This window comes from Caretta caretta, chromosome 1 (genome assembly GCF_965140235.1).
Source record: "Caretta caretta isolate rCarCar2 chromosome 1, rCarCar1.hap1, whole genome shotgun sequence".
NCBI classification, from domain to species: Eukaryota; Metazoa; Chordata; order Testudines; family Cheloniidae; genus Caretta; species Caretta caretta.
This window is the reverse complement of record NC_134206.1, coordinates 326,138,557-326,201,421: the sequence shown is the minus strand read 5'-3', so window position 1 is coordinate 326,201,421 and position 62,865 is coordinate 326,138,557. Positions and strand designations below refer to the sequence as shown.

Below are 62,865 nucleotides of genomic sequence, written 5' to 3'. Positions count from 1 at the left end.
GCATTCTCATCCAATCCAGCAAAACACAAGCACATACTTAAATTTAAGCATGAGCAGAGTCAATTGGACTATTCAAGAGTTTAGTGCTTCATTGGGTCAGACTAGAGTGCTTCGCACCTTGTAGGACTGATCTCTAAATTACAAACTTGCTCAGAGCTTGACTCTGCTATTCTTATGTATGTTGATCCGAAAATGGTGGCAGAATTGACATCCATTGATGTCAATGGAAGTGCTGTGTGTGTGCAACAATGAAGGATCAGGCCAATTTCCCTCAGAAACATTACTTCTGATCAACTGTTGTCCATTTGATATACCTTTATATAAAAGAAACTGTAACCACTTACACAATACTGAATATTTTGGTTAACTTGAAAATTGTTAGAAGCCACTTGGGTTTTTATTTTTCTGAGGAACATATAGTAAGGAATATCACGAAATAAAATAAAATAATAGAGTGGTACTGTTAGAACATATTTTTCTTGCTAGAGATGGGCCTTCACTATGAAGTTTGAATCCTGATCCAAACTTTCCTCAAATGTAAATGGCTTTGGATCCAGTATTTTGGTTTGGCTCTCTCTCACATTCTTGCTGCCTAGCATTTAAGAAGAGTAATAATAAAATATAAGGATTTTAAAAATACATTTTCCTTTTAAAATATTATTTTTTAACCAGGATGAATTAATGCAGAATGGGGGTATAGGACAATTATTCACACGCATGGGATGTATATACACTTATTATCTGAGTCATGTTTATATTTGTTTTGAGTTACTAGTACATATATTTACAGTTATCCAGATAAGAATGTTCTCATGGGTTTCCCTTACATTCTTAATTTAATACACCCATCCAAACTCTAAGAAGAAGAACAGACATCATGAAGAAAATTTCAAATACCTCTGTTCAATGGGGGGGGTGGGTGGAATGCAAGAGGAGCCATACTTGTTTTTATATGAAGGATACCAAAGTAATGTATTTTACAATATGGCTAAAACCCTGCAGAACTTTGCACTTATGCATAAACCCTTCAAAAGCACAGCTGGATATACTTGTTTTTCAAGCATAATACAGGAATGGCATTTTTCTAAGCATTTTGTGACTATTAATACTGTTAGATCTCTGTATGTCAAAGGTTTACCTTGAAAAGAGATAGATATTTTATTAATCTTTTTACCTTCTAGAAAAGGCACTGTATTTTAAAGAATGTTGTCAGTGACCTAAGGAATAAAAATTGCGCATACTCAAAACCACCCCCTTAGTGTTGCATTTATTTTTCTCTGTATTGCTCTCGTTACTTCTTGTCAGATGTTGTCTGGAAGAAATAAATGCACAATGTGGAAATAGGATTCTTATTTTCCCCCCAGATTTTATCTTTTTAATGTTCTCAGAAAATTTATCACTTTCACACCAGCTTCCCTCATTGCAGGGTCTTCAATGGAGACTGGATTTGGCTGTAGTCACTGGAAAGACTCCCACTGAATTGAATTTCATAGGAATTGTTACTATTTTGACCTTAGCTGAATTTACAATACACTTATGTGAGAAGCTAAGTTTCTCCTACAGTTATAACATCCTTTACATCCTAGAATTTCCATCTATTATTCCAGGGTGACACATTGGCCACCTGTGTAACAGAGGGCAAAATTTGCCCCCTAGATAGATCAAAACACAGGCAGCTCGTGAGCAGGTGACTGGAAACAGCATCAGCCATGAGCCCCCTAAAAGCTGCAAAACAGCTGCTGTGGATTTGTGGCTCTGCAGTTGTGGCCACTCTCTTTAGTACCATCCGTAGACCTTATGGTGCTTTCTCAACGATCTTGTGCAGGAAATGTCTCCACACACTGAAACTCCTCCAAGGCCTGGCTGCGGGCCAGGATTCCCATCATGGACGGTGGGTATCAAAGGCCAGGGAAGTTTGAGTCTCCCCAAACAGCATGACCTCACCCACCCCCAGACCTCCTCCTGCTTTCTCCTAGCCCCTGCGGCTTTTACCCCATGGCTAGGGCTAGCAGGGGACTGGCCTGCAGCTAGGGACTCCGGGTGGCCAAAGCCTGTGCTTGTGCCGCCTGTCTGCCTGTCACTGGGGACTGTGCCACCCACCCAGAGCTGGGAGTGCTTGGGGAGGGGGCCCTCTGAGCTCTGTTGGGAGAATGGGGGGCAGGGCCCCAGGCAGAAGGATTGGGCCAGGGCTAGCCTCCCTGAGCCCAGTTCACCCGCTTCCCATGGCTCTTGGGAGAGATTTAAGCACTCCCTTCTTTCTCTTCCCCTGCACTTGCAAGAACTCATTCCTCCTGTTATGGCTGCAGAGGGTTTTTGAAAGCTCCACATCCTGCCTACTACCCATAACGGCAAAGCATGGACAAATGACTGTATCCTACTGAATTTCTATACAAAATTAGACACTGCAAATATAAGTTAGGGTCAGAGAAATAATACAAGAGGGCCCAGAGGGACAAGAAATGTGGGAAGAAAAATAACAAAGTGAGACATTTGGAAAAAAAAAGCCAGGCCAATGCAATACAAGGAAAAATAGTCCAACACACATATACGGGTGGGATAAAAATGGGAAGTATAAATGCTGAAAGACACCAAGTTGTGAGGACCAGACAGCAAGTTCAGACATGAGTGCAATGTGGCAGAACAAAAAAAAAGCCATTAATTCTAAGTAGGGCTGTCAAACAATTAAAAAAAATAATTGCGGTTAATCACGAGGTTAAAAAATAGTTGCAATTAATTACAGTTTTAATCGCACTGTTAATAGAATTTAAATGTATTATAAATATTTTTGGATGTTTTTCTATATTTTCATAAATATTGATTTCAATTACAACAAAAAATACGAAGCATAGCACACTCAGTTTATATTATTTTTAATTACAAATATTTGCACTGTAAAAAAGAAACAAAAGGTAGTGCAATCTACAAGTCGAAGCATGAATGGACATACAAATGCTTAGCATATCTGGCACATATATACCTTGGAACATATATACCTACAACAGTGCCATGCTAGCGCCTGTCCTCACCTTCAGGTGACATAAATAAACGAGCAGCATTATCTCCTGTACATGTAAACAAACTTACTTGTCTCAGTGATTGGATGAACAAGAAATAGGACTGAGTGGACCTGTAGGCTCTGTATAGTTTTACATTGTTTTATTTTTGAGTACAGTTAGTTATATGGAAAAAATAATTCTACATTTGTAAGTTGCACTTTCACAATAAAGAGATTGCACTACAGTACTTGTAGGAGGTAAACTGAAAAATACTATTTATTTTGTTTCTCTTTTTTACAGTGAAAATATTTGTAATAAAAATATAGAGTGTACAGTGCTCACTTTGTATTTGATGTTGTAACTGAAAACATTTGAAAAGAAAGAAAACATACAAAATATTATAATAAATTTTAATTAGTATTCCCTTATTGTTGAATAGCGCAATTATTTTTGAGTTAATTTCTTTGGCGTTATCGCCTGAGTTAACTGTGATTAATTGACAGCCCTAATTCTAGGCTGCAGATGCACCACATAGCTAGGCTAGCTGGTGACATTCCCTTAGGTGACTCCTGCAAAGGAAATATCTGTGTGTGTACACCAGAAAGATGCTGACAAGCCACAGTGAGGTCAGAGAAGAGCTACAGGCCCCCTCAGGCCGGGGCTTGGTTGGGAAAGGAGATGTGGAGCCTGGGGAAGCGCTGCCTGTGAGCCTCGGGGGGCATGTTGCTCACTCATCGCCAGGCCTGCAACCTTTGGTGTTTTCCATAGTGCACCAGGTGCCGGAGCCGCGCGACACGGGGAGACGCTCCTCACTCAGTCAGAACCCAGAGCCCGCGTCTAGAGCACGTAGCTGCGGACAAACGCTCGAAAGAGCCACTGGAGGGACCCGGAAAGGCTCGCACCCCCCAAGGCCGCTGCAAAGCACCCAGCCTGGCGGCACCGCCGCCTCCGCCCGCTCGCCCGCCCGGGGCTGGGGTTTGATGAGCTCCCAGGCGGCCGAGTCTCGCAGGGCGGGGCCCTTCTCAGACGCTCCGCGGGCTCTGGGAACAGAGCACCTCCGGCACCGCGGGCCGCAGCGGAGACAATTCATGAGGGGACTCCAGCTCCCGGCATGCCCTGGGCCACGACAGGGCCATGAAGAGTCAATGTCCCGACTTTGTGGGGCCCGCAAAGCATGCTGGTAGCGACAGTCCCCGGCCCTGCGCAGTGCACCCTGGGAGCTGTAGCTTGCATAGGGCCTATTCGTTTTGCCCACCGAAGCGAGGCCCTCCGGCCCCTGGGCACGCGCGGCTCACTGCGGTTCTCCCTTGACCAGACCCCCCGCGGCATTGACAGCACCGCTTCCGCTTCCGCTGTCCAGGCGCTTCCGGCGTGGTGACTTCCGCTCCCACAGTGCCCCGCGCCGAATCATGGACCACAATGGTGAGGAGGGGAGAGGGAGGGAGCCGCATTTATACCCGGGCGGGCCTGCCCCGGGTCACTGCGCGGAGCGGCCCGGGCAGCCGGCCGCGGGGAGACCCCCCCCCGGGAGCGGGCCTGGGGAGCGGCCTGGCGGCTGGGGCCTAGCGGGGCCTGGACCCCAGCGCCGCCGGCCCACAGTGTGGCGGGGAGGGGACTCGGCCGGGCCTCGCAGCCCCCGCGCCCCCGTCAGCCCGCACCCTGACAGCGGGCCCTGGTCCGTTCCGGTCCCTGCCGAGGGGCAGGCCCCGATCCCCATTGGCTTCTTTCGGCGGGGCCCCGAGCGGACGGGGAAGGCCGCTGTGACTGTCCGCCCGGGGGAGCAGGGAAGTGGGAGCAGCCGTAGGCTGTGTGCGGTCCCCTCCGCCATGCGCTGGGGTCGGGGGTACTACAGCAGAGTTCGCCCAGACGTCACTGCCCGAGCAATGGCTGAGGTTCGTCATTTCGAGCTGAAGGATGGGTCCACCTTGTACTGACTTAGCAAGGGACTCTGGTTCTTGGTGTGTAGTTGGCAGATTCGCAGGTGGCCGAGGACGGGAAACACCTGGCTGTATCTGCTACGCTAGAAGTATGTACTGTTTGTATAACGCGCTGCACTTTTTGTAGCTGGTTCTCGTCCATTGGCCTAAGAAGCAGGCAAACCAGTAGGGATTGCAGGCTAACATAAAGGTTGCAGGTTCAAATCTGCAGTATATTAATGCTGCTCCTTTGGCAGCATATTCCATGCCTTTTACTGGTTGTGTGGGCCTGAGAGGAGCATTTAAAAATCAAGGTTTTGTCTAGGTAGAAAAATCCTGAGATTTTTACAAAACTTGAGATTTATCATAGTGGCATTGCTTAAAACTTTATTTTCTTATTCTGCTTGCAGTATGCTATGTTGATGTTCTCAAAGTTTCTGGCATAGAAATACCAGAATTGAACACTGTTCTTTACCTGGTTGCTGCAAATCGTCCCTGGATGCACACCTTTTGTTACTGCTATGTATATATAGCATGGGTTTGGGGATTACTTTGAATGTAGCCTTAGTTCATCACTAAGGCTACGATTTAGTCACAGGTATTTTTAGTAAAAGTCATGGACAAGTCACAGGCAATAACGAAAAAGTCATCACCAGTGACCTATCAGTAACTTTTACTAAAAATATTGTTAACTAAATCTTACCTGCTGGGGTGGAGGGGTGGTGCTCCAACAGATGCTGCTGCTTCTGGGGATGGGGGGCAGCCCAGGGCCCTGCTGATGTTGCTGCTCCCGGGGAAGGTGTGGGGGGGGCCCACCCCTCCAGGCCATAGGGTAGCCCTACTGCTGCCCCTCTGGGATTGCTGCTCTGGCACAGCACCCAGGATCAGTTGCCTGGGGTTGCTGGATTAGAGGCCACTGCGGGTCAGCTGCTGCAGCTGGAGGTCCTGGAAAGTCACAGAATCTGTGACCTCCGTGAAAGATTCACAGCCTTATTCATCACGTACAGAAACAAGTGACTAAATAAGAAGCTACAATTCTATTCATTAACTGACAATTAATTAAAATGTGTTAGAACACAACTGAAAATTTAAATTTATAAAAACTCAAAAGCATAAGATTTCTCTTACATGAATTTGAGTGAGCTTTAGTAGTTTTTATTTGGGTCAGAACTGTGACAAGCGACTCAGACATTCATAGAGATGTGTTAATTTGTGGTGTGACTCCATTGACTTCAGAAGTCAATGTGGATTTACATCAGATGAATGTGACCCATAGAATTTAAGAGATAGAAAAGACTTATTAGATCAGTCAGTCTACTTCCTGGAAGTTACTACAGGTTTTTTCCTTACTGTAATTTTTTCAGTGTTTTATCCAGTCTAGTTTTAAATCCTCCAAGTGTTGGGGCTGTCACCTTTTCCCTAGTAATCTCTCTTAGGAAGTTGTTTTTCTAATATTTGGTCTATAGTTATTTTTGCTGTGCAATATTATTTGTGTAGTTAGCACAGTTAGTGCACATGGGGTAAATTGCCCCATAAATAACCAGAAGAGTTATGTTGCCCAGAAGAGTTTCCTGTGTAAAAGCACGTGCAGGTACAGAGTAGGGGTACGTATGCTCTTTTTATCTAGAATACTGTATTTCTCACACCAGATGGGTTTTCAGATGGAGGGAACTTAACTTACAGTGTCATCCCATTACTCTTGATTATAAATACATTCTCTACCATTCTAAAGAGTTCTTACTTTTTCTCCTGATTTAGCCATACTGATACCTACTTGATTCTTTTATCCTTCTCTCAGAAAAATACCTCATTCAATCACTCAAGCCCTATAATCGTCTTTGTTAATTTTCTCAGAAGGTTCTGATCTTGAAGTACCAGAACGGAACTTTCTGTTGTAGGTATCTGCGCTGGCAATGAGATGGACTGGATTGCCTAAAACAGTGATTCTCAAACTTTTGTACTGGTGACCCCTTTCACATAGCAAGCCTCTGAGTGTGACACCCCCCCCATAAATTAAAAACATGTATTTATATATTTAACACCATTATAAATGCTGGAGGCAAAGCGGGGCTTGGGGTGGAGGCTGACAGCTTGCAGCCTCCCACATAATAACCTCATGACTCCCCTGAGGGGTCCCGACCCCCAGTTTGAGAACCCCTGGCCTAAAACATATATCTGATCTCTATATTCCATGTGTGCAGACACATCAGTGTTCTGCAGACAGGGGCTATCCGCTTTTTTGCAGTGCCTCAGTATGCAATTCAGAATTGTTCCCCCTGTTGACCTCTGCTCTGAAATTGCAGTGTTCCTTTAAGTTGGCTGCCCAGGAATGCATGTGAGCATCATCATACATTTTATTATAAACGGAGTCATAATTTCCCAATATGAGGAACATCCACAAACTTGATATATTGTCTGTGTGATGCACCAGTCCCGACTGCCTCTGTGTGTCTCGTTACTGCTTTGTACTCCTCCATATATTTTCTCAGATTGTAAACTGCTTGGGCAGGGACTGTCTCTTTCTTTGTTTGTACAGCACCTAGCACAGTGGGGTTCAGATCCATCACTAGGGTTCATAGGTGCTACAGTAATACCATTGCATAATATTTTCATGTAATGAGGGCCCTGTTTATTGCCTAGACATTGTCCTTGCCCATTGTCTTGGGAATTGACATGTGTCAGGGTGTCTCTTGCCTCCCTTGCACTGGAGATTTAAGATTAAAACTGCTCTTAAGAGGGGTTTGTGTGTGTGTGTGTGTGTGTGTGAAGGCCAAGACTATAACAGGGTTCACAAAAGAACTAGATAAGTTCATGGAGGATAGGTCCATCAATGGCTATTAGCCAGGATGGGTAGGGATGATGTCCCTAGCCTCTGTTTGCCAGAAGGTGGGAATGGGCGATGGGATGGAAAACTTCATGATTACCTGTTCTGTTCATTCCCTCAGGGGCACCTGGCAATGGCCACTGTCGGAAGACAGGATACTGGGCTAGATGGACCTTTGGTCTGACCCAGTAAGGCCATTCTTATGTGTGTAGGGGGATTAGCCTTTGATTTTACATAAATATGTTATCAGATGTGCCGGTAAAGCCTTATTAATTCTCTGTTTGCTATATTTGGTCACTGATGTTCCAGTGATGTGTTAAATAAGATGTTGTAGATTCCAAGGCCAAAAAGGATCACTCTGATGCTCAAGTCTGACCTCCTTTATAGCCCAGGCCATAGAACTTCCCCAAAATAATTCTTAGGTCATATCTTTTAGTAAAATATCCCATCTTCATTTAGAAATGGTCAGTGATGGAGAATACACCATGACTGTAGTGAATTATTCCCATGGTTAATTACCCTCACTCAAAAAAGTATGCCTTATTTCCAGTCTGGATTTGTCTAGCTCAGTGGTCTCCAACTTTTTTATGCCCAAGATCACTTTTTGAATTTAAGGGCAACCCAGGATCTGCCCCGCCCCTTCCCCCAAGGCCTGACCCCACTCACTTCCCCCCCCTCGCCCCCCGGGTCCCTCATTCTCCCCCATCCTCACTCACTGTCACCAGGCTGGGGTAGGGGTTGGGGTTCAGGAGAGGATGCGGGCTCTGGGCTGGGCCTGAGGGGTTTGCAGTGTGGGAGGGGGCTCTGGGCTGAGCCTGGGGCAGGGAGTTGGGGTGCAAGAGGGCGCTCTGGGCTGGGGCAGAGTGTTGGGATGGAGGAGGGGGGAAAGGGTGCTGGCTCTGGGGGCGGGGGTCAGGACTGGGGTTCAGGATGCAGGAGGGAGTTCGGGGTGCTGGCTCCGGGAGGGAGCTTAGGGCTGGGGGTTGAGGTGCGGCTTCTTGCGAGGCAGCACTTACATCCAGCAGTGGTGTAGCGTGGCTGCTGCTAAGGCAGGCTCCCTGCCTGCCCTGGCCCCACACCGCTCCCAGAAGGGGCTTAGGCGCCCTTGCGGCCCCTGGGAGAGGGGGACAGCACATGACTCTGCGTGCTGCCCCTCTCTGCAAGCACTGCCCCCTCAGCTCCCATTGACCACAGGTCCCCGTTCCCGGCCAATGGGAGCTGCAGGAGCAGTGCTTGCAGGCAGGAGCAGCACGTGGAGGGAGAACCTTCCCCCCTGGCGCTGCGGGGTGCACTGGCCACTTCTGGGCCTAGCGTGAGGCCTGGGCAGTCAGGGAGCCTGTCTTAGCGGCAGCCCTGCTGTGCTGCCGGAGATCTTCTGGGATTGACCAGTCAGTCTAACTTCATCTTCTACCTATTGGATTGTGTTATATCATTCCTGCTAGAATGAAGAGCCCATTATTAAATATTTTTTCTATGTAGACTGTAATCAACTCATCCCATAACCTTCTCTTTGTTATACGAAATCAGTGGTTCTCAAACTTTTGTACTAGTGACTCCTTTCACATAGCTAGCCCCTTATAAATTAAGAACACTTTTTTTTAATATATTTAATACCATTATAAATGCTGGCGGCAAAGTGGGGTTTGGGGTGGAGGCTGACAGCTTGTGACTCCCCCATGTAGTAATCTTGTGACCCCCTGAGGGGTCCTGACCCCCAGTTTGAGAACCCGCGTACTAAATAGATGAGCTCTCTGTGTCTGTCACTGTAAGGCATGTTTTCTGATCCTTTAATTGTTCTCATGGCTGTTCTCTGAACCCTCTCCATTTTATCAACATCCTTCTTGAATTGTGGGCACTAGAAATGGACACAGTATTCCAGCAGCAGTTTAACCACCACTAAGTACACTGAGGTAAAACAGCCTCCTACTCAAGATTCCCCTGTTTATGCATCCCAGGATTACATTAGTTCTTTTGGTCACAGCATCACATTGGGAGCTCACATTCAGCTGATTATCCACTATAACCTCCAAATCTTTTTCAGTCACTACTTCCCAGGATAGAGTTCCCCATTCTGTAAGTATGGCCTACATTTTTTGTTCCTAGGTGTATACATTTACCTTTAGCGTATTAAAACACACATTGTTTGCTTGTGCCCAGATTACCAAGCAATCCAGATTGCTCTGAATCTGTGAACTACCCTCTTTATTGATTACCATTCCCCCAATTTTTGTGTCATCTGCAAACTTTATCAGAGATGATTTTATTTTCTTTCAGGTCATTGATAAAAATGTTAAATAGCATAGGGCCAAAAGCTGATCTCTGTGGGACCCTACTAGAAACATACTTGCTTAGTGGCGATTTTTCCATTTACAGTTACATTTTGAGGCCTATCAGTTTTAATCCATTTAACATTTACTATGTCAATTTTATATTGGCCTAGATTTTAATCAAAATATCATGTGATACTAAGTGAAATGCTTTACAGAAGTCTAACTATATTACATCAACACTATTACCTTTATTAACCAAACTTGTAATCTCATAAATAAAAGATATCAAGTTAGTTTGATAAGATCTATTTTCTGGAAATGGTTGTTGATTTGCGTTAATAATAGTACCCTTCTTTATTAATTGAGCCCCATCTCAGCTGTTCCATTATTTTGCCCAAGATCATAAACGGAATATGTTTGTCTTTTGGTTTCCCTTGTAAACAGTATATACGAAACCGTTCCTGAGGGAAGATCCTTGTTCATTAGTTGTACAGTGTTTATTCCAAGGAGCCCTAATCATGAATTAGGGTACTTCTGTGCAAGATGCTGTACAAACACACAATAAAAAGACAGAGTCTGCCCCAAAGAAGTTACAGTTTGAGAAAGAGAGAGACTGATTCACTCCAAAACTGATTTCATTATAAATGTCATATTACTGCATAATTTCATTTATGACCAATACTGTTGGCATGACCTGACAGTTTGAAGGTACCATGTGAGCAATAGATTAAGATTTTTTTCAAACAAGTAAATTCTGGTACAGTAAATGAAGGCTTAAACTAGCTTTAATAAAATCAGTGTTTTCCTTAAAATGTCTCTGCTAATATCTAATCCTTTCAGAAACTAATGTATAAAATAACTGGAAAATGACAGTAAACATATTTTTCTCTTGTATAGACAATGATTTGCAAGGCACTAATAGTTCTGGATCGTTGGGTGGTCTTGATGTTCGCAGACGAATCCCTATAAAGCTCATCTCCAAACAGCCCAACAAAACCAAACCTGCACCACGCGCTCCAAGAATTATGAACAGGATGCCTTCAAAGGCACAGGCTGGTGATGAAGGTAAACTAATTTAAATAGTTTAATGCTATAGAAGGAAAGGGTATTAATTTATTATTATTATTTATATTGCAGTGGTGCTCGGGGGCCATACTCAGTATTGGAGAACTAATATGTTAGATGCCGTCCAAACTTATAAGAGTACAGGTTACAGGCCTCTAGGTGCTTCTGCAGTATAAAAAAATAAATGGTCTCTGTCTTCAGAGTGTAGCACTACTTCTGTTACTTTTCCTTGCGGAATGGAATTAAGGCAGGCTGCAGACATTGGAAATGCTGTAGCATTTCTTGATGATTGTAATGTAGAATGGCATGTGTTTTTAATAGCAACTTGGGTCAATTAGAAAAATTGTTTTTCTTTCTTCCCCCCTCCCATTCCCCCCAGAAGAATTTGATTATAATGAAGAGGAGCGGTATGACTGCAAAGGAGCGGACATGTTTGGGAATCCAAGAAGATTCCCTGGACACATATTTTGGGACTTTAAGGTACACTCATGAATGCAATAGTTCTGATGATACTATACGTTAAATTTGAAATCCTTAGGGCGTAAGCTAATTCTTAATATTCTCAGAGTGCAGAGCATCCTACTTATCTTTAGAGAAATCAAATAAAAAATAAGTGCTACCACTGCTTTCTGACTTTCTGAAACTATATTCTGTGCTGTGTTTCTCAGATTGTATGTAGTTCTCTGTTCCTTATTAAATATTTATGAACTTTCAAGCATATTGGTAATACCCTAATGAAATAAGGAGCCCTAATGAATGCTATTTTGACAGATAAACTTGCTGGGAGAAAAGGATGATACCCCAGTCCATTTCTGTGACAAGTGTGGATTGCCCATCAAATTGTATGGGCGCATGGTGAGTAGAGCTGTATTGATAGAAAAGCTACCCTGCTGTGAACTAACATGAAGTCTATACCTGTTCTTGGAAAAGTGCTCTGTGCTCCCATTGGCATATGGGTAGTTAGCTAGTGCAAGTGTAACGTCATACAAAACAGCTACTTAACTTTTTTTTTTTTTTTAAATAGGAGTCACAGCTTCCCACTAAGTAGAATTATTGTAAAGTTAGGCCCTGATCCTGCATTGAGATGCACATAGATGCATACCTATCCCATGCAGAGCTCATTGACTTCAGGCTCTGCATGAGCAAAAGGGTATATACCAATGCGTCTCAGTATAAAATCAAGGCCTTAATTTGTACAAGAACTCCAAGCTGTTCTTGTTGCAGATATCTTTTGCTGATGTCTCCTTGTTTGGTTAAGGGGTAAAATCGCTTTGGAAGAGTGGCTGACATGGTGCTTGATCCTGCTGCCATTGTAGTCCATTTAAAAATATCTATTGACTTCAGTGGAAGCATAATAGGCATAATAAGCATAATTATTTAAGCTCAGTACCAATGTGGACAGAAGAACAAATGGATATAAACTGGCCACTAGGAAATTTAGACTAGAAATTAGACGAAGGTTTTTAATCATCAGAGGAGTGACGTTTTGGAATAGCCTTCCAAGGGAAGCAGTGGGGGCAAAAGATCTATCTGGCTTTAAGATTAAACTCGATAAGTTTATGGAGGAGATGGTATGATGGGATAACATGGTTTTGGTAATTAAATATTCATGGTAAATAGGCCCAATGGCCTGTGATGGGCTATTAGATGGGGTGAGATCTGAGTTACCCAGGAAAGAATTTTCTGTAGTATCTGGCTGGTGAATCTTGCCCATATGCTCAGGGTTTAGCTGATCGCCATATTTGGGGTCGGGAAGGAATTTTCCTCCAGGGCAGATTGGAAGATGCCCTGGAGGTTTTTCGCCTTCCTCTGTAGCATGGGGCACGGGTCACTTGCTGGAGGATTCTCTGCTCCTTGAAGTCTTTAAACTACGATTTGAGGACTTTGATAGCACAGATATAGGTGTGAGGTTTTTTTTTGTAGGAGTGGTGGGTGAAATTCTGTGGCCTGCGTTGTGCAGGAGGTCAGACTAGATGATCATAATGGTCCCTTCTGACCTAAATATCTATGAATAGGCCCGTTTAGCCTTAAAGCAACTTATTTTTTAAGCTAAGCATTGTATATTACTTGATGACTTTAACTGAGTTAGTAAATACTAGATGTTACTCATTTCTGTGCTCCTTTAAAGCAGTGATATAACAGAATGCAAAGAATAAAGTTAAAATATTGACTAAAAGTTAATAGATGCTGAGGGATTTAACTTTGGCTTAATTTTTTAAAAATTAGCATTGCATTTTGAGTCACTAACCTTTATAGTCCTAATTCAGGCCAACCAACCTTTATTATTAAGATGCTTAGGGGAGCATTTTTATTTATTTATTTATTTTATAGACCGTGAAGACATTTGTGGTGTTAAGTTGTAATCTTTCCTTTTACTCACTTGCTCCTTGTAGCATCTGTGGTGTGCTGAAAAGCATTTCAGGAATGTAGTTTGATTCATTAGGTCTTGCCTACACAACGGTTATGACCAAGTCAGGAGGAATTGTTACACCAGTTTGGCTGTTGACCATTTAAAAGTTGTTTTGCAGACTGGTCCTATGTCTCTGTAATGGGGTTTGTAATATAAGTGGATTGTCCAGAGTTTTAACTTGCCTGTGGCGACGTTAAAAACACACCTACACTACATCTTGGAACCATGTTTTTACTAGTTTGGGAAGAACAATGTGGTAACTTGATTCCTTGAGTCATTTATAGTTGTAGTAGAGATGCCAAGGCTCAGATATGCCAGTTAAGAACTTTACAGGCTGCACTGTGAATCCAGCTCTGCTGTGTAGTCTCTTCCTTATTTTAAAGCCTGGGTGAATACCAGTCTATTTGGAGAACTGTACCAATTAGCGAGACATGGACCTTAGGCATTGGCCGTTAAAGCCACTGTGTCCTGTTCAGTTGTGCCTTCGCTGACCTGTCACAGAACTTGAACTATTCCAACTGCCAGGATGGAAATTTTCAACTTGATTTGGAGAAGTGCAAGCTCCATCCAAGTTAATGTGTGCACAGTTACATGGGAGACTGGCAGAAGCAGAGCACTGAGTCCTGCTAAAAGAACTGTGATTAGCAAGGGGGAGCCTAGAATGCCAGTTGCTAAACCATGAAGTACCGGTACTGGTGTTACTAAGTCCCCGTAGCAGGGACAGCTGAAATATACGGCTGTAGTTTCCATAAACAGCCTTGCCTCGCTGCCATAGGAAGAGCTCGTGGTGCATTCTTTGCATTTTCTTTTTAATGGAATGTACCTTATTCAAGCTATTTTTGAAAATGTCCCATCAAAGGTACTGCATACTTTGTTACATATAGCTGTATCTTGTCCATTTCCCAGCATGCATTTCAGACAACTTAAATATAAGAATTTTATTTTCAAGAAGATACACACTGAGAAAGCATGTTCATGAGGGAGGAATGTATCAAAACTTACTTAATTTATCAAAAATACATTCTATAAATGACATACTGGTTTACACATAATGGTTTAATGAAGCGATTGTTTGTGTGTCTCTAGATACCTTGCAAGCATGTTTTCTGCTATGACTGTGCTATATTACATGAGAAGAAGGGCGACAAGATGTGCCCAGGGTAAGTTCACTAGTGATTGCTTATTAAAAAGGGAGAATATACTGGAATAATTTAAACTGCTTATTTTCACATATGTCTTAATTTTTGTTTGTTGAAAAAACAGCTCAGTAGGAAGAAGCAAAGAATGCTTTTGCTGTACCAGAGGGGTTGTACTTGACACTACATTGTCATCCAGATATTGAGAGATTCAGTTTAACTGTTGATGTTTAAATTAGGGCTGTCAAGCAGTTAAAAAAATAAACGATTAAAAAGATAATTGCGATTAATCACACGATTTAAAAAAAAAAACCATTTATTTAAATATATTTGAAAATGTAGAAAACACAAAAATATTGATTTCAGTTACAACCCAGAATACAAAGTGTACAGTGCTCACTTTATATTATTATTTTTAATTACAAATACACTGGACCCTCACTAGAACGCGGGGTTCGGGATCCATGCGCGGTACCGTGTTAATGAGGGGACCGCGTTACCATGGATCCCAATTTAAATTTGGGATCCACCACCACAACCGTGCTATATGGGAATCCGTGCTCTAGCTATGCATGCTGTAGTGAGAGTCCGCTGTATTTGCACTGTAAAAAAGAAAAGAGTATTTTCCAGTTCACCTTATACAAGTACAGTAGTGTAATCTCTTTATCATGAAAGTTGAACTTACCAAGGTAGAATTATGTACAAAAAATAACTTCATTTTTTTTAAAAAAAAGTAAAACTTTAGAGCCTACAAGTCCACTCAGTCCTACTTCTTGTTCAGCCAATTGCTCAGACAAACAAGTTTGTTTACATTTGCAGGAGATAATGCTGCCTGCTTCTTGTTTACAATATCACCTGAAAGTGAGAACAAGCATTCACATGACACTGTTGTAGCCGACCATGAGATATTTATGTGCTAGATAAACTTTAAGATTCATATGTCCTTTCATGCTTCAGCCACCATTCCAGAAGACATGCGTCCATGCTGATAATGGGTTCTGCTCAATAACCATCCAGAGCAGGGCAGACCAAAGCAAGTTCATTTTCATCCTCGGAGTCAGATGCCACCAGGAGAAGGTTGATTTTCTTTTTTGGTGGTTTGGGTTCTGTGGTTTCTGCATTGGAGTGTTGCTCTTTTAAAACTTCTGAAAGTATGCTCTACACCTAGTACCTCTCAGATTCTGGAAGGCTCTTCAGATTCTTAAACCTTGGGTCGAGTGATGTAGCTGTCTTTAGAAATCTCACATTGGTACCTTCTTTGCGTTTTGTCAAATCTGCAGTGAAAGTGTTCTTCAAACAAACAGCATGTGCTGGGTTATCATCCGAGACCGCTATAACATGAAATATATGGCAGAATGCGGGTAAAACAGAGTAGGAGACATACAATTCTTCCCCCAAAGAGTTCAGTCACAAATTTAATTAATGCATTATTTTTTTAACAAGCGTCATCAGCACGGAAGCATATCCTCTGGAATGGTGGCCAAAGCATGAAGGGGCATATTAATGTTTAGCATAAATGGCATTTAAACACTTTGCAATGCCAGCTACAAAAGTGCAGTGCGAACGCCTGTTCTCACTTTCAGGTAACGTTGTAAATAAGAAGCGGGCAGCATTATCTCCCGTAAATGTAAACAAATTGTTTGTCTTAGTGATTGACTGAACAAGAAGTAGGACTGAGTGGACTTGTAGGCTCTAAAGTCTTACATTCTTTTGGTTTTGAGTGCAGTTATGTAACAAAAAAAAAATCTACATTTGTAAGTTGTACTTACACGATGAAGAGATTGCACTACAGTACTTGTATTTTTAAATTCACCTCATACTACACCGGACCCTCGCTAGAACGCGGGTTTTGGGATCCATTCGTGGTACTGTGTTAACACGGGGACCGCATTAAAATGAATTGCAATTAAAGTAATTAAATTTGGGATCCATGGCCACGACCGCGTTATATGTGAATTCGCGCTATATAGACGCGCGTTCTAGTGAGGGTCCAGTGTATTTCTTTTGTTTGCCATTTTTACAGTGCTAATATTTGTAATATAAAGTGAGTACTGTCAACTTTGTATACTGTTGTAACTGAAATCAATATATTTGAAAATGTAGAAAAACATCCAAAAATATTTAATAATTTTAAATTGGTATTCTATTGTTTAACAGTGCGATTAAAACTGCAATTAGTCACAATATTTTTAATTGCTATTAATATTTTTAAGTTAATCACGTGAGTTAACTGATTAATCGACAGCCCTAGTTTAAATGGTAAATAGAAGATATTTAAAATAAGTAGTTGACATATTTGTGTTCAGTCTTGCCGTTATTACCTGCAATAGCGCAAATGACAGTTCACTAGTAGTTAAGGCTCACTTACTAATTGTATACCCTCATCTCAAGAACCCCTTCTCTTTTGTGCTTTTTGACACATCTTAGAATATGATACAGATTATGGGACGTCAGTTCTAAATGTCTCCTCAGGAAACGTTGATGTACTTTGTAGCTGTGCTTCTATAGGAGAATGTCTGTCTAATTTTGAAATATTGTAATTTAATTTGAATTAAGGAAATACAAGCTTTTTGTGTTGCGTTGGCACTAAAAAATGTTACTTCTAATATGTATGAATATTCTAATATGTAGAATTGTGGAATGATCATTTAGCCTAAATATTTCTAGATTCACAGCTGTTGGTGATGATAATAAACTGATCTTTTTTTCTAATTTAGCTGTAATGATCCCGTGCAGCGAATTGAGCAATGTGTGCGAGGGTCTCTCTTCATGTGTAGCATTGTTCAAGGGTGCAAGAGAACATATTTGTCTCAGAGAGACTTACAAGCTCACATCAACCATCGTCATATGAGAGCTGGAAAACCTGTTACCCGTCCTCCACTTGAACCTGTTCATCCTCCTATTGCCCCACCTCCTGCTGAAATTCCTGAGCGTTTCATAATGCCACCTGATAAGCATCATATGAGCCATATCCCACCAAAGCAGCACCTCATGATGCCGCCACCTCCTTTACAGCATGTGCAGCACGAGCATTATAACCAACCACATGAGGACATTCGTGCACCCCCTTCAGAGATGTCAATGGCTCCACCACCACCTCGCTCGGTCAGTCAGGATACGTTTCGTATTTCCACGAGAAAACACAGCAATTTAATAACTGTCCCTATTCAGGATGATTCAAATTCAGGTGCTCGAGAACCACCTCCACCAGCCCCAGCACCTGCTCATCATCATCCTGAATATCAGGGTCAACCAGTGGTATCCCATCCTCATCATATTATGCCTCCACAGCAACATTATGCACCACCCCCGCCACCACCACCACCAATAAGCCATCCAATGCAACATCCTCCCCAGGGAGCAGGTACTCCTCATATGGTTTATAGCCAAGCTCCACCACCACCGATGACCTCTGCTCCACCACCAATAACCCCTCCCCCTGGACACATAATTGCCCAAATGCCACCATATATGAATCACCCTCCTCCAGGACCTCCCCCTCCTCAACATGGTGGCCCACCTGTAAATGTAAATGCACCCCCTCCCCATCACTATAATCCTAACTCTTTGCCGCAGTTCAGTGAAGATCAAGGAACTCTCAGCCCTCCTTTTACACAGCCTGGGGGAATGAGTCCGGGGATGTGGCCCGCTCCAAGAGGGCCTCCTCCACCCCCAAGAATGCAAGGTCCACCTTCTCAAGCCCCACTTCCTGGACCACATCACCCAGATCAAACCAGATATAGACCATACTACCAATGATATTAACAATAATTTGAACTGAGTATGCTATGGGAAGGATAAACTATATACAGCAGCCTTTTAATGAATCTGTTTTTGGGGTCTCTTTTTTCTTCTTCTTCCTTTCCCCCCTTCCCCTTTCAAAGAAATACAATGGTTGTGACTAACACACTCTGGGGACTAGACTCTTGATTGATTTTTATACCTTGACCGTAGGACTCTGACTTCAAATATACTGTAGTGCTAAGATAAGTGGCTCAGTAGATAACAGCTACATTTTTAACAAACTGTGTCCCTAGTGAGGTTAAAGTCTCTGAGAGATGGTTATTTGTAATATTATTTCCTGAAAAATTGAACACCCATTGTACCACTCTATTGTTTTTGTTAAATCCAATGTTTAGTTTTACTTGTGATACTTTTTTGTTAACCTGTGTACAATAATTAAATTTAAATATGGTTGTAAAAATGCTGGGTTTTTATGTGAATTTGAGCACAGACACAATTTCTGAAAAAACATTCCATGTTTTGACACTAATACTTTTCCATATGGCATTATAATATAATGTTTGGTGTAAGAGACGTTCAAGTTTTCCTTAGCAGTAACATTGTAGTAAAGTCTGATGATCCAAGTTTAAGGAGCTGTAAATCTGAAGTGCAGAATCTTGCATTTCACACAGATTTTTAAATTTTGAGGCAACTTTGGGCGCACAGGGTGAATGGTACATGAAAGACACAGTTTTGGTGATAACATGAAGCCATGTTGTCTTAACATTTTAAAATCTTCTTTTCTTAGCTCACTTCTTGTTTGGAAAATTCTGGTTAACTTGAGATCTCATACACTCCCTACTGGTGTTGAATTCATGTCTTGTGCATTTACTCAATGGATGTTTTCACATAAAAGGTACCATGTATTGACTCACCACGTTCCTGATATGAAGGAATATGATTTTTTGGGACTTGTTTTTTGCTTTTTCTATATAAATGGTAATGTAGAGTAGGAGTATTCTACTTTGATAACCTGGAGTTAGGGATCTGACATCTCTTAGGCAGATTAAAAATACATGTGTATAAATCATGTCAAATTTTTTTGCCAGATTTGATGACATGGCTAATGGTTTACAGGATTTAATAATATGTTTTAACCATGGTCTTAAGTAGATTTGATACTGTCAGGTCCCTTTGGGCCCCAAATTTAGGTTTTTGTAAAACTATTTTTTTTAATCCATTGAAAACAGGTGTAAGAAATAAATATCCTATTTAACACTAGTTGTGTTAGTGCAGGAGAGCCAGAGAATCCAACTGTTTACACTGCTCTCATTGTCCAAGCAGAGTGCTCACTTTTTACATTGCAGCCAACATTAGTGTTGAAAAATCAACATTTAAAAAAAAACCAAATTTTAAAAATTAAGGGGGTTTAGAGATAACTAATCTATTTTTGACCTAGGTGTCTAGTCTCACATTGTTTTAGAGGCACGATGTAGGAAACCATCTGCTTGTTAGAATTTTCTCAAAGGCTTAATTTATTTACTTCCGTAAGTTCCGTTTTTGCCTCTAACCTAATATAAGTTGTTTGCATTGAGCCTGTCAGAGCACCTGTTGGCAGAACATTCCAGACTTTCTAATGTTGCATATAAAATGAGTGTTGTCTGGCCGTCACGTCAAGGACTCTGTTAGGCTTGTGTTCTGTTCCTGAATCTGCCATTGATGTGCTGGGTGATGTTGGGACCTGAGTTAGGACCTGAGTTTTGAATTTAGGTGCATGCAAACTCCATAAATGGGTGTGAAAATCAAATACTTATTTTGCACAAATAGCTATTATGTGTCGGATTGTCCCGTTGCCTGTGCGGTTGTAATGTGACTGACTTAAAAAAAAATCAGGCTTCTTTGCCTTGGTTTCCCTATCTGCAAAATAGGAATAATACCCACCATTGTTAAACTATGGCAGAGACCAATCCAATACACAGGATTTCTGCATCTTTTATTATATTGCTTTTAGGGGTGACAAGTTCATTCTGAGAAAGGCTGAAGAGGAAGTACTTGCATGTGTTTTGCATTACTTGGCTATTTACAAATGTAGCAATACAGGAAACTATTTCTCTGTTCTCTGGTGCATACTTCAGGTCCTTCCAAAGGACAAATTCAGCAACGTTTGTATCTAGTTCAAGTACAGCCTTTCTAGATTTACTTATATCCATGGGTAAATTCTAAATTCATGGGTTATGTCTGGTTTTGTGCTAATTCTCAAGTAAGTTTCGCTGTCTTTTTCTCTTTGGACACATCTTGGTGGCAGAATAGGTACAATTTCCCGTCAGAAGAAGAGCGATGGAGTATAAGCTCAAATAAGTATCTAATGCATGGGAAATATGATTTGAACTTCTAAGTTTCTAAATGTATTACATTGTCAGGAACAATGTACTATGCAAGACTTGTGTTCATTTTCATTTGATTTCTATGTCAGATTAGGATATTAAAGTGTGTTATGAATTGCATTTCCATTTTGGCAGATTTAGTTGTTCTATGAGTTAAAACAATTCTTGCTCAGTTGGTATTAATCATCTCTGTCTAGTAATGATACACTGATAACTGATTTTGCAGGTAAATTATATACATATTGTGCTTTTAGGCTATTTTGTCTATAGCAAAATTGAAGTTGAAATAATGCATTAGCTTTTATTATTATTGGGAACAATAAATGAAAATCGTGAGGTTTAATGCTCCAATTTTATTCTTAAAATAATAAGTTAGTCACTAAAACACAGTTTTGGAAATTGTGACTTGAATCTTACTACCTCCCCAAAACTCATGGGTATTAATTTTGAATTTAGTTTTTTGTTTTTTTGCTAATAGCATCAACCAGGATTGGAGCCCAGTTTTGCTAAGCACTTTCAGACTCAGTATCAGGCAGTCCTTGACCAGAAGACTTTACAATCTAAAAATATTCTTTTGGTATGTCACTTTCACACCACATTACTACATATCACTCTTTGGGATGTAAGATCAGTCAAGATGGCTTTAAGGGTTGAGTGATGGTCTTGTGGGTAATGTCTGGAGTGAGACTCTAAAGATATGGGCTCAATTCCTGGCTCTGCCACTAACTTCTTGTGTGACATTTAGTTATACTATTGATTACAAAGCCAGAAGGGACCATTGTGATCTTCTAGAGTGACCTTGGGCAAGTCGCTTAATCTCTCCATGCCTCAGCTCCCCATCTGTTAAATGGGGATAATAATTCCTTGGTCTGTTTAGGCTGAAATTCAGAAAAGCATTTAAGAATATTCTTAAAGTTGTGTGTGCTTAAGTGTTTTCCTGAATAGGGATGCTTTTCTGAATCAGAATCTTAGATTGAAAACGTTTTGGACAAGGATTATCTGTTACTATGTGTGTTTACAGTGGCAACTCCAAAGTAGGCCTGATCTTGGTGGAGGCCTCTAGGTACTAATGTAATAAAAAACCCAAAATAATCAGCAGCAGCAACATATTTGCATAATTTAATTTTTCAGTTTAAAGTGCAGTTCTGTTTTGAAAAATGTAACAGTTCTCTTTAGATTCCTAATCTCCATCACTGTCATATTTCTCGTGTAGTTTCAAGTTTGTCTCTCTGACTCCCAAGTCCAATCTGCTCAATTTACAAATAGGAAGATGTTTTCTCCCTTTCTGCTTGCCCTGCAAATTTAGCCTGGAACTTGAAAGTCAAGCTGGGTCTTTTCAAGCATAAACATCACCATTTTCAGCTGCAGGGGCTTAGTAAACAATTTGTTTGATATGGGAACTGTAATAGAATGCACTTGACTCTCTCCTACCTTTGTTAACTCTGCAGTGCTAGTGGGAATGATTGGTAATGAATATTTTATTTTGATCTGGAAAGCAGCAATGACTGAATACACAAAGGCAGTGAGGCAATAGGAGGGTTTGAGTAAAAAGTTTATATTTTTAGGTAGTCACTCTTCAGATTAGAACCACAACTCTATAATTTAGGTGGGGGAAGTGTGATTTAGTGTATTTAAGTGTTTCAAAGTGTGTTTTAGACATTCTTGATTGGGCTGTTTTTTTATCTATCAATAAAAATCTGCGCTAGATCATAGAATTAACTATTCAAAAATATTTCAAAACTAGCCTTCATCTTAGAGCTGGGTGAGTCCCAAGGCAATGCTCTCACCAAACTAATAATAAAATCACTTTTACTATTACTAGTGACTCCATGTATGCATGCACTTAGCATTTAAAGACAGCATGAGCAAGAAATGGGTAACAGCCCATTTTGGGAGGGCACAGGAGTAGGGAGGGGAGCAATAAGACTTGTGGCGAAGTGTGCTCTGTGTGGGAAAGGAAAACTCCTCCTATCTAGATTTAAGATGAGGATAGGGAACAGACTATATATTCATAGATTCTAAAGCCAGAAGGAATCATAGTGACCATCTGGTCTGACCACTTGCATAACACAGGCCATAGAACTTCCCTGAATTATTTCCTAGAGCAGGTCTCTTAAAAAACAAACAAACAAAAACAAAAAAACAAAAAAAAAAAAACAAAAAAAAATCCAGCCTTGATTTAAAAATTGCCAGTGATGGAGAATTCATCTCAACTCTTAGTAAATTGTTTCAATGGGTAATTAACCTCACTGTTAAAAATGTGTGCCTTATTTCCAGTCTGAATTTGTCTAGCTTCAGCTTCCAGCCATTGGATCTTGTTAGACTTCTGTCTGATAGACTGAAAGGCCTTCTAGTATAAAATTGTTGTTCCTCATTTGTAGGTAAAGATAGAGACTATGATCAAGTCATCTCTTAACTTTTTCTTGAAGCTAGATAGATGTTTGTTCCTGGAGTCTGTCATTATAAGGCATGCTTTCTAATCTTTTAGTCATTCTTATGGCTCTAATCTGAACCACAAATTCAAATCTGTACAAATTTATCAACCTCCTTCTTTAGATGGGGACACAGTACTTCAGTAGTGGTCACACCAGTGCAAGACACAAAAGGTAATATAACATCCCTACTCCTGCTCAAGATTCCCTGGTTTATATATTCAAGGAATGCATTAGCTCTTTTGTCCACAGCACCACAAGCTTACCAAGTGATTCATATTGCTCTGTATCAGTGACCTGTCCTCTTTATTATTTACCATTCCTGCAACCTGAGTCATTAGCAAACTTTATCAGTGATGATTGTTAATGTTTTTTTCTGGGTCACTGATAAACATGTCATAAATATAAAGGGAAGGGTAACCACCATTCTATATATGGTGCTATAAAATCCCTCCTGGCCAGAGGCAAAACCCATTCATCTGTAAAGGGTTAAGAAGCTAAGGTAATCTCGCTGACTCCTGATCCAAATGACCAATGAGAGGACAAGATACTTTCAAATCTGGAGGGGGGAGGGGAATAAAGGGTTTTTTTCTCTCTGTGATGCTTTTGCCGGGAACAGATCAGGAAGGCAGCCTCAGAACTTCTGTTAAGTTAGTAAGTAATCTAGCTAGAAATGCATTAGATTTCCTTTTGTTTTAATGGCTGGTAAAATAAGCTGTGCTGGATGGAATGTATATTCCTGTTTTTGTGTCTTTGTAATTTAAGCTTTTGCCTAGAGGGATTCTCTATGCTTTGAATCTGATTCCCCTGTAAGGTATTGACCATCCTGATTTTACAGAGGTGATTCTTTTACCTTTTCTGTATTTAAAATTCTTCTTTTAAGAACCTGATTGATTTTTCATTGTTCTTAAGATCCAAGGGTTTGGGTCATGTTCACCTGTACCAATTGGTGAGGATTCTTATCAAGCCTTCCCCAGGAAAGGGGGTGTAGGGCTTGCGGGGGATTTTGGGAGAAGACATCTCCAAGTGGGCTCTTTCCCTGTTCTTTGTTTAAAATGCTTGGTGGTGGCAGCATACGGTTCAAGGACAAAGCAAAGTTTGTACCTTGGGAAAGTTTTAACCTAAGCTGGTAAGAATAAGCTTAGGGGGTCTTGCGTGCAGGTCCCTACATCTGTACCCTAGAGTTCAGAGTGGGGAAGGAATCTTGACACATGTTAAATAGGGTAGGACCAAGAACCAGTCTCTGAGGACCCCACTAAAACACACCTGCTTGATGATGATTCCCCATTTACAATTACATTTTGAGACTTTGTCAGTAAACCAGTTTTTATGTGTACCATGTTAATTTGGTATCCTATTTTTAATCAAAATGTCTTACCATGTCAGCTGCCTTGCACAGAAGTCTATTACATCAACACTGTTACTGTTATCAGATAAATTTGTAATCTCATTAAAACAAGATATCAAGTTAGTCTGACAGGATTTATTTTCCATTAACCTATGTTGATTAGTATTAATTATGTTACACTCCTTTTATTTATTAATAGAGTCCCATATCAGGTGCTCCATTATTTTGCCTGGGATCAATGTCATGCTGACAGACATATAATTGACTCTGTTCACTGTAAATATTAGTACATTAGCTTCCTTCCAGTCTTCTGAACTTCCAGCACTATGATCCAGGTCCTATTCTTAATAAACAAGGCTTTAAATAACTTTTTTTTTTTAAATAGTTACAGAATTATGTTGTCATAGGCCTTGTCTACATGGGAAAGTTACTGTGCAGTAAGTAACCACTGTGAATTCACATGCACTAGCTACTCCACACACTCCCTGTGTGGACACTCTTTCTGAGCATTAGAATTATCTTTGGCTATCTTTACACTACAAATAAACACTGGCAGCTGTGCCAGTTGACTTGGGCTTGTGGTGCTTGGGCTAAGGGGCTGTTGAAGTGTAGTATAGACATTTGGGCTTGGGCTGCAGCCCAAACTCTGGGACCTCCCACCTTGCATGGTCCTAGAGCCCAGGCTCCAGCGCAAGCCTGAATGTCTACATGGCCATCAAACAACCCCTTAGCCCAAGCCAGCTGGCATGGGCTAGCTGTGGGTTTTTAATGGCAGTGTTGACATATCCTCTTTGTGTGTGTGTTAGCTTAATGCACTCTAATACTCCCGAGGGCACTTCTGGTGCTCAGTAAGAGTGTCCACACAGAAAGTTTGTGTGGAGTAGCTAGTGTGCTGTGAATTCACACTGTTACTTGCTGAGCACTTGCTTTCCCATGTAGACAAACCCTTACAGACACAAATATAACCTATGGAGTTGCAAATGAACCAGAGGGCTGGCTACGAGACATGAGTGATGCACAAACGTTAAGACACTTTGAAAAGGAATTACCTTTATAAAGATCTGACAGCTCTCCAAGAAGGTAAAAAGCCACTAGGTTGGCTTTGTAGCTTATTAAATGGAGAAATAAAGAGCAGAACATCATGTTGGTCCAAGCAATGCTGACTTCAGAGGCAGCTCAATATTTAGTTTCCAGGAGGCCCCTCTTTGAAGACTATGCCACAAGGCTGCTTCCTCAAGTGAACCACGTAAATGGCAATAAAACAAGGCTGTGACCATACACAACAAGAAGTGGGAGACCTACACAAGGAAACAATAGAATGAAATGGGTAATAGAAGGATGAATGGAGAAATAGCAGAACCCTGGAACTGGGAATTCATATAAAAGGTAAAGGTACATGATGTTGCTATTGTCTATGCCAAAACCGGGAGTAAAGTGATAAGGAGTCAGAGTGGAGAAGTAGGGAAACATGACACTGAAGCACAAGGCTGTGAGATTTAAATGGACTTGTGCCAAGTTGGACAATGGTGAACAGTTTTAGGATGGAGCTTTATGCTCGCTTAATTTCCAGTGAACATGTTCACATGGCTGGAAAGGAAAAGGGTTGAAATAACACCACTTGGATCCTTGGGTGGGCGGAGGCAGGAGGGTCATGATGTCATGGGTCAGGCTTCTTCTGGTTGTGTTTCATTCATGGCATGTTATAGTTATTGGGCATTGTGAGATGAGCACTAAAGCTGATTCTGTCTGGGATGAAGCTCTGAAAAGGACTCATTTTTCTTTACGTGACCAAAACCAGCCAACATTAGGTGTTCAGACCTTTTTGAAAGGAAAGAATTAGGGCCTGCTTCTCTTTTCAAAAGAAAAGGAGTACTTGTGGCACCTTAGAGACTAACCAATTTATTTGAGCATGAGCTTTCGTGAGCTACAGCTCACTTCATCGGATGCATACCGTGGAAACTGCAGCAGACTTTATATATACACAGAGAATATGAAACAATACCTCCTCCCACCCCACTGTCCTGCTGGTAATAGCTTATCTAAAGTGATCATCAGGTTGGGCCATTTCCAGCACAAATCCAGGTTTTCTCACCCTCCACCCCCCCACACAAATTCACTCTCCTGCTGGTGATAGCCCATCCAAAGTGACAACTCTTTACACAATGTGTAACTGGGTGGGTGGTGTCCAGTTACACGATAATTACATATATAGTTTAACTGCTACTTGCTGGTGTGTTTTGGTATACCTTCAACAGTACAAATAAAGATCATAAAGAGAACAGCCTAGGTAGGTGGCAAATGCCTCACTTGGATTTCATGTAGGCAGGCCCTCTGAAGATAGCAGGTGTGGCTAGAACAAAACCCAGGATGAGTTCTGAAATTGGTGTTAATATGCAGACACAACACCATTTCAACGGTATGCTGAAAAATGTTTGAACTATGTATACTACTAGCCCAATTCAGTTCACTAAACACAGCTGAATTATACTAATTTTGTTTACACTGTTAAGGATAAATATAAAACTTACTTTTTTTTTAGATTTAAGATCTATGAAAGAAAGAGGAGGGCTGTGAAAGTGTAACCAGTTTTACAAATAATTGCAGTGCTGCTGTGGGTGGTTCCTTGTCCAAACTTGTGCTCTCTAAGTCTGTTTATGCACGGGTCATTCCATATTCTTCCAGATAACTCAGATGCCTGGTGGTGGTGGTCTGTGCCAGGGGGGTGCAGCAGAAAGCAGGGGTCAGTTGGTCAGGATTTGCAATGTCTGCTTCCCCACACCTCGCTCATGCCTGTTGAAAGGTTTTACCATGCAATGAGTCAGTCGTGCTTGATATCCATGAGTGAATTTGCCTTCCGGGGTGGAGTTGGAGCAGCACACTACAAACCTGCATCTCCACAAGGTCTTGGCTCCTTTGGGGGGGGATGGGTGCATAACTTTTCTTCTATTCCCTTCCCTGACTCTTTTTGGCTGTTGCTCCAATCACAAGCACAAGAGCCTGTGCCTTTCCTTCTTTTCTCTCCTCATCACTTAGATAGTTGAGGGTTTGTTTGGTGAGAGTGTACATGGGGGGCGGGGGGTTGAGAATGGTTTTACCAAGCTAGACAAACTGGTGACTTGATCACCGTCTAGAAGTACCTATCTGGGGAACAGAAATCGGATAATAGAGGGGTTTTCAGTTTGACAGAGAAAGGTACAACCAGATCCACTGGCTGGAAGTTGAAGCTAGAAAAATTCAGACTAGAACTAAGTGCCCATTTTTAATAGTGAGAGTAATTGCCATTGGAACAATTGACCAAGGACTGTGGTGGATTTTCCATCACTGGACGTCTTTAAATTAAGATTCTATGGTTTTCTAAAAGACCTGCTGCTGTTCAGTCACAGCTATTGGACCAGAAGCAAGAATTAATTCAGGGAAGTTCTATGGTCTGTGGGATAGAGGGGGTCTGACTAGAGGCTCACAATTGCCCTTTCTGGCCTTAAAGTCTAGGACTATACAAGTCCACATGGCATGGGAAATGCAGTTTTGCTTTCTAGCAACTCTGAGCTGGGTCCTGGGCCAATATGTTTTTTGCAGGAGAGTGATACATCCATCAGCATACATCCAATTAGAATTGGAAAATGTGTAGAGGAGAGCAACAAAAATGATTAAGAGTATGGAGCAGCTTCCGTAGGAGGAGAGAGATTAAAAAGACTGAGATTTTTCAGCTTGGAAAAGAGACGACTAAAGGGGGGAGGATATGATAGAGAGCTATACAATCATGAATGGTGTGGAGAAAGTGAATAAGAAAATGTAGTTTTCCCTTCACATAATACAAGAATCAGAGGTCACCCAATGAAATGAATAGGCAGCAGGTTTAAAACACAAAAGAGGAAGTACTTCACACGATGTGGAATCAACCTGTGGAACTCATTGCCAGGGGATGTTGTGAAAGCCAAAACGATCATGGGTCTAAAAAAAATTAATAAGTTAATGGAGGACAGGTCCATCAATGTTAGCCAAGATGACCAGGGATGCATCCCCATGCTTTGGGTGGCTCTAGCCTCTGACTGCCAGAAGCTGGGTGTGGATGATGGGGGATGGATCGCTTGATGATTGCCTGTTCATTCCCTCTGAAGCACCTGGCATTGGCCACTGTTGGAAGACAGGATACGGAGCTAGATGGACAATTGGTCTGACCCAGTCTGGCTGTTCTTATGGCTTCGGTACAGAACAAGGCAAAATTAAAGAACAATGTCAGGTTAGCAGGGAAGTGAAAAGCTATCATCAAGAAATCAACTAGTGCTCCCTGTTGGCCCATATTTGGGCTCTTGCTTTTGTGTTTATCAGTAAATATGTGTGTCTCAGTCTTTGCATTGCTGTCAGCTAATGTGATGCAATGGAACTGTAATGCCATTATATAAGTAGGCTTGGGAGGATTAGATTTTTATTGGTAAATGTTGGTTGGTAAATGTCAATTTCACCATACACATACAAACCACAGAAAAAAATAACATCAGACACACTATCAGAGGCTCGTTCACCTGCACATCCACCAATGTGATATATGCCATCATGTGCCAGCAATGCCCCTCTGCCATGTACATTGGTCAAACTGGACAGTCTCTATGTAAAAGAATAAATGGACACAAATCAGATGTCAAGAATTATAACATTCATAAGGCAGTAGGAGAACACTTCAATCTCTCTGGTCACGTGATTACAGATATGAAAGTTGTGATATTAGAACAAAAAAACTTCAAAACCAGACTCCAGCAAGAGACTGTTGAATTGGAATTCATTTGCAAATTGGATACAATTAACTTTAGGCTTGAATAGAGACTGGGAGTGGCTAAGTCATTATGCAAGATATATTTCCCCTTGTTTTTTCCTACCCCCCCTCCCCTCAGAGGTTCTTGTTAAACCCTGGATTTGTGCTGGAAATGGCCCACCTTGATTATCATACACATTGTAAGGAGAGTGATCACTTTAGATAAGCTATTACCGGCAGGAGAGTGGGGTGGGGAGAGAGGAAAACCTTTTGTAGTGGTAAACACCCATTTTTTCATGTTTTGTGTGTATAAAAGATCTTCTATACTTTCCACAGTATGCATCCGATGAAGTGAGCTGTAGCTCATGAAAGCTTATGCTCAAATAAACTGGTTAGTCTCTAAGGTGCCACAAGTCCTCCTTTTCTTTTTGAGAAAAAAATATTTCCATTGATGATAACTGAAATGTACAGATAGGCAAAGTAAGAAAAATGCTGCTTAAAAACTTTTTAGAGGTGACGTAACAAAATATCAACATCTCATGTCAAAATATACAGTTTTATAAAGGTTTAACTTTTTGAATGCCAAAGTCTGTTGTCATTAAATAATTATCGTCTGTCTCCCCGTAATTTCCCTCAACTCTGAAAAATTTAAATAGGTAAAAAAGGCTTAAACCCCATAACTCTGTGCAACTGGGAAAATTTTATTTGATAAAAATCAAAAAAGATGCTTAAACATCAGTATTATCTGCTGAAGTTATAACAAAATATAGAAATTAATTCTGCCAAGCCTATTATATAGGTAAGACTACTATCTAGCACCTGGCTGGGTGAAGCTATTTTTGGCATCTGGTGGAGCCAAATAAAGTGGAATTTTCACAATCCTAGGATGTAGTTCTAGCAAAGTATAGCCGCAGTTTACTATTTTCAATCCTCTGTAAACTTTTGGATAACAATAAACCAGTGTGCCACCCTGTTTGTGTCTACGCCGATCTGCGTACACACAGAGCTATTAAAATAATTATTTAACCATTCACTATAAATGTTCTCTCTTATCCTGTGTTTTGTCTTGTGCATTTTATATCAGCTTGAGCCAAATAAAGGTATCTTTGCTGAGTTTGTAAATGGCTGTGTACATTTGCTGCACTATATAAATATTTCATAATAACCATGTGACTCACTTTACAGACATTTGTGGAATAAAATATTGGGCTGGTCAATTTAAAGATAATTCAGTCTAGAAGGATATCTCATAGGACCCGAAAGGAACTTTAAATAAATTATGTACAAGTTGAAGATACAATGTGACAGTCACCTATTAGAATATACTATATACATTACAAGATTTCAAACAGTTATAAGAACACAGTATATACTCTCGTTATTATACCAGTTGTCTATAAACTGTTTGACTAATATACACGTATATACACACATATGTACAAGTGGTGTTAACATTGCTTAAACCACTTTTTCTCCTTTGAAAGAAGAGAAGTCAGAGTATAAAATCAGAAAAACTACATAACTTTAGCCTAAATATATATATATATGTAGTGTATAACAAGCCTGTTCCAAAACTTGAAACATAATCACATGTAATAAAGTCCCTTATACAATGTATCAGCATATCTACAACTGTCTTCATATGCTGTACATCTGCCTTCATCTTCTGTAGCTGAAAATCTGGTTGTTGGATGATGTAATTCGGGTAGAATTAGAATTTTGTTTCTGTTGGCATCTGTGGGAAAGAAACAAAGAAATAAATATCACTTCTGGATAAAGACGTTTTTATGTATCTACCTTTCACTAAGCTATGCAGGAGGATTTTCCAGTCTAAGAGCATGCATGGAAAGATGGGGTTTAACATTTCCAATCTCAATTATATTACCCTAAGTGGCAATTCTGCTGCCCACTATTTTGGGGATATTTCCCTCTCACTCCTTTACAGACTATCTTTCTTGAGGCCGACCCTCCAACCGCAATTACAGTCAGACGCCTGGCCATCAAATCCAGCAGCTGTATATGGCATTTGGGTAAGTGAGAATAATACTGTGTAGAAGAAGAGGAGCTCACTAAGCACATCTCCTGACATCCTTGTTTGGGGCTCATTTACAGAAAAATTTTTAAGGGCAGGTGCAACCTGAAACCATCTGTCTTTGGCTGAGCCTGGATGTGGAGCTGTCAGCCAAGGTACAGCAGCGGATTTGATCTCCATCCCCTCCCTATACAGGCTCCGAGAGTGGACCTGCTCCAGCCACAGGATTGTAGGAATATTCAAGGGCTGGGAACCCTTGGGAAGAGTGTTGTAGTGAGGAGGGAGTTGGACAGATTCAGCATTGATAAGCAGAGCTTATCACATCAGCAGACCTCTCCCTGTCTCCCAATGTGGAAGCACATCCACCTGTTGCTAACCCAGAAAGCCATGGATAATTTGTCCTGGCTGGGCCATAAACCTCCTACTATAGCTGTGGTTTGCCTTAAATAAAATGCCAGCTACCAATCAGTGAAAAAGTTAAACAAACTGGATGGCTCATGGGGATGGAGCCTTTTACCCTGAGGGGTCACTTTTTGAGTCTGACCAGGTGGTCTGTGATTGGAAATTATCATCCTCTGTTGGTGGCTCATGGGAGCAAGTTGGCCATCTCAGTCCCTATGGCAGTGCTGAAGCCATAGCCAGAACTGGCACCTTTGAGCATGAAGAGTGAGTGGGCTTGGAGTCTGAGCTGCTCTCAGACCCCTAGGGGTGGGTACAGGACACAAGGCAGAACACAGTGCGGCTAGTGCCTGTGCTTTCTCTTCCCTCTGAGTCCTGGGAGCTGGTGAGGCGGCACCTTTCACAAGTGCTTGACTTCAGCCTAAAAGTGTTTAAAAAGTGAAAGTGCCGTTGATCTTCTGTTGCTGCTGACATGCAGGGGGGAGCGAGGGGGCGGCCTTACCGTGTACGCCCGGTTGCGTAAATCGCCGTTTGTATTGATAATATAATGATCACTGCTTTCCATCTCCTGCAGTGAACAGAGGGGCTCAGGGTTAGGAAATGCTCTCCACTTCCCTCTCGTTTTAGCTAATTTCACAGGTAATATTGCGCTAAAGACTCAGAAAATGTGACTCTTGAGACTCTTGGCCGTCGTGTTCCCTCTGTCTGTGGCGCTGGAGCGGACAGACTCCTGCTGGAGCAGGGGTTGGTGGGGTGGAAGTGCGTTCTCTGCGACACTCTTCCTGCCCCTCCTTCCAGCCTACTCTGCTGGAGCTTGCTTTGCTCCACCGCACTGTGGAAGCAGGATTGGGAGAGGGGGTGGTGCTGCTCCCTGTGGCCTCATCCCTTGCTTGCCCTGCAGCATCCCATTCAGAAATCTAAGTGGAAATGAGGTCTTGTCTACACACAAAAGTTGCACCAATTTAACTGACTCACTTTAGAAGCTATTTAAATTGGTACCATTGGTGTGAACACCCTTCAGTTGGTTTAAGAGTGCCTTATATGGATTTAATTTGAGCTGATTCCTTACTGAATGAAGCTAAATTTATATTAGCTACTTTTAATCTAATGTAAAAGAGGTCACACATGGGGCTTGTACCAATTTAATTACATCAGTTTCTAAACCAATTTAATTAAATCAATGCAACTCTTGAGTGTAGACAAGGCCAGAATCCAAATCAAAGCATCATCTCCTCCCCTGAGTCCCTCCTGCAATTGCTGCTGTAGGTCAACCATGCAGACCACTCTCTGCAACCCTGGAGGAGCCAAGTTCATAGAATCATCATAGAAGGTTAGGGTTGGAAGGGACCTCAGGAGGTCAACTAGTCCAACCCCCTGCTTGAAGCAGGACCAATCCCCAATTTTTGCCCCAGATCCCTCCAATGGCCCCCTCAAGGATTGAACTCACAACCCTGGGTTTAGCAGGCCAATGCTCAAACCACTGAGCTATTCCTCCCCCCTAAGTTGCCAGCAGGGAGGGGAGATAGGCTGGTTCTCCAGGGACCTGGGAATTCCCTTTACTGTGGCTCCATCAGAGTGAAAGGCCACACCCCTGCCTTTATTGCAGGCCTCCTAGTCCTGTCCTCTCAAGGTGACAGTTTCAGGGGAACTCCACTGCATGCAATTTCCTGGGAGGTGTCCCAGTAGGAGGGGACGATGCAGTCCCTTGAGACTATGTAAACAACTGGACTGTGAGCAATTTAAGGTGTTACTCCAGAGAAGAATGAACACATAGCACAGTGGTTACCTTTATGGGTTTCACCGTTGGTGAGTAGACTTCATTCTTTTTTACCAAAATGTGTAAAACAGCATCATGAATGCTGATGAAAAACATGGAGGCCTTAATCTCCTCATCAAAAAATGCACATCTTTCCAGCTTGTCCAGGAAGCCATCTGCAGAGAAACAGAATCAAACCACAAACCAGTGACTGATAGGCATGCAGTCATCAAGACAAAAATGGATCCTCAGTGTATCCTTTGAATGAGCACACACAATTTTCTATCAAAGTGGGTTAGTTTGGCTGCCTCAAGGCCTGATTCTCCACTGCCTTGACCCTTAGGCATTTGCTATGCTAAGTGGGCACCAGATAGTACCATTCTCACCTGGTACCATTTCATATCCATCCTTTGTGCACTTTGCACAGAAGAGACAATACAAGGTGCATGGGAGAGGAGAACTGGCCCTTGTTGTTTTGTCTCCTCATTTAGGCCCCATCCTGTGGTGCCTTATGCTAACTTGTAAGGACCAAAAAGTTTACAAGCAATGTGGTGGGGGGTTGGAGAAACCCCACCTACGGGCTCTATGCAATCTTCGCATCGTGCATGAGACCTTCATGGCAGGTCTCCACAGCACACTGGGGATGGGGCATGGGCAGTGTGTCCATGTACAGTCTGGCTCCATATGGCTGTAATTCTGCATACCCTGTGTCCGCTATGGCCTGCAATACTGGGACACGGTTGGTCTGTGTGGGTTCCTGAGGCTTCACTCTTAGTTTGAGTTCCCCAGCTACCTGTATAGCACATGTGAGCCCAGCCCTTTTACGCAGGCTCCCTTTGCTGTCCCAGGACTGGGCGCTCACTAGCTTTCAGGAGGAAACGCAGAGAGAGCATAGGCAGAGGAGATATTTTTTATCCCTCTAAGTCTGAATATTCACAAGTGGCCTGAACCTCACTCTGGTGGGGTGAGGGAAATGGAAGGATGGGGAGATCTAAGATGGAGGAAACTGTGAGGGTACAAAACCCTGAGAGGGGAAAAATGAACCCATGGGTATTTAAGGTGGCTGCAGATATTTTTATGCATCTGGGTCCCATTTCCTCTTATCCACCGTAGGTTGCAGTTACATGAAAGGCTGACGTTAGCCAGTAAAAGTTGTATCTCATTTCAAGTCTGTTTAGTTTGGCTTGTTAGTTTTAATCAGTTAAAGTCAGTACTGCTGATTCCTGCAAGACTCTTTTAATTTGAGTCTGACTAGATGCTTTTAAAGATTCTTTTAATATAAACATTTGGTTTGCCCCTTCTAACTATGCAGGGAAAGCAGCGAGCTGACAGAAGAGGCATAACTGATACATGTCCATCGAGCAATTTGGTTGCTTAAAAACAAGATTGACAGAAGTGGAAGAACTTACCTTGTGCTCCCACAATATACACATCCACATCAATCCGGACAAAGTCTTTTAAAGTCTGTTAAACAGAAAGCAGGCGTTGCTTAGAGACTAATTGTTTTGCCATGAACTCAACAGCAATGACAGTGATTGTCTATAGTAAAATAGCGTTTGTATTTTGAGCACAAATAAATGGATTTAGGCTGCCATTGGAGTTAGTGACAAAATTTCCATTAACTTGAATGGGTGCAGAATAGGTTCTTTAGATTGATGCTGAACTTCGAAGCCAACCTTCTTTTGTAAGATAAATTAAAAAAGAATTTATAATAATATATTTTAAGAAAAGGATCAGTATGAAATAATATTGATAAGAGCTGAAAATGAAAATCTTTGATGGAAAGACAATGCCCCAGTGTGGTAAAGCATCATTGCTCCTATTTTATAGATGAAAAAACTGAGATTCCAAGAGTTAAAGGACAGAATTTTCAGACATAAAGCTCAAACAGAGCTGCAATTACTACTAAAGTTAATGGAAGCTGTGGGTGCTCAGTTCAAAAGAAAATAAGGCTACTTTATAGGTGCTTATATCTGAAATTTTTGACTGTGGAAGTTGATGGCAGAAACAGGAACAGAATCTAGGTGTTCCAATTCCCCATCCTATGTTTAAAACCCGAGTCCATGATTCATACCTTATAGCTGTAAAACTTCCAGAACTGTTATCAGTTCAAGAAAGGAGTGTATAGCCATTGATATAACTGATTGGAAAATTTAGATGAAAATGAAAAAAAATAGTTTTCATCAAAGTTTTCCATGGAAAATTTACACTTTTTGTCCAAAAAATGAACACTGATAAGTTTTTGATGAAAACTCAACATTTTCCATGGAAACCAGACACTTTCTGTGAAAAATTTCAGATAGTAGCAAACCCAATTTTCTGTGGAAAAATGGTTTTGATGGAAAATTTTCAACAAGCTCCAACCATTGAGTCTTTATGCAATCTATTACTGATCTCCTATGCACATAGAGGCGTATCTTTAAGAAACATAGTACATTTTTTCTACTTGTAAGCCCTGACTAGTTGTTTCATGAAAGGTAATTTACCGATTTGAGGACTCTCAAGGCAGAAACATCAAAAAATGATACTGCTGAGAAATCAAGAATGAGGCTGTGGATGTCAATTCTGGGCACAGTGATGTTGGGAGGAAGTTCTGCATTCCAGTCAATTTGAAATGGTAAGTCTGCCATGTTAGTAGGCTGATCCAGCTCCTCTATTTTATTGTTGTCCAATTCTTCATCAGATTCATTCAGACCATTAACAGTGCAAATAAAGGATTTCTGTATTAAAGAGAAGAAATGGCCACAGTAAACATTACAGCCTCAGGTGTTGTCCAGTGATAAGAGAACACACTGATGTGTACACTTGAATAGCATACTGAGGCACTGGAGAGCTGAAGCACTGATTGAATGCATCATGATTCGCTATTTGTGCTTCACACTGGAAGGAATTCTATCTCCCTGTAGTTAGGAGCCATTTTGAGATTTCTGTTTTGTTCTAATTAATCAAGGTTTTAGAGCATGCTCCAGAGTCCACTGAATGGTAAGACTCCTCTGACTTCAGTGGGCTTTGGGTTAGGCCCATAGAAAGTGTGAAGGATTTTTCCTCAGAGAAAACCAAGTACCAGCTGTGAGTCAACATTAACTATAGGTCAAAACTTTTTCTCTTTGGGATCTGGTTCTACAGTCTGAGGGCAAACAAAGCTCCTTCTGAAGACAAGAGAACTTTGCCTAACATTAATGCTGCAGACTGGGGACCAGGGTATTTATATTTAACAAGCTTATTTTTTAAGCCTGTATTTAATTTAACAAATGGTAATATGTGGTAATACTTATCCACCCTTACATTATATTGACATGGGGAGAGTCTCAAAGGCACAGTGGGCAGTTAGGTACCGACGCCCAGATCCTCAAAGCTATTTAGGGGCCTAATTCTGCCCTTTGAGGATTTGGGCCTCAGCTCCCCCTGAAAGTCCATGAAAATAAGATTCCCAAACCTCCCATGTGCCTTTGAAAATATTTTCCCTAATTTATACCTCTCATCTCTGCTAGATAATAAGCTACATAATATAATACTTACAGGTGTCATTTGCAGCTCTCCTTTGTTCAGCATCTTTCTGATTTTCTTCAGAGCTTTATTGCGTTTGCGCAACACCCGCAATGGATTAAAACCAACCTGCAAAATAACATCTTGATTAACATTCCAGATTTCTTTTTATACAAACAAAAAAAATCCCAGTATCCTTGGATCTGAGAGAGGACTTGATATTATTCTAAAAAGTGATTAGTACTAGTAAATTCTTGGAGAGTGACCAAGTAAAAAAAAAACTCCAAACAAACCTTACATGAATTTACTATTGTGAATTAAAGTCAAGTACAGAACTGTCTTAAGAAAGATAGTTTGTTGCATTTAAGCAAATGATATGAATCTCCAAACCAGATTCTCATCTCACTTACACTGTGGTAAATCTGAAGTTATTCTTCTGGACACAGTGGTTCCATTGTTTAAAATGGATTAACATGGTGCAACTGAGATTAGTGTTGGGAATGGGCCACATCCACCCTGACTGAATTGAATTGGCCTCGTTAGCACTAACCCCCCACTTGGTAAGGCAACTCCCATCTTTTCATGTGCTGTATATTTATACCTGCCTACTGTATTTTTCACTCCATGCATCTGATGAAGTGGGTTTTAGCCCACGAAAGCTTATGCCCAAGTAGATTTGTTAGTCTATAAGGTGCCACAAGGACTCCTCATTGTTTTTCAAAGGAATTCATTTAAAGTGATTGCCAAGAAAAAACTTACAGCGGTGATAAGTTTGTCCTGAAAGAAGTCAATATTAGCAAAGAAGATCGGGGCCGGGCAGCTGAAAATCTTCACTCCCTCTGGCTCATATATCTACACAACAAAGTGAGGGCATTACATACAGGTGTCTATTGCACAGAAATGCATGCAACAGATGATGTAAATAATATACAGGCTCTTACATCTACATAATCCTTTCTGTTTTTGTAGATGTTGCTTCTTCCAACATTTGCCAAAAGAGTGCACTTTGGACTGCAAACAAATGCAAATCAAGTTATTTATAAACCATGCTGGAACATAATGGACTGAACAATTGCTGTTGTCTTAAAAGTCTTATCTTGCTGTTGGAAAGCTGTACTGCCTTAATGGCTGATCAAATAAAATGATCTCAGCATTATAATAATTGTACTGGTCATGGAATCAATCTAAGAGCCTTTCACTCTAAGAAAGAAAATTAACTATGAAAAGTAAATTCAAATGGGAGAAGAGTATCTATATTGACAGAGTGCTGTAGCTTATTATGGGCCAGACTGTGAACCCTGTACTCTTATTGGCAAGCGTTATGCACATAATTAGAATAATACTTAGCTATATAAGAGCTAGGTATAATTATTATTATCTAGATTATATAGTCCCATTGAAGTGTGATTCACATGCCTTTTCTCATTACCAGGGAGCAGAACACAACATTCCCATTGCTTCCCCTTGACTTTTATAATATTTAGTGTCCAGAATTATCTCCAAGAATTGATTTTGAGTCCAAAGTTGCAGGCCAGATATAGGCCTGGAAAATTTGGTCCTCTATGTCTTAAATGAGTTTATTTTCAACATGCAGTCTTGATAGGGTTTACATTATATTTAACATTTACTTACAACTGTGTGCGGAACACTATGGTCAGGAGTTCAAATCCTATTGAGACTCCTAGTCCAATAGCAAGCCCCAGTATTACAGTACATAGGAAAGTCACAATCCATATCATCTGTAAAAAATATACACAATTTCAGATGTTATAGTTTCACTAGGAAGCAAGAGTATAAACCCAGATAGGGAACCCAGAAACTCCGGGTCTGATCTGGACTGTGCCTATGCTCTTGGGTAAAAATCTTTCTTAGTTAACAGAACTGAGAGAGTGAGATTTACCAGTCTCATGGGAGTGCTGGAAGGATAACTTAGTTCGTTAATGCTGGAAAGTCTTTTTGAAGCTGAATTCTGTATAACAGATGTGAAGTGCTGATATATTAAAAAAGCATGACTTTGTATACAAAGCTAGTTGAATGCTCTTAAAAATATCTGGCAAAAGGAAAAGGTAGAATGTAAATCATGATATAGGGAAAGGTAATATTTGTGAATATAATCTTGTGTCGAGACAGTAAAGTTTAGCAACTGTGAATGTATTTAATTGAAAACTGGAAGTATTTAAATAATAATTATAATAACACTTGGCATTTTTTATCAGAGGCCTCAAAGTGTTTCATCGGGGGGGTAAAGATCCACATCCTCATTTTCGAGCTGGAAAACACTGAGGTCCACAGTAGCTAAGTAACACAAAAAGTGAGTGGCACTGTTAGACACTGAACCCAGATCTTCTGATTCTTAGAGGTATGCCTTGTCTACTGGCAATGCTGCCTTTCAGTCATTTCTATAGCTTTATCATTAGCAGTAATTGCCAAGCTACACTGTAAGCAATGTTCTCCACTTGATTCATTTACATAGCTCTCATTGGCAGTAGTGGGAGCTACATACATGTATTGAAGTGAAAATAGGTCCAGAAATGTGTAGCCAACAGGCCAAATATTTATCAATCTTTCTGTCACTTCTTTATATAATTGATTTTGAATGGTGGGAATTTTTTTAATGAAGAAGACTGATGAAATGGGTGAATGTGAAGATTAAAGAGAGAGAACTGAGCTAAAAGAGATGAGACTGAGTGAAAAAACATTTGAAAAAAAATCATGTATAAAAATAAAAATGCAGATCAGAGATATGTTCAATGCAGTAAAGCAAGGCAAGCTATTAAAAATAAACTGAATCTTTAAGAGAATTTGCAAAATAAATGCCTGCGCAATTGGATTTTATTTTTAAGTATAAATTGGCTGCTACTTACACAGTCGTATTTGTCCTTTTTCCATAAAACACCTATTTCTTTGAACTGCATAAGCATCCCCTTCAAATTGCCGAGAGCCAAAGCTGCAAGGACTGACTGTTAAAAACACAAAACAGAGCAAATGCCGAATGTTATAATGACAAGATTCTAGTAATAGACCCAGAGCCTGGGCTGGAAGATAATGGGTTCTTCCTACTACATTGACGCTATGGGCCAGGATGTGCCATTAAGATAGAGCACTGTATTAGGTGGGGTGCAGATGCCTTCTGCACTTCCCTTTAAGATAGTGGAGCATGTGCTTCTATTTGTGGCTGGCCTGCTGCACTGGCCAGTGTAGAAGAGGGTGGGGCCACAGCAGTGGAGGTGCCAGTCTTTGTGAGCAGGGCAGTGGTCGGTCATTGGTGGCACTGACCACACAGAGCAGCACTCTCCATTCTGGCCTGGTACAGAGGGGAGGCCCCCAGGGTGGGCTGGAAGATGGAGCATGAGCCCACCCTACATTCACCCAGCTGTGGTGACTCCTGTCCCGCAGGGTTGGACCTGGGTATTGTGGGTATTTGTGAGTACTGTGACCTGGCACACAAGGTCACAGTGCCATTCAGGTTTGGCCCAGCCACTCCTCTGTCATGATGGAGAGCTGGCTGGGCCAAGTTGGACTGAATAGCATTATGACATGGCACACAGGGTCACGGCTCCATGTTGACCCTGTGTGCTATGTCACAACATATGGAACAGGGAGTCTGGCCCAGCCCTGTGGGACAGGAGCCACTACTGCCAGGGGAGTGTGGGGTAGCCCCATGTGAAAATTTGTGTTGTAACCTTCTTTTGTCAGTTGCACAACGTTCTTGAAAAAGGTGCCACATATACACCTAAAGGCTACTGGGGGGGAGGTAGGGGGCAGTTGCCTTCCATTAGCTCTGCCACCAGGTTTTTCATTGTCTCTTCTTCCTCCTTCTCCCTCCCCTATTTCCTTTAGGCCCCTAGCAAGGAGCAGTCCCGGGGCTCAGGAAAGACCAGGGGTTGCATCTGAGCATGGCCCCTTAGCTGGAGAAGCAAGTGGCCTGATTAATGAGAATCTGGTCTTATCTATATGGGAGTTTATGTGTTTATTTCTGTGATGTTTGGGCGTCCATGCCGAAGTAGCGTATCAGTCTGTACTAACTTCTCTGCAGGTTCCCTAAGGGGCTGGGGAGAAAGGAGAGGAAAGTTGCATGTCCGTATCGGTCCCATCCCTTATGACAGATGTCCTATAGAATTTAACAGGCATAGGATTATGTGGAAACTTCACAGGCTTCTGCAAAATTACTCTAAAACTCTATAGCATTGACTAGAGAATGAGATCCATGCTATGGATTTTTGATCTTACTATAAATTTCTATATCATGGACATAATTTCCTATGTAATTATCAGAGGGTTCAAAACACCTCTTGAAGTGTTACCATTTTCTATTAAACTCTATTGGCTAGAAATCACTTCCGCCCCATACACTTGGGGTTCAGCGAAGGAGCAGCTGACCCTTCCCATCCGTCCATGCAGGCAGGGACAAATTCACATTTGGAAAGTTCCCTCCGTGCATTGAGCTGGGGAAAACAATCAGGCCCTGACATAATCCTGTCCTGCTCCCCCTGAAGTCAATAGCAAAACTCCTGTTGACTCTAGCTGGAGCAGCATCAGGTCCTTGATGAGCAGGGATAAATCCTACACAAAAGTAGAGAATACCTTCTGTAATGGTTCCAGGAGAAATCCAATGGCCAGGATGACAATCATGACAATGACAGCAGAGAGAAGACCAGCAACCTGTGGAAGAAAAGGACTTCACCATAAGTCTGTATCCTAGAGCACTTTGTGCAGCTAGTGTCATGTGGCATTCAGCTCTGTCAACATCTTGTATTTGCAATACCTGTGTTTTGCCTCCTGTGCTTTCCTGCACACCTGATCTTGACAGCGATGTACTTGCAGCAAATCCGCTGAATACTCCGCAAAATATGTTACTCAGGCCAAAGGCAATTAATTCCTAACAGAATAATGAACATGAAGTTTTTGAAAGAAATAGTTCTGAAAAAATAGTTCATAAGCCAAAGCATTTCTAAAGCTATGTTCATTGGCAATGTATTATGGTCATATTGATTTAAATGTTTCTTGTTTACCTGGTTGCCATTTATGGGATAATCATACTTGACAGAATATACTTTAGCGACCGAAAAGGCTACGGCAAATCCAACAATCGCTATGGAAAAAGCCTCACCCACACAGCTTTGGAAAACCCTCATATCAAGTTGAACAGGAGGCTTAAATCTGTAAGAGAACCCAAAAGAGAGAACTGTCCCTTAACAGGGTGCTTAAGAAAACAGTACGGCAAGCAAAGCATTCAGTGAGCTTGGTGACAGTCCATCTCTTGTGCTATTTTAACTGTACACTTTTCTGTAGAGGTGGGACCAAAACATAATCTTGGATCTAAACACCAGTGAATTTCAGGGATGTTTGGCTCAGGATTGGGACTTTTCAGGTTGAGTCCCTTCCCTCCTAATCTGCAATCAGCTCAGTTTGGAATTCAATGACCAGGCTCTCTTTACTGGAAGTCAAATCCTGTGAGGTGTCAAGCACCTGTGATGAGAATTATTATTTGTAAGATACACACAAGGCCCTTCCTATGTCAAGGGCTGAATTGATGCTGAGGCTTTGCACAGGTCCTCTGCACTGGAGTGGATTTCGCTCTGTAGGGAAAACCTGCTGTGATTTGTTCTGGTTCTTTAGATAGTTAAATAAATATGTGCTAAGGAAGGCCAGTCACTAAATTTAGATCTCTTCCTTATTTCCTGCTCCCTGGCTTTTTGGACTGGAGCTTTTGCAGTCCAAGGGCAATAAAAAGACATTCTTCAATGAGCTGGTTTTTCAGTGCCCTTAAATTGATCAGTCTGAAATCTGAGGGTCAGGGCCTATTGAGCAGAAGTAGCTGTTCCTCTGCTGGCTTCATCCACTGAAGCATCAGTGACTGCGAGCACTGCCCTGCAGGGGCAGTCAGCAACATTTCTGTCATCAACAAAGGTTGCAGCAGTGTATTGTCATGTTTTGTTTCTTTCTCATTACACACTACTGTGCTTATATTCTAAATGTAGGTATTTATGCCCTACTTGTCATGAGGGATTTAGAGATGTTATAGTAATCTAAGCAAACTGAGTCATAATAATTTAAGGAATGCTGTATGTGACCTGATCAGTGGGGTGAAGTCATTATATATTTAGTTACAAGACTTTTTTACATGAATGTATTGTTCTAGTTTAATAAGGGGTTGTGGGGAAAGCAAGCAGGAGGTCAACACAATAATTACAGATAGGCAACCTCTCAAGAAACACATTAGACAACTACAGGACAATGGTCTACTTCTAGGCTGTTTTGTCAGGCTGAAAACTAATAGATCAAAGGGTTATAAATAGGTAACAAGCTCTCTTTGGAGAGCAAGACTGAGCTCAATTGTCAGGCACTATTGAAGGGGACAGGATTGCTTTAAGCAGACTATTTGGCTACTGGATGCCACTGTTATTGCTGCTGGAAGGAGCAGAACCACAGGCACTGAAGACAGGTCAGGCCTCTTGAGATAATCATAGTTGATCATAGGGGACTGCAGCTCAAGGACTGGTCTGAGAGTAGGAGAATTGCACAATTCCACTCTGAGATAGCTGACAGCCTGAGACCTGAGTCGGTGTTTGCTCAAATACCAGGATGGGGCAGAAGAGCAGTTAGGCAGGTAACTCTGACACCCCTTCTCCTTGTATTCATTTCACGCAACAAGGAATGAATGAATTAATTCTCAGTTTCTTGGAAGAAAAAATGCTTTTCATTACTGAATAGCTCTTATCTACTGAAAATTAGTCTATTGAAAGCTGTGATATTGTTGAATGCAAAAAGTTTACTTAACTGCTCAGAAGAAGTAAGTTTTTTATTAATGCAGAGTATTTAATTAGAAGGCAGAGATGGGTGAATTCTGTGCCTAAGTACTTGTTTAGAAAGAATATTGTGCTCCAGTGGAAAGTTTAAGAATTATACACTTACCCTTCTTCTAGTTGTCCTATTACATCAACTTGAAACTTCTCTTTGAAATTAAAGGCATAGGATATACCTGTTGCTATGACTGTCTGTAAGGTAGCAAAATTACCTACATTAGGAATTTGCAAATAAGACCACAAAAAAGTCACTATTTCAAACTATCCTTTCGCTTCTTCCTAGCAAACATTGCCTCTTTGATGTGCTTTCTAGTGGTAGATTAGGCCTCCAAAATTAGACATTTTCCTGCTATTCAGAGCCGAGGCGTAGCCAGCACAGGACATTTGGGTCGGCCCTGACTTCGGGTGGGCAATGACAGGGGGTGGGGGTAGGAGGAATCAGGGATCCAGGAGGGATTGGGGGAGCTCACCTCCCCTCTATCCCTCCAGCCAGCCTTGTGGGGGGGGCGATAAACACTCTGGCCAGGGGTTCCTCGGGGCCCTCGCATGCACCCAACTCTGGGAGGAGATGCCGCTCTCTAGCACATACGGCTCCTGGCACCCATCCTGGTCTCACCTCCCCACGCCAGGCCCAGTTCTCCAAGGCAGCAGGCCTGTCTTTTTTGAGGATCTCCTCTGCCCCTGCCTCCAGGTCACCTGCTCGCCTGCCCTCCTCCTGCTGCAGCGTGCATGTGTGGCGCACTCGTCTGATCTCCGCTGCTGCTGTCCCTCCCCTTCTGGTTGGGCTGGGGGCACCCAGTGTGCAGTGTCCTCCAGGTCTGGGCAGGGCTAGCACTGGGGCCGGACCAGAGCTGGGGGTGGGCCTGGATGCTACGTGGGTGGGCTACGGCCCACCTGTGGCTACGGCCCTGATTCAGAGGTAAGTTTTAGGTGTTACAGGTATGTCCATGTTCATAACCCACCCTGAGATTCCAGCAGATGTTCTCATTAGTGGTGGAATAAATCCCTACAAAATGGATATTTTCTGCTCTCCTTAAGTAAAAAAAGTACTACAATGGTCTATAGTACAACAGCAGTGTTTCTCAACCCTTTCCGGTTGGGGACCTCTTATTCAACGTTTTGTGACCCCATTACATTTACTATGAAAGCAAGAGTAAACACTGTAGCCATGATATGGGCTACATACTTTATTTGTGTGTGTGTTTTAAGAAGCTGATGGAGAATAATGGACCTTGAAGAATATAGGATTGGGAGAGTGTGACCATGGGATAGGGTCAACTGCATGGACATGAAAGGGGCAGAGCTACTGTAACTAACAGATCAAAGGGTTATAAATAGTTTGGTCTCAAAACCACTGAAAGTTTTGGCCACCTGTGGCAGGGTCTGCTCAGGCTTCCCCTCCCTCGCAGCTGCACCCTGCACTTAGGCTGGTCAAATAAAGAGTCTCAACGCCCTCCTGTGCTGATTCACCTTCGTGTCTTTATTTACAGTGCTCCCATTAGCCCCCAATCGCTATCCCTCAACAGATCCATCCTGGGGCCTTCTAGCCCTTGAGCCTTCCTTCAGTTGGCACAGAGGCAGAAATGCAGCCCTCCTCTCCCCCTACCAGGCTAGCCCTGACTGAGCTTTTCTCAGGACTTATGTAATCGTCCCAGTACTCAGCACAGCTATCTCCACTTGGCTCAGCCTATTCCTCTGGGCCAGCCCTCTTTAGGGCCTGCAGCTGAGCCCCCTGCTGAGTGCCTGGGCCCCTGTACTTGGCCACCTGCCAGGAAGCAGGGTGTGGCCAGCCCCTTTTAGCAGGGCATTCACGGGGCTTACCTCTGCCCTGCCACATCCCCAAAGTTATTCTGGAAATCTTATTTATTGATTTATTGATTTTGCTTTAGCTTGTAATAACATTTTCAAGCCCCGTGGCCCCCCTGGCAGTTGCGACCCACCAGTTGAGGAATAGTGCTCTGCAGTAGGCTTCCAGTAGAATGCAGTAGTACTTGATTTTAAGGGAAGTGTCTGATTTTACAGATAAATCAGACAAAACATTTCACGAATAATACTTTTCTCTCTAAAGTTATGTTAAATTATAAAACAGTGAAAGAAATGTGAAGCACATAATGATATCTCTGTCAGGATATCTGAAACCCACAATGGTTTTTGTCAAAGACAGAAAGCAGACAGTAGTTGAGAAGAAGACTTTAGTACATAGAAACAGGTTTAAAACTCTGCTTTGGGTGGCACTATACACTTGAAATAAGGAAGTGGAATAATCCTTACCACAAAGAGTTCAATTGGGATGGGCACTGGTAGTTTGGCTTTGAATCGCTCATTAACTTCTTTCACCGCAAACACAATGAGCAAGATAATGAGTGCTGTGACAAGATCTGCAATGTTTGTGTTCGTGATCTGCCCACCAATCTTTCCCAGAGTCTATAGAATTAAAAAGAAAGAGTGCTTTGAAATAGGCTGCCTTTGCTTGATGCAGTGGGCATCACTTTTCAAAAAAAGAAAACATATTTATTTTTCTTTAATTATTATTTTAGTTAGGATTTAGTTCTGGTGGAATGGTCTGGACTGAGACTCCTGGCGAGCAAAAAATGATATTTATCCACAGATAGACAACAGCAATGCTAGCTTCTCCACAATGACCCTCAAACCTGACTTCCTGGTCTCATCTCTAGGGGTGAGATGGTATATCTGTTTCCATGCCCTCTACTTAGGTTATCTGCTGAGACTGCTACCAGCGTGTGTGAGGAATTGTGATACATATACTTGCCAGCCAGGAACTGGATTGAGAACAACAAACAGCTTATTACATTTAGGTAGGGTGACCAGATGTCCCGTTTTTAAAGGGACAGTCCCGTTTTTTGGGACTTTTTCTTATATGGGTGCTTATTACCCCCCCACCCCCCCGTCCCATTTTTTTACAGTTGCTATCTGGTCACCCTTCATTCAGGACACCAGCCAGCCATCTGGTGATAACAACTGTTGGCCACCACAAACCTGAGTCAGAGTGATACAGATAACATACAGGTGAAAGGCTCTATTTCCCAAATCCCAGGAAGTCAGACATTTTTGGGAAAAAAATAACTGAACGCATCAAAAAAATCTTCAGCAAGTCAGTTATTTCTTTCTTTGTTTCTTTTGATTTTTAATCATGCAACCAGACTCCGGGAGCTATACCCAAATGAAAGACATCTACAGTATTTTATTTATTTAGATTCCAGTCCAATAAGAATTGGTAGATATAAGTAAATGCCTGAGACAAAGCTGCCTGGGCTCTTAAGGACATGCTAACATATTGTAGAAAAGATCATAGAATTAGCCTATTTGTGCACCCAATACAATAGCTAAATATTTTGTGATAATAACACATCTTTTTGCAAAATTGCTTCCTTTTTTTTTTACTCTGAAGATTCGGTTGGTGTAACTACTTAGTGATTTAGAGTCTGATGTACTCTGCTTGTCTATGTAACCCACACACCTCCTGGGTGTGCGGCTCTGTCCCATCTAGTGGCACTGAGACTATTTAGAGAGAGAGTAATGAGGTCGCTTTAAAGCCCTAGCAAAAGGCCAAGTGGCTTTTAGCTCATGCAGTAGAGGCTCATGCATTTAGCGCTAGAGGTCCCAGGTTTGATCCCACCTGCCGACGACCAGGGTCTGTGGGTGTTGCATCATGTTGTTAGCAACTGAGGAATACTTACACAGAAAATTGAAAATGGCTCCTTACATCCAGTAACCGGGAGCTGGAGTATGAATTTCAGCTGAGACACCACAACATGGATAGCTGCAGCAGTAGTGAAACCACTGATTAATGACTGAGATAAATAAATAATTACGAATCCAATCTGTAGTGCTCCCAAAAGCAACTGTAACACAAAATAACCAATCATTTGTTAGATGTAGTTAGAAGAGACGCACCATATTGCTCACCCCAAACATTCAAAAATCATGATTGGGATTGGTTTATGAATCATGAGATTTTTTTAAAAAATAATACATTTTTAAAAATTTTTGCATTCTGGATTCTGAGCCTTTAGGGTTCACTTGGTTCATGTTTTCAAGCTTTTCTCTGCAACCAAGAGGATTAGAAACTTACTTTTTAAAAAAATGAAAGCTGAGATTGTCACCTAATCTCATGACTCCAAGAGCTGGGGCTTTAAGAAACACCCAAATATTGTGAGACTTGCATGACAGTGGGCAACAATGGAAGCATAAGTAACAACAGTCATTGCTACAGAAATCCTAACCCTCTGAGTTATACTTTGGATCCAAAGTAAGGGTATATCTACACAGCAAAGAAAAGCCTGCGGCTTGCCTGAGCCATCTGATTTGTGCTTGTGGGGCTTGGGCTGCGGGGCTGTTTCATTGCTTTGTAGAATTCTGGGCTCAGGCTGCAGCCCCAGCTCAGGGACCCTCCCACCTCACGCCAAGTCAGCGGGCATGTGCCAGCCATGGAATTTCTTGCTCTGTAGACATAACCTAAATGTCCTTGCTGTTAAGATTTTCAGTGTATCCATATGTCTTACACATTGTAAATCTTTCATGATGTGGACATATATATAAGCGTTCACTACACAAGGATGTGTTCTTCCGTATTATTTCCAGAACAAAATGGAACTAAATATATTTGTCTTCCTCTCTGACTTCATCCTTAAACTGTATTACTGTAATATGGAGCTTCCTTCAATATGACTGTTCACCTCACCAATATCATGGCTCCATTCTGTTCTCAGACATAAGAATATATATCACTGCCCCTCTAGGAAAAATCTGGGTAATGATTTTGCAATAAGTGGGGCATTCTGTGCTTGGATAGCCTGTGGGATTGGGCCCATGCACAATAATTGTTTTTAACAGAAATGTAGCAGCATATGAAAGGTGGGGCCATCCTTAATGCCCTTGTCAATAGCCTGCACGTCAATATCCGTAGAAGCTTCCAAATAGCTCACCCAGATGGCTCCTGGTCAATGGGACAGAATCACCCAGTCGGGACGATGATGGTGGTGATGGTTTAATTTATAATTTGAGGCTGGCAGTACGGAGGAAGGATAGATAGATAGATATCATCATGAGGTACCAACCTGAAAAATTCCAGCAAGGAGTGATACAGTTGCTGCCACCCGTATCTTCTCATCATCTAGTGCTGTAGAAGTCGTTGAAGTGCTGTTTCCAAAACTCTCCTCATCGACTAACTTCGTCACTACTTCTCCCACCATTATGCTCAGAACAGGGAACGGACCTAATTGACACAAAGCCATGCATTAAAGCTGGACGGGCAAAATATAAGTTTCCATCAACCACGATTTTATTTCACGTTTGAAAAAAGCTACAAAGCTTCCTCCCATGGCACGGTGTGTAATCAATTACATCTGGGGATTTTTATTTATCTTCAGCATGGAATTAAGAAGACGCAAGCTGTGACAGAGAGTGGAACAAACAATGTGCACTTTGACTTAACTTACCAACAGAGATATGTCTGGAAGTGCCAAAAAAGAAGTAGCCTATGACTGGGAAAAAGGCGGCATAGAGTCCGTACCCTGGGCGAACGTACACTAGTAAAGCAAATGCTAGACCTGTAATGATAGAAAACACAGGGAAAGTTAAGCCCATGTTACAGGTGCAAGTCTACAGGGTCTCTCAGCATGGACTTACGTGGTAGTTTGATCTTAGAAAAAACAAAAACAAAGCAAGTGTTTCCCAAAGATTACCTTGCAGGACAGCCACCAGCCCTGTGCTGATCCCAGAGACAAAGTCACTCAGGAGCCATTCCTTAACGCGATATGCTGGCAACCAGGAAGTTATAGGTAACAAACCAGTGGCAATATTCTTGGCCTTTTGTGGGGAACATCTGAAAATATGTGATAAGCCACAGTGCAGTCAGCTAACATCTTTGAGTCAGTCAATATCGAAACCTAATCTTGATAGCTGAAACTAATGGATAAGAATTTAGATTTCAGCCTGTCAGAGGTACCCAGTATGGAACAACCTGCCTGGGCCATAGCCTCACTGTTCCAGGAATATTTTTTGGCAAAAGAGTTTTTTCAATTTATTTTGGAACATTTGATGTTGAGTTTGAATAATGAGTTTTCATTTGTTTTGCTGTGATCACTCAGACATAATCGTGTAGTCATGTAGTCTGCCTCTTTTGCCCATTAATTATGAAGTCAGTCATTGTATATTTCACTACTTTCACTTTCATCCATTATCATTGTTCTTGGATATGACACTGTAGGGGGAACAAACATTTGACTCTCAACACTGGGATGACACATTCCTCCCTGGTGGGACTCCATTTACAAGAGTTACACTGGGGTCACCTGAGTTAAATGGATGGAGTTACCTCAGTACTGAACTGAACAGAGTTAAGGGATGAATTTGTCCCTCAGTGTTGAGAGTTAATGTTTGTTTTCTTCAGAATGGGAGAAGTAGATGTTGAAGAAACCACCACAAAAGCTGGGTGAAAGTCTTTACGAGACCAGCTGGAAGGAAGATTGTAAGGATGTAGTTCAGAATATTTGAGAGTTAGGAGGTAGCTCAGAGGATCTATTTCTAACATCAATATTTACAAAAAAGTTTCTTACCTAAAACATACCCTCAGATGATCCAAAAAGGTTTTATGGTATCTGTGCACTTTCTTATGTTCTTCACCAAACGAGTTCTCCGAGTATACTGGTCTGGCCACAACATACTGGTTGCCTACAGATTCAACCATTTTTCCTGAAGTGCTGGGTTAGGACGGAAGATTCTTATATATAGCTCTTTGACACTAGTCACTTAAAAACCTGAAAATAAATAACAGAATGTGCTTCTTAAACAACTCAGGGGGAGCATCATGAAGTGCACAGATGAGTGGACTCCAAACTGAGCATTACCACCTTTGAAGATCAAAAGAAACAGGATTAAGAAAGAGAAATTTTGCTTTGTCAGAGTGACCTCCTTCCCTCCCCCTCACATTGCTAGGGAACATGTCACTGGGGCGAGAAAACTATTTTTCCAAAAGAGACAGTCAGAATGTTGAGATTGGGTCAGGGTTTGCTTATCTCCCAGTCAATAGTTTACCAATAAAATCTACCTCAATCAAGGGAAACTGATTGTTTTAAAGACAATTTCCTGTTGTGACACTGAGTGTGAGGAACACTATGGGCTGCCAGGAAGTTTGGGAGCTCACTGAATATGACCTAGCAACCTAAGGAGTAAAGATGTGTCCAAGCCCTTGGAGTTTGTGAAAGTTTGGAACTGGAGTCAAACTTTTTGGCTTGGATCCACAGGTACTAATGAACGGCTCTACCCAATAATAAGGATAACTTCCTATATTATTTACTTCTAAGTAGATGTTTCCTTTACAGCTTCTTGCATGCTTCTTCCCCATGCACCTGCACAAATCTTCATCATAGTCAGCCCCTCAGTGCTATTTTCTATCCTGTTCCTCATGCATACTAATATTTAATTTGTCTACACTGAGCAGAAGTTTTTACTGAGCTGTCTGTCCACTATAATCCCTGGTCTTTTTCCTCAGTGGCTACAGGGAATTTAAAATGCAGCATTGTGAATGAGTAGATTATTATCATTCTTCCTAGAGGGGAATTACCTCGATCTTTTCAACAATTAATTTAATCTGCCATTGAGCTTGGGTAGGCTCCTCTGAAATTCTTCAAAGTTTTCCTAGTTCTGATTTGCCTAAATACGTTTGTGTTGTCTGAAAAATGTTTCCCCCTCGCTGTTCATCCCCTGTTCCAATAATTAATAAATCTATTAAACAGCATCAATCCTAGAACAGAACCTTGTAGCATCAGCTGTATCATCTTTCACCATGTTAAAAACAGACTGTTTATTCCTACAACTTGGTTTTCTGTCTCTGAGCACAGAAGTTTCCAAACTGTGTTCTGTGGATCATGGTGGAGAGGAGAGGTGGCTGACCACTTAGTGCTCGTTCCCCCTTGTTTCCAACTGCTGAACTGCATTATAATACATTAAATAAATATCTAACATTTTGCTTCCATGTATGCAATTGTTGAAGTTGTCAGAGGTATGTTATATATTTGCAAATGGGAAGAAGTGGTCTGCATGATTGTGACTGCGAGGACAGGTTGCATAGTCATGAAACAATCTCTGCATCAAAATCTGGTTCCCACCATGAAAAAGTTTGAAAAGTTTGTTTAGCCCCTTTCTCATCCATGACAGAATGCTACATGTTACCCCATGACTATTTAGTTTCTTAATAGCCTCTTGAGGGAGACTTTGTCAATGGCTATTTCAAAGTCCAAATAAATTATGTCAACTAATTCTCCTAAAACCACTCTTTTGTTGATATGCTGGTTTTCGACTTTGGCAATGGCTTGAGAAAATATTTTCTTAGATGATATAACAGTTGAAAAAACTTTTTACTACAAAAAATCAGACCTAAAAGGTTCTCCAAAATTTGAAACTAAGCCATTGCACACTCCACCAGACAAAAATCATTAAAACCTAGGTCCAGCCATAGCTGATTTATTCGTCCAGATCCTGACCCAAATTCCACTGAAGTCAACAGGAGTCTTTCCATTGACTTCAATGCCTATCTATCTTTAGTTTTATACTCCTGCCCATCACCGTAGTATCTGAGCAGTTGGATCAGGGCCCCAGACCTGAGGCTGATGGTGTTTAAATAGATGTGGTGTTTTATTTTATTCTTTCTTTATTGATTCTTAATCTGCATGTCCTAGACATGTTTCCAGATCAGAATTTTCCTCATTGGAGATTTGAGGGTTGTTATATATCCTAATATATGAGAATCTGTGAATGAATCTTTTAAGCTTCATGTTGCAAGATCTAGTGCTATTGGAATTCCTTCTTCAACAGTTCTGTGCTTTGTATGTCACACCTGATCCACTGTATTAATGCTCTGAAACACTCACAGAAAATAAATATTAAAACATTGGCTGTACTTATACATCTCTCAGACATTTTCCCCCGATGCTGCAACATTTATGATTTTCTTAGTGAGCACTTTGGTTTTATTGCCCTTCTTTTATCTTCCAGAGTGGTAAATTAATTTACTGAGCTTAGAGTACACTGAGTATGTTTCTTCAGGACTCTCCAGGTGCTCAGTTCCACTTCACTATTCCAGTTGATTCTTTACAATGGCACAGTTGTTTTCTTAAAGTTTGTCTTGTTCAAGATCAGAGGCTCTCCCTCATAGAAACCCAAATATGTTAAGCCTCATTCTTAGTAGATTTTGAAAAGTGTCCCTTACATTTTCAACTACAGTCCCGGTGCTTTAAAATTCTTCCATCTTGAAGGGGATTTCTTGTTCCTCGAGGTGAATGTCACTGAATAACATTGAGTTCTACATTACTACATCTGTGCTTCCTTCTCCTATATGTTGTGTCAGGAATCTACCCGGTACCCCACACAGTGCTGTCCTTCTACTGCTTCCTCTGATTTTTATCCTTGTGTACGTTCAAGAAGATAAAATCCCAGAATCGCTTGCATTTTGCTTAGGAATTAATTATTTTAAGCTTCATTTTCCAACCCTCTTTATCATTAATTACTTTAAATATTTGAAAGAAAATGTAATGCTGGATAGTCCTGGAGACTGATGTCCTCTGCATAGCCACAGCAAAGATGCAGCATCAAGAAGTAGCCTAATGTCAGTTTCCTACGCTACCTTGCCAAAGTGTTTCTGTCATTTAATCTTCCCACTGAGACTGCCATCTAGTTCCAATTCTGTTAGTGGCTTTTGTAATGTGGAGGCCTGTCCACTGGGAAGTCGACTGAGATTACAGCAGTCACAGAACAGCCATCAAACGATAACAACTTTCACTCATTGTTAGCCAAGGTTGGATTTGAACAGGCAACCTAGAAATAATAGTCTATTCTACGTAAGTTCTTGTATTGACCAAATCACTGTGGTATCTGAACACTTTCTAATAGTGCATTAAGCAATATGGCTAACATCTGTCACCTATACAAGACTCTATCTCAGTACTAATCCCCTAAAATATCTAAGAAGTCTTTGATAAAGCACATCTTATTGTATGCATGCTGTTATTTGAAACTGTTAAATACATAGCTGTTTGAAGTTTCTGTAGGATTTTTCCCCTCACTGTATTACAAATATAATACATATGTATATAATACAAAAACCAGAAACAAATAAACAAATTCTGTAAAGAAGGCTTTTTTTCTTTCTCAAGAAATTATATAATGTAAAGCATTTTGTTTGTATGTCATGCTCTTAGAACTAATTTATGCATCATGCACACAGATTGGTAGTTCTGAATCCTACCTGATGTGTTTTCTGTGAAGCCCTTTAGAAGAAGGTATCCAAGAAATTCAAGGCAGAAAGCAACCCCAAACTTTCTCTGAGGCAAGCAGCTATTGCTGTTCTTCATTTCAAAATTTCCCTATATACTGGTGGAAGATGTAGTTATATGGGGAGCTTTAATAACTAACTTCCATTAACTTTTACAAGAATATGAAGATTTCACTGTAGCCTTGACCATTGAGCCTGTCCTCAAGCAGGATGATAAGAGTGGTTTCGTTAAGTTCTCTGTGAGATTGTGTAATGATGTTTGGGGAATTGCTTTTAGTGGTTTGCAGAGGTTAATATAGACGAATACACGTGAATAAAAACCCAGAGAAATTGCTTGTTGCAATCTTGTGCCCTTGTCCTGCCACATCTCCTTAACAGAGACAAGCCAGGTCAGTACTTGGATGGGAGATCTCAAGGAAACTTCTGAGGTCTTGTCTACTCCTGAACCATATGTTTTAGGCTGTTCTGGGGTGTGTGAAAAATTCATCCCCCCGAGAAACAAAGTTACGTTGACCTAAGTCCTGGTATAGACACTGCTAGGTCAACAGAAGAATTCTTTTCAGAGTAGCAGCCGTGTTAATCTGTATTCGCAAAAGAAAAGGAGTACTTGTGGTACCTTAAAGACTAATCAATTTATTTGAGCATGAGCTTCCGTGAGCTACTGCTCACTTCATCGGATTTGAGCTGCATGTCCCGGCACAGTTTGGAGACCCCATTCTACACAGTGGGTGAATCACACAAACAGTAACATTGTTCTTTGGAGTAAAAAAAACAGCATAAGCTTTCGTGAGCTACAGCTCACTTCATCGGATGTGAGCTTCATGGTTCCGGCACAGTTTGGAGACCCCATTCTCTCAAAGCCAGCGATTACTTCAGGAACATCTTTGATGCCCGCCACTTTGGGGTAAACCACACACCTAATTGCCTCAGAAGCCTCCACCATCACTCAAGAGCCATTTATTCAAGGGCTCTTGCTGCCATGTAAAGAAAGCATGCCAAGCACAATCTATGCCCCGTGCAGTTTTGTTGGTTCACAGTAAGGAGGAAGTGGTAATTTCCAGTAACTAACTAGTACTGAGAGCCATCCCACTCCCGGTCATTTTTAATTCAGATTTCTTTTATTGTAAGCTGGCATTTCAAGTCATTTTATGACATGCTGAGGGTTGTAAAGTTTAGTAAGGCAGCAATTTTGGGCTGATGATTAAAATGTATATATTTACATGATACCACCAGTGCCTCAAAAGCAACGTGCAGCACTTTGTCTTTCATAATGCAGAGTTTTGCAATCCTTCACTGCCAGTATTACAAATGATGCCTGGTTATTCTGAGTACAAACCGCAGAATGTTTAATAAAATATTTCAATGATTTTACTTTTTTAAAATTGACCAATTTTTTCTTAAAATGTGAAGTTTCTTCACTTTCATTGGAAGCTTGCTTCTTGCCAACTTCACAGTGTGAGTTTCTCAGCAATAAAAGACCTGTAACAATGGTCAAAAAATTGACTAGAATTGTTGAGTCATGGCATCATTTTAACCATGTTTGTACTCAGAGTCTAGATACAGCAACATGCACAATCTGCACTATGGCAGGCGCTAGTGGCATGTGAAATCACCATGAATTGAGAATCATGGCAGTGCGTGGAAGCCAAATTATAAAGTACCCCAGGTCTGGTTTTGATGGTCCCTGGGGAATCAGGGAGGGCAAAACACTGGAGCTTGGCTTGCTCTGTGCTTTGGTACAGAACTGGTCACTCTAATGCTGTATGCAAACTCATAGACTTGGAGGCTGAAGGGACCATCACAGCCATCTAGTCTGACCTCCTGCACATCGCAGGCCACAGAACCTCACCCACCCACTCTTACAATAGGCCAATAACCTCTGGCTGAGTTACTGGAGTTCTCAAATCGTGATTTAAAGACTTCAAGTTACAGAGACTCCACCATTTACTCTAGTTCAAACCAGCAAGTGATTCATGCCCCACATTGCAGAGGAATGGGGAAACCTCCAAGGTCTCTGCCAATCTGACCAGGGGGAAAAGTCCTTCCCGACCCCAAATATGGTGATCAGTTAGACCCTGAGTATGTGGGCAAGACTCACCAGCCAGACACCTGGGAAAGAATTCTCTGTAGTAGCTCATAGCCCTCCCCATCTAGTGTCTCATTGCCAGCTGTTAGGGATATTTGCTAAAAGCAGTAGCGGATGGGCCATATGCCATTGTAGGCAACCTCATCATCCCCTTCCCTCTATAAACTTATCAAGCTCAGTCTTGAAATAAGTTTGGTTTTTTGCCCCCACTGCTCCCCTTGGAAAGCTGGTCCAGAACATCACTCCTTTGATGGTTAGAAACCTTCATCTAATTTCAAGCCTAAACTTGTTGATGGTCAGTTTATATCGATTTGTTCTTGTACCAACACTGGTCCTTAACTCCTCTCCCTCCCTTGGTGTTTATCCCTTTGATGTATTCATAGACAACAGTCAGATCTCTCCTCAGCCTTAGTTTTGTTAGGCTAAACGAGCTAAGCTCCTTAAGTCTCCTCTCATAAAGCAGGTTCTCCACTCCACTGATCATTCCAATAGCCCCTCCCTGAATCTGTTCCCGTTTGAATTCGTCTTTCTTAAACATGGGAGACTAGAACTGCTCAGACTATTCCAGATATGCTATCACCAGTGCCTTGTACAATGGTAATAACACTTCCTCTCCACGCCATTTTAACACAGGCTAAGTCCCGGGAGGAATAAATCGCTCCAATACAGAAAAAAAAATAGGTCTGGATTTGCCTTACCTCTGGAAATGGTTGGAAGACAGGGCTCTGGGGTGTAAAACTTCACAGAATTCCCCCGGCAGAGCCTTCCTTGTATTGGTTCACCTAAGGGGCAGGGTTTGTACCCTTGAGGAATAGCCAGTGGCTTTGGTCCCAACACCCACAGATAGCCCAGAATCTAGGCAGACTCTGTGGGATCTGCAAGAGGCTAGGGCTATTCACCCTTGGGCCCTGTATTCCAGCACATGTTGCAGCATCCCTCTGGTTCCTTCGCGGCACTGCTCTGTTCAAGTCATACTGTTAGGGAAACTCCTCCAACAGCTGCTCCAAGGATATCCCTTTAATGGTGGGTTTGTCTAGCGTGGAGTGGGGCTGTGGGAGAGATAATGCACTCTGAGATATATGCAGGGCTGGAGGAAGATGCTGCACAACCTCCAGCAAAGGCTCTGACCTATCACATCACACATACTTGGATATAGCAGTGTGCTCATATTGTGTAGAAAATATGAATGTCTTCAATTGTTAGCAGGAATATTTCCATTGCGTTCCTGGAGCTGGCTGCTTTCAGTCAATCATTTTTGTTGCCATTGTGTTTTTGTTGATAATTCTATTTACATTTCTCCATGAATGTGGACCCAGCACTGTGGCTTCTGATCACTCTCCTGGAAGAACAAAGAAAACCCATCATCTCTCACACATCTCACATGTACAATAAAGCCAAAGCAAAAAAAAGAAGACTTCAGCAGTATGAGGATGTGCTGGGTTCAGTAGGCGTAGTTACCAGCTGAGGGCCTGCAGATAGATAGTGTGAGAGATGGTGGGCAGAGACACTTGCTGTAATCAGCCTCTTTGGGGGAGGGACCGAGAGAGGTTATCAGAGCCCCTACAGGCTATATGGCCAAGGTGACTATGGAATGCACATGTAACACCAACAAATCCCGGTTGTTGGTGGGCGCGACTGGCCCTGGGACCTCTGGAGCTTAGTGCATGAGCCTCTACTGCAGGGGTGGGCAAACTACGGCCTGCAGGCTGGATCTGACCCCTCGGGGCTTTGGATCTGGCCTGCAGGAGTGCCACCCCCATGCTGGTGTGGGCCCCGCGCCATCAGCACCACGTCCCTGTGGCCCCGGGTTGGGGGGGCAGAGGGCTCTGCGTGCTGCCCTCACCTATGTGTTCCACATCCGAAGCTCCCATTGGCCACGGTTCCCCATTTCCGGCCAATGGGAGCTGTGGGAGACAGTGCCTGCAGGCAAGGGCAGCGCATGGAGCCCTCTGCCCCCACCCCAGGGGTTGCAGGGACGTGGTGCCGGCCACTTCTGGGAGTGGCACAGGGTCAGGGCAGGCAGGGAGCCTGCCTTAGCCCTGCAGCGCCGTTGCCACCCCAGAGCCGGTCCAGGTAAGCGATGCCGGGCCGGACCCCACACCCCAAACACCTCCTGCACCCCACACCCCAACCCCCTGCCCGGAGCCCCCTGCTGCACCCCACATCCCTCCTGCACCCCAACCCCCTGTCCTGATCCCCCTCCTGCACCCCAACCCCCTGCCCTGAGTGCCCTTCTGCACCCTGCACCCCTGCTGCACCCAACCGCCTGCCCTGAGCCCCCTCGTACTCCCCTCACCCTTTCTCTGCCCCAACCCTTTGCCCTGAGCCCCTTCCTGCCCACCGCATCCCCTCCCACACCCTGCACTCTCTCCTGCACTCCAACCCCCTGCCCCAGCCCTACGTTCATGGCCCTGCATGCAATTTCCCCACCCAGATATGGCCCTCGGACCAAAAAGTTTGCCCACCCCGCTCTACTGCATGAGCTAAAAGCCATATGCTTGCTAGCTAAGGCTGTAGAGCAGACTCATAATCTCTCTCTAAGTGGTCTCGGTCCCACAAGATGGGACAGAGCACCACTCCCAGGAGTTTGTAGGTTACACACAGATTTGCATTTTCCCCTCAGCAGCTTCTTTCATCAGCAGGGCTTCTGTATTACCCCAAAGCTGCTCCCACCTGACTGAAACCCCCAGAGACGGTGATAGTGGTGTCACTGCAGGTCCTCCCTCAGTGTGAATAACCCTTCTAGAACAGGGGAAAGGATGGCAGAAAAAGGTGTAATTTACTCTTTTTTGAACCTGACCCTTGCTATCTATACTAACATCTTTGTTAGCTATTTGTAACAGGCACCTGGAACTTGGGCCTAGCACACTCCTGTTACTTGGCTCTGCCCCATCCACTTTGGGCCATGCCAGGTTCCTTGCAGCACCACTGAGGAAGGGAATCACAAGCCCTTTTGCCCTTGACTGAATTCTCACACCATTACCTAATTCCTGTTTGCACCTCTCTTGTGGTTAGCTTCCTTTCTCTCTGAGGCTTCCAACAATTTAAGTCACTATGTGCCAGGCTTTTAAAGGTATCTAGGCACCTAAAGATACAGATAGGCACCAAGTGGGATTTTCAAAAGGGAGTTGGGTTTCCTGGGCGTTTTTGAAAATCACATGAGGCATCGATCTGTATCTTTAGGTGCCTAAATACCTTTAAAAATCTGGCCCTTGGTCTATTTTCATGTATGTTAAATAAAAGTAACGTTTATTTGGCATAAGCTAGAAGATAAAGAGAATACCACAAAACAAGCAATAATTGTGAATAGTCAGAACTAGACAGATGAAACGCAGCTGGCTGTGGAGCTGCAGAAGGGAGTGTGGTAAGCAACTTCCCCAAAGCAGATGCAAATTCTGTTTATTTGCTTAGCATGCTCTGGGCAGCTCCTTATTGACCCTGTCTTTACAGGCAAACTGACGCAATCAGGTACACTGAGGTTGCTCATTAAAATATCTTTAAAGGTACTACAAAAATACCATACAGTAAATATATAACAGACTCACGTGTACCTTGTCTGAGTACAGACCTGCCATCATGCTCCTAATAATCACACTTCCATGCGCCCATGGGCTACCTGTGGTGCACTATCCACAAACAGTAGGGCTACATAATAGTGCATATCTACAGCTACTTTAGCCCATGTTGTTCCTTAAGCCAAGTGAATTACATCAAAGATGGCCCTTAACCTTTACATTCTATGAACATATTTCCCAATATTTCACTCAGACTCTTATGAGCTCTTGGCTTTCTATCAGTCTCTGCTCATTTTGCAGAATGTGCAAAATGAAACCAGCTGTTTTTTTACTCCAGAGAACAATGTTATTGTTTGTGTGGTTCACCCACTGTGTAGAATGGGTTCACCCAGCTAAGCTCTCAATGAAACCAGATTGTAAGCTCTTCTCTAGCATGCCCAGTGACCTTCGATCCCTAGTTTGGGTTACACCTACTGAATCTACTGTCCTTCGGAATAGTCGCAGGTGTAAGCCACTCACTCTCAAACTGTGCAATTTATGGGCAAAAGACATATTAGACAAGGCGTATAGCTTTAAGGTACAATTTTATTTTGAAAACAACTATATAAAAATGTCCCTTCCTTATTCAACAGATCAGTTTCCAGCATCGTAACTATTCACTTTGGTGACTAAAGTAAGGCCTGGTCTACCCTACAGAGTTAGGTCCATGTAAGTTGCCAGGTGTCTACCTATGTGTGCATGTTTCTACACTCAAATACGTCTCTGGTTGAGGTCAATGCCCAGTTACAACAATGCAATAAAACCACCTCCCCAAACAGTGTACGATCTTGGTTGACCTATTGAGGTTGATGCAATGCCAGGGTAGACACTGCATGACTTATGTCAACACTAATAGTCCTCCAGCAGCTGTCCCACAATGGCTCATTCCCTGCAATAGTGACCCTGAGCCCATTTTTAGCTACACTGCTGAGGGGTCATGGAGACCAGAAGCCACCCCTACCCTTTAACCACCCCCCCCACATGTGTTTTTGAAATGCCTTTTCCTGATTGCCCAGCTTGGCAAGCACACCTGGAAGCTCACTCTTGTGTGCAGCTGTCCAACCGATCATGCAGGCTTCACTCAGTAGACAACTTCCTGCCTGGAGTAGACAGGAGCGATTGGCTCTCCTGAACCTGTGGAGGGAGGAGCTATGCAAGCACAGCTATGGATCAGCCATAGACACTAGACATCTACAAGCAGATTGCACAGGGGATTCAGGCAAAGGGGTACAACAGGGATCAGCAGCAGTGCTGTGTGAAAATAAAGGAACTTCCCAGGGATACCATAAGGCCAGGGAGGCCAGCAACAGATCTGGGCTGAGCTGCAGACCTGCCACTTTTACAAAGAGCTGCATGAAGCCCCCCGACCCCTCCGCCCTGCAGATTCTTTGGAGTAGCCAAGGCACAGATCCCTGCTGTGAACAGCGAGGAGGCTGAGGAAGCCAGGGGAACAAGGGATAAGCTGGATCCTCCAGAATCACTATTGGCATTTCAACATCACCAATGGTAATCCACTGGTCAGGAATGAACGTCAGCTTTCTGAAAAATCCTATGTTCTTAAAGATGCAAGAATCATGTACCTTCGCTGAGCAGCCCACACTGATAACAGTGAAGCAACCCTGGTGGGGGATGGTGCCAAAATAGGGATATGTGTGCTGCTTATTGCCCCACCACAGTTTGGGAAGCACATCACTGCAAATCCATCCACTATATCCTGCACATTGCTGAGCATCATAGTCCTGCGTAGCAAGAGATGATTAATGGCCCTACACACTTGCATGATAATTGCCCCCACTATGGATTTTCCAACTCTGAAATGATTTCCCGCTGACTGGTAGCAATGCAGTGTTGCAACTTTCCAAAGTGCGATCACCACTTGCTTCTCCTCTGTCAATGCAGGTCTCATTTTGGTGTTCCTGCGCTGGAGTGCTGGGGTGGGCTTGGTACACAGACCCAGGAATGTGGCCTTTCACATCCAGAAGTTCTGAAGCCATGGCTCATTGTCCCAAACCTGTATTATTATGTGATCCCACCAGCCAGTGCTCATATCTTGGGCCCCAAAGCAGTACTCCACCATTTGCAGCTGCTTCATGAAAGCCACCAACAAGTTTGAATTGTTTTTTGCTACATACCTTAACAAAGGGTCCTCCAGGAAACCCTCTTGTCCCGCACTGTTGTGGTTCTTCCTGCAACTCTGCATATCCTGGAGACTTGTGCATCCTGCATTTGCATCATTCATGAGAATAGTGCAGAGCTGTGTGGGCTCCATGCTTCTCTCAGAGAGGGCAGATACCAAAAAGTCCTGTGCAGGTTTGTGGGATTTTTAAAAAATGACATGAAAATTATGGGATGGGGTGACATTACGGGATGGAGAAAGTTGCATCCTGGGAACTTGACCCCTAGCTCCCATAGACCCCTGGGTGAGTCATTTCTATCCCCCAACATGTGGGAAATTTCCCAAAAGCCATTGCACCAGATGGTGGCACGTGGCCTATTGGGATACCTGCTTGCAGTGCACCACACTTTGCATCAGCATAAACACTCCTGGTAAGTACATGCAGCATCAATGCAAGAAGCCTAGTAACTAAGTGCTAAAGACAGGGCAAATCAATTGCAAATGTCCCTTATCTTTATAATGACCCAAACCAAACTCTGGATCTAAACACCCTCCATCCCCAAACTTTGGAGTGTTTGAAATCAGCTATGGATTTGCAGATTTGACCTGGATTCATCTCTACTAATAGCCAGCTCTTGTACACACCACACAGGATTTGCATACACCACACAGTATTGGGATAGGGAGTATTTCATCTTTTGATCTCTGTTTCCAATAATATTTATGTTGTTTGCTAGCAGCTAAACCTTCCCATCTTAAACATTTTTGCAGCTGTGGTGAAATGAGCTCCCAGTCTTGCAGAAATCCACTTCACAGAAACCACCAGTATATTTTTATCAGGATTTCTCTGTGGCTGATAATCTCTCACTTCTCACAAGCTCCAGTTTCACTTAAAAACATATTTTTAATAAAATTGTAAAGAAAGATCATCACGTTGTTTGGATTTTTTATTAAGATACTTAGGTAGCAGTAAATTTGTACTCAAAGGTGTACATTTAAATTTATATTATATTTGGCACTGTTTAAAGCCAGAAACACTAACTAGGGTTTCTCTACATTTCAGTAACTACTGGCAGAAATTGCTT

The 62,865-nt window shown here is 42.1% G+C and overlaps 2 protein-coding genes across 7 annotated transcripts; one reads left to right on the top strand and one right to left on the bottom strand.

The window, feature by feature from the left end:
• The first annotated feature begins 4,021 nt into the window (after window positions 1–4,021).
• On the top strand, window positions 4,022–20,844 carry CBLL1 (Cbl proto-oncogene like 1). 6 transcript variants are annotated; one of them, XM_048836325.2, is made up of 6 exons: window positions 4,022–4,418; window positions 10,904–11,071; window positions 11,454–11,551; window positions 11,843–11,926; window positions 14,568–14,641; window positions 17,335–20,844. In XM_048836325.2, exons 1-6 carry the CDS (start codon window positions 4,406–4,408, stop codon window positions 18,374–18,376), a joined length of 1,479 nt encoding a protein of 492 aa, XP_048692282.1. In that variant the 5' UTR covers window positions 4,022–4,405; the 3' UTR covers window positions 18,377–20,844. The 6 variants fall into 6 exon arrangements, with proteins under 6 accessions (XP_048692282.1, XP_048692281.1, XP_048692283.1 ...); XM_048836324.2 differs by having other exon boundaries at window positions 4,023–4,418; window positions 11,451–11,551; XM_048836326.2 differs by lacking the exon at window positions 4,022–4,418 and adding an exon at window positions 4,439–4,888 and having other exon boundaries at window positions 11,451–11,551.
• A 9,091-nt stretch (window positions 20,845–29,935) lies between these two features.
• SLC26A3 (solute carrier family 26 member 3) lies at window positions 29,936–50,481 on the bottom strand. The gene is made up of 20 exons (XM_048836319.2): window positions 50,312–50,481; window positions 49,439–49,578; window positions 49,193–49,303; window positions 48,812–48,969; window positions 47,432–47,596; window positions 46,005–46,157; window positions 43,843–43,925; window positions 41,940–42,087; window positions 41,693–41,806; window positions 41,512–41,589; window positions 39,792–39,887; window positions 38,560–38,666; window positions 37,869–37,938; window positions 37,687–37,779; window positions 36,961–37,056; window positions 35,928–36,161; window positions 34,851–34,905; window positions 33,472–33,617; window positions 32,188–32,253; window positions 29,936–30,989 (listed from the first exon to the last, which is right to left on the bottom strand). Exons 1-20 carry the CDS (start codon window positions 50,440–50,442, stop codon window positions 30,966–30,968), a joined length of 2,268 nt encoding a protein of 755 aa, XP_048692276.2. The 5' UTR covers window positions 50,443–50,481; the 3' UTR covers window positions 29,936–30,965.
• Between the last annotated feature and the right edge of the window lie 12,384 nt (window positions 50,482–62,865).

What these genes read in the sequence shown, in the direction of transcription:
- CBLL1 (XM_048836322.2), top strand. Translation starts at nt 4,911, where the DNA reads ATGGGTCCACCTTGTACTGACTTAGCAAGGGACTCTGGTTCTTGGTGT. An exon ending in ACATATTTTGGGACTTTAAG is followed by an intron (nt 11,552 to 11,842) that starts GTACACTCATGA and finishes CTATTTTGACAG; the next exon opens with ATAAACTTGCTGGGAGAAAA. An exon ending in GGCGACAAGATGTGCCCAGG is followed by an intron (nt 14,642 to 17,334) that starts GTAAGTTCACTA and finishes TTTCTAATTTAG; the next exon opens with CTGTAATGATCCCGTGCAGC.
- SLC26A3 (XM_048836319.2), bottom strand. Translation starts at nt 50,442, where the DNA reads ATGGTTGAATCTGTAGGCAACCAGTATGTTGTGGCCAGACCAGTATAC. An exon ending in AGCCATTTTCAATTTTCTGT is followed by an intron (nt 46,158 to 47,431) that starts GTAAGTATTCCT and finishes TTAATTCTATAG; the next exon opens with ACTCTGGGAAAGATTGGTGG. An exon ending in ATAGGACAACTAGAAGAAGG is followed by an intron (nt 42,088 to 43,842) that starts GTAAGTGTATAA and finishes GTTCTCTTACAG; the next exon opens with ATTTAAGCCTCCTGTTCAAC.